Here is a 71,892-nt window from a genome sequence, read left to right on the forward strand (position 1 = left end):
GTGGAAGTATAGGCCATAAGCTCAACTCTCAGAAGTGTGTATGCATGGGAGGCAGATGACTGCTACCCACTCGGACATGGGAGTTGGAACCTAGCTACACTGTGATTGAAGAAGGCCATTGGAAATCGCTGTATTCAACTCAGATACACGGGAGTTCAGGCCCAGTGCTCACACATGCTTTTCCCGCAACCTCTCCCAGCCACTAACATTAGGATGTTAGCAGCTACTCCTACAGTCAGGCAGGATGCGGGAGGGTTCTGCCCTGTCCTCAGCTCTCACAGGGAAGCATGTCTTGAAGCCAGCTGTGAACTAGCTGCATTCCTTGGCAGTGAGAAGGTAGCAGTACTCTGAGTCAGGAGGTTCCAAGATTACCACTCTACTGCACCTGGAGATACCCTCCAAGTCTTCATTGTTAACTTGTACTCAGAAGCCTCTGGCAATCGTCCTGGTGAAGACGTGTGAAACTCACTCTTCAGGCAGTGTGGAAGTGTGAGGGTCTGAGGGTGTGCTCAACTCTCAGAAGTAAGATGCTTTTGGACAAGGCGTTCAGCTACCTTCTCACATATGGAACTTAGTATGTAGCACCTGTCTACCACAAGAATTACTGGGAAATCGTGAATTGAGCTTGGAGGCACTCGTCTTGTGTGCCGGGAGATTCCAATTACCTCTCCCAGCACTTCCGTCAAACAGCGAGCATAGGCCTTTTAGAAGCCAAGGGTACCAGCAGGCTGGATGTGGAGGTACAGGCCATAAGCTCAAATCTCAGAAGTGTGTATGCATGGGAGGCAGATGTCTGCTACACGCTCGTACATGGGATTTGGAACCTATCTACACTCTGGTTGAGGAAAGCCGTTGGAAATCGCTGTATTCAACTCAGATACACGGGAGTTCAGCCCCAGTGCTCACACATGCTTTTCCCGCAACCTCTCCCAGCCACTAACATAAGGATGTTAGCAGCTACTCCTACAGTCAGGCAGCATGCGGGAGGGTTCTGCCCTGTCCTCAGCTCTCACAGGGAAGCATGTCTTGAAGCCAGCTGTCAACTAGCTGCATTCCTATGGCAGTGAGAAGGTAGCAGTATTCTGAGTCAGGAGGTTCCAAGATTACCAGTCGACTGCACCTGGGGATACCCTCCAGGTCTGCATTGTTACCCTGCGTCTCAGAAGCCTCTGGCAAACGTCTCTGCTGAAGACCTGCGAAACTCACTCTGCAGGCAGTGTGGAACTGTGAGGGACTGAGGCTGAGCTCAACTCTCAGAAGTAAGATGGTTTTGGACAAGGCGTACAGCTACCCTCTCACGTATGGAACTTAGTATGTAGCACCAGTCTACCACAGGAATTACTAGGAAATCGCTGAACTGAGCTTGGAGGCACTAGTCTTGTGTGCCGGGTGATTCCAAGTACCTCTCCCAGCACTTCCGTCAAACAGCGAGCCTAGGCCTTTTAGAAGCCAAGAGTACCAGCAGGCTGGCTGTGGAGGTACAGGCCATAAGCTCAAGTCTCAGAAGTGTGTATGCATGGGAGGCAGATGTCTGCCACCCGCTCCTACATGGGATTTGGACCCTAGCTAAACTCTGGTTGAGGAAAGCCGTTGGAAATCGCTGTATTCAACTCAGATACACGGGAGTTCAGGCCCAGTGCTCACACATGCTTTTCCCGCAACCTCTCCCAGCCACTAACATAAGGATGTTAGCAGCTACTCCTACAGTCAGGCAGCATGCGGGAGGGTTCTGCCCTGTCCTCAGCTCTCACAGGGAAGCATGTCTTGAAGCCAGCTGTCAACTAGCTGCATTCCTATGGCAGTGAGAAGGTAGCAGTACTCTGAGTCAGGAGGTTCCAAGATTACCACTCTACTGCAACTGTAGATACCCTCCAGGTCTGCATTGTTACCTTGTACTCAGAAGTCTCTGGCAATCGTCTCTGGTGAAGACGTGTGAAACTCACTCTGCAGGCAGTGTGGAAGTGTGAGGGACTGAGGGTGGGCTCAACTCTCAGAAGTAAGATGCTTTTGGACAAGGCGTTCAGCTACCTTCTCACATATGGAACTTAGTATGTAGCACCTGTCTACCACAAGAATTACTGGGAAATCGTGAATTGAGCTTGGAGGCACTCGTCTTGTGTGCCGGGAGATTCCAATTACCTCTCCCAGCACTTCCGTCAAACAGCGAGCCTAGGCCTTTTAGAAGCCAAGGGTACCAGCAGGCTCGCTGTGGAGGTACAGTCCATAAGCTCAACTCTCAGAAGTGTGTATGCATGGGAGGCAGATGTCTGCTACCCCCTCGTACATGGGATTTGGAACCTAGCTACACTCTGGTTGAGGAAAGCCGTTGGAAATCGCTGTATTCAACTCAGATACACGGGAGTTCAGGCCCAGTGCTCACACATGCTTTTCCCGCAACCTCTCCCAGCCACTAACATAAGGATGTTAGCAGCTACTCCTACAGTCAGGCAGCATGCGGGAGGGTTCTGCCCTGTCCTCAGCTCACACAGAGAAGCATGTCTTGAAGCCAGCTGTCAACTAGCTGCATTCCTATGGCAGTGAGAAGGTAGCAGTATTCTGAGTCAGGAGGTTCCAAGATTACCAGTCGACTGCACCTGGGGATACCCTCCAGGTCTGCATTGTTACCCTGCGTCTCAGAAGCCTCTGGCAAACGTCTCTGCTGAAGACCTGCGAAACTCACTCTGCAGGCAGTGTGGAACTATGAGGGACTGAGGCTGAGCTCAACTCTCAGAGTAAGATGGTTTTGGACAAGGCGTTCAGCTACCCTCTCACGTATGGAACTTAGTATGTAGCACCAGTCTACCACAGGAATTACTAGGAAATCGCTGAACTGAGCTTGGAGGCACTAGTCTTGTGTGCCGGGTGATTCCAATTACCTCTCCCAGCACTTCCGTCAAACAGCGAGCCTAGGCCTTTTAGAAGCCAAGGGTACCAGCAGGCTGGATGTGGAGGTACAGGCCATAAGCTCAACTCTCAGAAGTGTGTATGCATGGGAAGCAGATGTCTGCTACCCACTCGGACATGGGAGTTGGAACCTAGCTACACTGTGATTGAAGAAGGCCATTGGAAATCGCTGTATTCAACTCAGATACACGGGAGTTCAGGCCCAGTGCTCACACATGCTTTTCCCGCAACCTCTCCCAGCCACTAACATTAGGATGTTAGCAGCTACTCCTACAGTCAGGCAGGATGCGGGAGGGTTCTGCCCTGTCCTCAGCTCTCACAGGGAAGCATGTCTTGAAGCCAGCTGTCAACTAGCTGCATTCCTTGGCAGTGAGAAGGTAGCAGTACTCTGAGTCAGGAGGTTCCAAGATTACCACTCTACTGCACCTGGAGATACCCTCCAGGTCTGCATTGTTAACTTGTACTCAGAAGCCTCTGGCAATCGTCCTGGTGAAGACGTGTGAAACTCACTCTGCAGGCAGTGTGGAAGTGTGAGGGACTGAGAGTGTGCTCAACTCTCAGAAGTAAGATGCTTTTGGACAAGGCGTTCAGCCACCTTCTCACATATGGAACTTAGTATGTAGCACCTGTCTACAACAAGAATTACTGGGAAATCGTGAATTGAGCTTGGAGGCACTCGTCTTGTGTGACGGGAGATTCCAATTACCTCTCCCAGCACTTCCGTCAAACAGCGAGCCTAGGCCTTTTAGAAGCCAAGGGTACCAGCAGGTTGGATGTGGAGGTACAGGCCATAAGCTCAACTCTCAGAAGTGTGTATGCATGGGAGGCAGATGTCTGCTACCCGCTCGTACATGGGATTTGTAACCTAGCTACACTCTGGTTGAGGAAAGCCGTTGGAAATCGCTGTATTCAACTCAGATACACGGGAGTTCAGGCCCAGTGCTCACACATGCTTTTCCCGCAACCTCTCCCAGCCACTAACATTAGGATGTTAGCAGCTACTCCTACAGTCAGGCAGCATGCGGGAGGGTTCTGCCCTGTCCTCAGCTCTCACAGGGAAGCATGTCTTGAAGCCAGCTGTCAACTAGCTGCATTCCTATGGCAGTGAGAAGGTAGCAGTATTCTGAGTCAGGAGGTTCCAAGATTACCAGTCGACTGCACCTGGGGATACCCTCCAGGTCTGCATTGTTACCCTGCGTCTCAGAAGCCTCTGGCAAACGTCTCTGCTGAAGACCTGCGAAACTCACTCTGCAGGCAGTGTGGAACTGTGAGGGACTGAGGCTGAGCTCAACTCTCAGAAGTAAGATGGTTTTGGACAAGGCGTTCAGCTACCCTCTCACGTATGGAACTTAGTATGTAGCACCAGTCTACCACAGGAATTACTAGGAAATCGCTGAACTGAGCTTGGAGGCACTAGTCTTGTGTGCCGGGTGATTCCAATTACCTCTCCCAGCACTTCCGTCAAACAGCGAGCCTAGGCCTTTTAGAAGCCAAGGTACCAGCAGGCTGGATGTGGAAGTATAGGCCATAAGCTCAACTCTCAGAAGTGTGTATGCATGGGAGGCAGATGACTGCTACCCACTCGGACATGGGAGTTGGAACCTAGCTACACTGTGATTGAAGAAGGCCATTGGAAATCGCTGTATTCAACTCAGATACACGGGAGTTCAGGCCCAGTGCTCACACATGCTTTTCCCGCAACCTCTCCCAGCCACTAACATTAGGATGTTAGCAGCTACTCCTACAGTCAGGCAGGATGCGGGAGGGTTCTGCCCTGTCCTCAGCTCTCACAGGGAAGCATGTCTTGAAGCCAGCTGTGAACTAGCTGCATTCCTTGGCAGTGAGAAGGTAGCAGTACTCTGAGTCAGGAGGTTCCAAGATTACCACTCTACTGCACCTGGAGATACCCTCCAAGTCTTCATTGTTAACTTGTACTCAGAAGCCTCTGGCAATCGTCCTGGTGAAGACGTGTGAAACTCACTCTTCAGGCAGTGTGGAAGTGTGAGGGTCTGAGGGTGTGCTCAACTCTCAGAAGTAAGATGCTTTTGGACAAGGCGTTCAGCTACCTTCTCACATATGGAACTTAGTATGTAGCACCTGTCTACCACAAGAATTACTGGGAAATCGTGAATTGAGCTTGGAGGCACTCGTCTTGTGTGCCGGGAGATTCCAATTACCTCTCCCAGCACTTCCGTCAAACAGCGAGCATAGGCCTTTTAGAAGCCAAGGGTACCAGCAGGCTGGATGTGGAGGTACAGGCCATAAGCTCAAATCTCAGAAGTGTGTATGCATGGGAGGCAGATGTCTGCTACACGCTCGTACATGGGATTTGGAACCTATCTACACTCTGGTTGAGGAAAGCCGTTGGAAATCGCTGTATTCAACTCAGATACACGGGAGTTCAGCCCCAGTGCTCACACATGCTTTTCCCGCAACCTCTCCCAGCCACTAACATAAGGATGTTAGCAGCTACTCCTACAGTCAGGCAGCATGCGGGAGCGTTCTGCCCTGTCCTCAGCTCTCACAGGGAAGCATGTCTTGAAGCCAGCTGTCAACTAGCTGCATTCCTATGGCAGTGAGAAGGTAGCAGTATTCTGAGTCAGGAGGTTCCAAGATTACCAGTCGACTGCACCTGGGGATACCCTCCAGGTCTGCATTGTTACCCTGCGTCTCAGAAGCCTCTGGCAAACGTCTCTGCTGAAGACCTGCGAAACTCACTCTGCAGGCAGTGTGGAACTGTGAGGGACTGAGGCTGAGCTCAACTCTCAGAAGTAAGATGGTTTTGGACAAGGCGTACAGCTACCCTCTCACGTATGGAACTTAGTATGTAGCACCAGTCTACCACAGGAATTACTAGGAAATCGCTGAACTGAGCTTGGAGGCACTAGTCTTGTGTGCCGGGTGATTCCAAGTACCTCTCCCAGCACTTCCGTCAAACAGCGAGCCTAGGCCTTTTAGAAGCCAAGAGTACCAGCAGGCTGGCTGTGGAGGTACAGGCCATAAGCTCAAGTCTCAGAAGTGTGTATGCATGGGAGGCAGATGTCTGCCACCCGCTCCTACATGGGATTTGGACCCTAGCTAAACTCTGGTTGAGGAAAGCCGTTGGAAATCGCTGTATTCAACTCAGATACACGGGAGTTCAGGCCCAGTGCTCACACATGCTTTTCCCGCAACCTCTCCCAGCCACTAACATAAGGATGTTAGCAGCTACTCCTACAGTCAGGCAGCATGCGGGAGGGTTCTGCCCTGTCCTCAGCTCTCACAGGGAAGCATGTCTTGAAGCCAGCTGTCAACTAGCTGCATTCCTATGGCAGTGAGAAGGTAGCAGTACTCTGAGTCAGGAGGTTCCAAGATTACCACTCTACTGCACCTGTAGATACCCTCCAGGTCTGCATTGTTACCTTGTACTCAGAAGTCTCTGGCAATCGTCTCTGGTGAAGACGTGTGAAACTCACTCTGCAGGCAGTGTGGAAGTGTGAGGGACTGAGGGTGGGCTCAACTCTCAGAAGTAAGATGCTTTTGGACAAGGCGTTCAGCTACCTTCTCACATATGGAACTTAGTATGTAGCACCTGTCTACCACAAGAATTACTGGGAAATCGTGAATTGAGCTTGGAGGCACTCGTCTTGTGTGCCGGGAGATTCCAATTACCTCTCCCAGCACTTCCGTCAAACAGCGAGCCTAGGCCTTTTAGAAGCCAAGGGTACCAGCAGGCTCGCTGTGGAGGTACAGTCCATAAGCTCAACTCTCAGAAGTGTGTATGCATGGGAGGCAGATGTCTGCTACCCCCTCGTACATGGGATTTGGAACCTAGCTACACTCTGGTTGAGGAAAGCCGTTGGAAATCGCTGTATTCAACTCAGATACACGGGAGTTCAGGCCCAGTGCTCACACATGCTTTTCCCGCAACCTCTCCCAGCCACTAACATAAGGATGTTAGCAGCTACTCCTACAGTCAGGCAGCATGCGGGAGGGTTCTGCCCTGTCCTCAGCTCACACAGAGAAGCATGTCTTGAAGCCAGCTGTCAACTAGCTGCATTCCTATGGCAGTGAGAAGGTAGCAGTATTCTGAGTCAGGAGGTTCCAAGATTACCAGTCGACTGCACCTGGGGATACCCTCCAGGTCTGCATTGTTACCCTGCGTCTCAGAAGCCTCTGGCAAACGTCTCTGCTGAAGACCTGCGAAACTCACTCTGCAGGCAGTGTGGAACTATGAGCGACTGAGGCTGAGCTCAACTCTCAGAGTAAGATGGTTTTGGACAAGGCGTTCAGCTACCCTCTCACGTATGGAACTTAGTATGTAGCACCAGTCTACCACAGGAATTACTAGGAAATCGCTGAACTGAGCTTGGAGGCACTAGTCTTGTGTGCCGTGTGATTCCAATTACCTCTCCCAGCACTTCCGTCAAACAGCGAGCCTAGGCCTTTTAGAAGCCAAGGGTACCAGCAGGCTGGATGTGGAGGTACAGGCCATAAGCTCAACTCTGAGAAGTGTGTATGCATGGGAGGCAGATGTCTGCTACCCACTCGGACATGGGAGTTGGAACCTAGCTACACTGTGATTGAAGAAGGCCATTGGAAATCGCTGTATTCAACTCAGATACACGGGAGTTCAGGCCCAGTGCTCACACATGCTTTTCCCGCAACCTCTCCCAGCCACTAACATTAGGATGTTAGCAGCTACTCCTACAGTCAGGCAGGATGCGGGAGGGTTCTGCCCTGTCCTCAGCTCTCACAGGGAAGCATGTCTCGAAGCCAGCTGTCAACTAGCTGCATTCCTATGGCAGTGAGAAGGTAGCAGTACTCTGAGTCAGGAGGTTCCAAGATTACCACTCAACTGCACCTGGAGATACCCTCCAGGTCTGCATTGTTAACTTGTACTCAGAAGCCTCTGGCAATCGTCTCTGGTGAAGACGTGTGAAACTCACTCTGCAGGCAGTGTGGAAGTGTGAGGGACTGAGGGTGTGCTCAACTCTCAGAAGTAAGATCCTTTTGGACAAGGCGTTCAGCTACCTTCTCACATATGGAACTTAGTATGTAGCACCTGTCTACCACAAGAATTACTGGGAAATCGTGAATTGAGCTTGGAGGCACTCGTCTTGTGTGCCGGGAGATTCCAATTACCTCTCCCAGCACTTCCGTCAAACAGCGAGCCTCGGCGTTTTAGAAGCCAAGGGTACCAGCAGGCTGGCTGTGGAGGTACAGGCCATAAGCTGAACTCTCAGAAGTGTGTATGCATGGGAGGCAGATGTCTGCTACCCGCTCGTACATGGGATTTGGAACCTAGCTACACTCTGGTTGAGGAAAGCCGTTGGAAATCGCTGTATTCAACTCACATACACGGGAGTTCAGGCCCAGTGCTCACACATGCTTTTCCCGCAACCTCTCCCAGCCACTAACATTAGGATGTTAGCAGCTACTCCTACAGTCAGGCAGCATGCGGGAGGGTTCTGCCCTGTCCTCAGCTCTCTCAGGGAAGCATGTCTTGAAGCCAGCTAGCTGTCAACTAGCTGCATTCCTATGGCAGTGTGAAGGTAGCAGTATTCTGAGTCAGGAGGTTCCAAGATTACCAGTCGACTGCACCTGGGGATACCCTCCAGGTCTGCATTGTTACCCTGCGTCTCAGAAGCCTCTGGCAAACGTCTCTGCTGAAGAACTGCGAAACTCACTCTGCAGGCAGTGTGGAACTGTAGGGACTGAGGCTGAGCTCAACTCTCAGAAGTAAGATGGTTTTGGACAAGGCGTTCAGCTACCCTCTCACGTATGGAACTTAGTATGTAGCACCAGTCTACCACAGGAATTACTAGGAAATCGCTGAACTGAGCTTGGAGGCACTAGTCTTGTGTGCCGGGTGATTCCAATTACCTCTCCCAGCACGTCCGTCAAACAGCGAGCCTAGGCCTTTTAGAAGCCAAGGGTACCAGCAGGCTGGCTGTGGGGGTACAGGCCATAAGCTCAACTCTCAGAAGTGTGTATGCATGGGAGGCAGATGTCTGCTACCCACTCGGAAATGGGAGTTGGAACCTAGCTACACTGTGATTGAAGAAGGCCATTGGAAATCGCTGTATTCAACTCAGATACACGGGAGTTCAGGCCCAGTGCTCACACATGCTTTTCCCGCAACCTCTCCCAGCCACTAACATTAGGATGTTAGCAGCTACTCCTACAGTCAGGCACGATGCGGGAGGGTTCTGCCCTGTCCTCAGCTCTCACAGGGAAGCATGTCTTGAAGCCAGCTGTCAACTAGCTGCATTCCTATGGCAGTGAGAAGGTAGCAGTACTCTGAGTCAGGAGGTTCCAAGATTACCACTCTACTGCACCTGGAGATACCCTCCAGGTCTGCATTGTAACTTGTACTCAGAAGCCTCTGGCAATCGTCTCTGGTGAAGACGTGTGAAACTCACTCTGCAGGCAGTGTGGAAGTGTGAGGGACTGAGGGTGTGCTCAACTCTCAGAAGTAAGATGCTTTTGGACAAGGCGTTCAGCTACCTTCTCACATATGGAACTTAATATGTAGCACCTGTCTACCACAAGAATTACTGGAAAATCGTGAATTGAGCTTGGAGGCACTCGTCTTGTGTGCCGGAGATTCCAATTACCTCTCCCAGCACTTCCGTCAAACAGCGAGCCTAGGCCTTTTAGAAGCCAAGGGTACCAGCAGGCTGGCTGTGGAGGTACAGGCCATAAGCTCAACTCTCAGAAGTGTGTATGCATGGGAGGCAGATGTCTGCTACCCGCTCGACATGGGATTTGGAACCTAGCTACACTCTGGTTGAGGAAAGTCGTTGGAAATGGCTGTATTCAACTCAGATACACGGGAGTTCAGGCCCAGTGCTCACACATGCTTTTCCCGCAACCTCTCCCAGCCACTAACATTAGGATGTTAGCAGCTACTCCTACATTCAGGCAGCATGCGGGAGGGTTCTGCCCTTTCCTCAGCTCTCACAGGGAAGCATGTATTGAAGCCAGCTGTGAACTAGCTGCATTCTTATGGCAGTGAGAAGGTAGCAGTATTCTGAGTCAGGAGGTTCCAAGATTACCAGTCGACTGCACCTGGGGATACCCTCCAGGTCTGCATTGTTACCCTGCGTCTCAGAAGCCTCTGGCATACGTCTAGGCTGAAGACCTGCGAAACTCACTCTGCAGGCAGTGTGGAACTGTGAGGGACTGAGGCTGAGCTCAAATCTCAGAAGTAAGATGGTTTTGGACAAGGCGTTCAGCTACCCTCTCACGTATGGAACTTAGTATGTAGCACCAGTCTACCACAGGAATTACTAGGAAATCGCTGAACTGAGCTTGGAGGCACTCGTCTTGTGTGCCGGGTGATTCCAATTACCTCTCCCAGCACTTCTGTCAAACAGCGAGCCTAGGCCTTTTAGAAGCCAAGGGTACCAGCAGGCTGGATGTGGAGGTACAGGCCATAAGCTCAACTCTCAGAAGTGTGTATGCATGGGAGGCAGATGTCTGCTACTCACTCAGACATGGGAGTTGGAACCTAGCTACACTGTGATTGAAGAAGGCCATTGGAAATCGCTGTATTCAACTCAGATACACGGGAGTTCAGGTCCAGTGCTCACACATGCTTTTCCCGCAACCTCTCCTAGCCACTAACATTAGGATGTTAGCAGCTACTCCTACAGTCAGGCAGGATGCGGGAGGGTTCTGCCCTGTCCTCAGCTCTCACAGGGAATCATGTCTTGAAGCCAGCTGTCAACTAGCTGCATTCCTATGGCAGTGAGAAGGTAGCAGTACTCTGAGTCAGGAGGTTCCAAGATTACCACTCTACTGCACCTGGAGATACCCTCCAGGTCTGCATTGTAACTTGTACTCAGAAGCTTCCGGCAATCGTCTCTGGTGAAGACGTGTGAAACTCACTCTGCAGGCAGTGTGGAAGTGTGAGGGACTGAGGGTGTGCTCAACTCTCAGAAGTAAGATGCTTTTGGATAAGGCGTTCAGCTACCTTCTCACATATGGAACTTAGTATGTAGCACCTGTCTACCACAAGAATTACTGGGAAATCGTGAATTGAGCTTGGAGGCACTCGTCTTGTGTGCCGGGAGATTCCAATTACCTCTCCCAGCACTTCCGTCAAACAGCGAGCCTAGGCCTTTTAGAAGCCAAGGGTACCAGCAGGCTGGCTGTGGAGGTACAGGCCATAAGCTCAACTCTCAGAAGTGTGTATGCATGGGAGACAGATGTCTGCTACCCGCTCGTACATGGGATTTGGAACCTAGCTACACTCTGGTTGAGGAAAGCCGTTGGAAATCGCTGTATTCAAATCAGATACACGGGAGTTCAGGCCCAGTGCTCACACATGCTTTTCCCGCAACCTCTCCCAGCCACTAACATAAGGAAGTTAGCAGCTACTCCCACAGTCAGGCAGGATGCGGGAGGGTTCTGCCCTGTCCTCAGCTCTCACAGGGATGCAAGTCTTGAAGCCAGCTGTCAACTAGCTGCATTCCTATGGCAGTGAGAAGGGAGCAGTACTCTGAGTCAGGAGGTTCCAAGATTACCACTCTACTGCACCTGGAGATACCCTCCAGGTCTGCATTGTTAACTTGTACTCAGAAGCCTCTGGCAAATGGCCTCTGGTGTAGACGTGAGAAACTCACTCTGCAGGCAGTGTGGAACTGTGAGGGACTGAGGGTGTGCTCAACTCTCAGAAGTAAGATGCTTTTGGACAAGGCGTTCAGCTACCTTCTCACATATGGAACTTAGTATGTAGCACCTGTCTACCACAAGAATTACTGTGAAATAGTGAATTGAGCTTGGAGGCACTCGTCTTGTGTACCGGGAGATTCCAATTACCTCTCCCAGCACTTCCGTCAAACAGCGAGCCTAGGCCTTTTTGAAGCCAAGGGTACCAGCAGGCTGGATGTGGAGGTACAGGCCATAAGCTGAACTCTCAGAAGTGTGTATGCATGGGAGGCAGATATCTGCTACCCGCTCGTACATGGGATTTGGAACCTAGCTACACTCTGGTTGAGGAAAGCCGTTGGAAATCGCTGTATTCAACTCAGATACACGGGAGTTCAGGCCCAGTGCTCACACATGCTTTTCCCGCAACCTCTCCCAGCCACTAACATTAGGATGTTAGCAGCTACTCCTACAGTCAGGCAGCATGCGGGAGGGTTCTGCCCTGTCCTCAGCTCTCACAGGGAAGCATGTCTTGAAGCCAGCTGTCAACTAGCTGCATTCCTATGGCAGTGAGAAGGTAGCAGTATTCTGAGTCAGGAGGTTCCAAGATTACCAGTCGACTGCACCTGGGGATACCCTCCAGGTCTGCATTGTTACCCTGCGTCTCAGAAGCCTCTGGCAAACGTCTCTGCTGAAGACCTGCGAAACTCACTCTGCAGGCAGTGTGGAACTGTGAGGGACTGAGGCTGATCTCAACTCTCAGAAGTAAGATGGTTTTGGACAAGGCGTTCAGCTACCCTCTCACGTATGGAACTTAGTATGTAGCACCAGTCTACCACAGGAATTACTAGGAAATCGCTGAACTGAGCTTGGAGGCACTAGTCTTGTGTGCCGGGTGATTCCAATTACCTCTCCCAGCACTTCCGTCAAACAGCGAGCCTAGGCCTTTTAGAAGCCAAGGGTACCAGCAGGCTGGATGTGGAGGTACAGGCCATAAGCTCAACTCTCAGAAGTGTGTATGCATGGGAGGCAGATGTCTGCTACCCACTCAGACATGGGAGTTGGAACCTAGCTACACTGTGATTGAAGAAGGCCATTGGAATTCGCTCTATTCAACTCAGATACACGGGAGTTCAGGCCCAGTGCTCACACATGCTTTTCCCGCAACCTCTCCCAGCCACTAACATAAGGATGTTAGCAGCTACTCCTACAGTCAGGCAGGATGCGGGAGGGTTCTGCCCTGTCCTCAGCTCTCACAGGGAAGCATGTCTTGAAGCCAGCTGTCAACTAGCTGCATTCCTATGGCAGTGAGAAGGTAGCAGTACTCTGAGTCAGGAGGTTCCAAGATTACCACTCTACTGCACCTGGAGATACCCTCCAGGTCTGCATTGTTAACTTGTACTCAGAAGCCTCTGGCAATCGTCTCTGGTGAAGACGTGTGAAACTCAGTCTGCAGGCAGTGTGGAACTGTGAGGGACTGAGGTTGGGCTCAACTCTCAGAAGTAAGATGCTTTTGGACAAGGCGTTCAGCTACCATCTCAGATATGGAACTTAGTATGTAGCACCTGTCTACCACAAGAATTACTGGGAAATCGTGAATTGAGCTTGGAGGCACTCGTCTTGTGTGCCGGGAGATTCCAATTACCTCTCCCAGCACTTCCGTCAAACAGCGAGCCTAGGCCTTTTAGAAGCCAAGGGTACCAGCAGGCTGGATGTGGAGGTACAGGCCATAAGCTCAACTCTCAGAATTGTGTATGCATGGGAGGCAGATGTCTGCTACCCACTCGGACATGGGAGTTGGAACCTAGCTACACTGTGATTGAAGAAGGCCATTGGAAATCGCTGTATTCAACTCAGATACACGGGAGTTCAGGCCCAGTGCTCACACATGCTTTTCCCGCAACCTCTCCCAGCCACTAACATTAGGATGTTGGCAGCTACTCCTACAGTCAGGCAGCATGCGGGAGGGTTCTGCCCTTTCCTCAGCTCTCACAGGGAAGCATGTATTGAAGCCAGCTGTGAACTAGCTGCATTCTTATGGCAGTGAGAAGGTAGCAGTATTCTGAGTCAGGAGGTTCCACGATTACCAGTCGACTGCACCTGGGGATACCCTCCAGGTCTGCATTGTTACCCTGCGTCTCAGAAGCCTCTGGCAAACGTCTATGCTGAAGACATGCGAAACTCACTCTGCAGGCAGTGTGGAACTGTGAGGGACTGAGGCTGAGCTCAAATCTCAGAAGTAAGATGGTTTTGGACAAGGCGTTCAGCTACCCTCTCACGTATGGAACTTAGTATGTAGCACCAGTCTACCACAGGAATTACTAGGAAATCGCTGAACTGAGCTTGGAGGCACTAGTCTTGTGTGCCGGGTGATTCCAATTACCTCTCCCAGCACTTCCGTCAAACAGCGAGCCTAGGCCTTTTAGAAGCCAAGGGTACCAGCAGGCTGGACGTGGAGGTACAGGCCATAAGCTCAACTCTCAGAAATGTGTATGCATGGGAGGCAGATGTCTGCTACCCACTCGGACATGGGAGTTGGAACCTAGCTACACTGTGATTGAAGAAGGCCATTGGAAATCGCTGTATTCAACTCAGATACACGGGCGTTCAGGCCCAGTGCTCACACATGCTTTTCCCGCAACCTCTCCCAGCCACTAACATTAGGATGTTAGCAGCTACTCCTACAGTCAGGCAGCATGCGGGAGGGTTCTGCCCTGTCCTCAGCTCTCTCACGGAAGCATGTCTTGAAGCCAGCTAGCTGTCAACTAGCTGCATTCCTATGGCAGTGAGAAGGTAGCAGTATTCTGAGTCCGGAGGTTCCAAGATTACCAGTCGACTGCACCTGGGGATACCCTCCAGGTCTGCATTGTTACCCTGCGTCTCAGAAGCCTCTGGCAAACGTCTCTGCTGAAGACCTGCGAAACTCACTCTCTAGGCAGTGTCGAACTGTGAGGGACTGAGGCTGAGCTCAACTCTCAAAAGTAAGATGGTTTTGGACAAGGCGTTCAGCTACCCTCTCACGTATGGAACTTAGTATGTAGCTCCAGTCTACCACAGGAATTACTAGGAAATCGCTGAACTGAGCTTGGAGGCACTAGACTTTTGTGCCGGTGATTCCAATTAACTCTCCCAGCACTTCCCTCAAACAGCGAGCCTAGGCCTTTTAGAAGCCAAGGGTACCAGCAGGCTGGATGTGGAGGTACAGGCCATAAGCTCAACTCTCAGAAGTGTGTATGCATGGGAGGCAGATGTCTGCTACCCACTCGGACATGGGAGTCGGAACCTAGCTACACTGTGATTGAAGAAGGCCATTGGAAATCGCTGTATTCAACTCAGATACACGGGAGTTCAGGCCCAGTGCTCACACATGCTTTTCCCGCAACCTCTCCCAGCCACTAACATTAGGATGTTAGCAGCTACTCCTGCAGTCAGGCAGGATGCGGGAGGGTTCTGCCCTGTCCTCAGCTCTCACAGGGAAGCATGTCTTGAAGCCAGCTGTCAACTAGCTGCATTCCTATGGCAGTGAGAAGGTAGCAGTACTCTGAGTCAGGAGGTTCCAAGATTACCACTCTACTGCACCTGGAGATATCCTCCAGGTCTGCATTGTAACTTGTACTCAGAAGCCTCCGGCAATCATCTCTGGTGAAGACGTGTGAAACTCACTCTGCAGGCTGTGGAAGTGTGAGGGACTGAGGGTGTGCTCACCTCTCAGAAGTAAGATGCTTTTGGACAAGGCGTTCAGCTACCTTCTCACATATGGAACTTAGTATGTAGCACCTGTCTACCACAAGAATTACTGGGAAATCGTGAATTGAGCTTGGAGGCACTAGTCTTGTGTGCCGGGAGATTCCAATTACCTCTCCCAGCACTTCCGTCAAAAGCGAGCCTAGGCCTTTTAGAAGCCAAGGGTACCAGCAGGCTGGATGTGGAGGTACAGGCCATAAGCTCAACTCTCAGAAGTGTGTATGCATGGGAGGCAGATGTCTGCTACCCGCTCGTACATGGGATTTGGAACCTAGCTACACTCTGGTTGAGGAAAGCCGTTGGAAATCGCTGTATTCAACTCAGATACACGGGAGTTCAGGCCCAGTGCTCACACATGCTTTTCCCGCAACCTCTCCCAGCCACTAACATAAGGATGTTAGCAGCTACTCCTACAGTCAGGCAGCATGCGGGAGGGTTCTGCCCTGTCCTCAGCTCTCACAGGGAAGCATGTCTTGAAGCCAGCTGTCAACTAGCTGCATTCCTATGGCAGTGAGAAGGTAGCAGTATTCTGAGTCAGGAGGTTCCAAGATTACCAGTCGACTGCACCTGGGGATACCCTCCAGGTCTGCATTGTTACCCTGCGTCTCAGAAGCCTCTGGCAAACGTCTCTGCTGAAGACCTGCGAAACTCACTCTGCAGGCAGTGTGGAACTGTGAGGGACTGAGGCTGAGCTCAACTCTCAGAAGTAAGATGGTTTTGGACAAGGCGTTCAGCTACCCTCTCACTTATGGAACTTAGTATGTAGCACCAGTCTACCACAGGAATTACTAGGAAATCGCTGAACTGAGCTTGGAGGCACTAGTCTTGTGTGCCGGGTGATTCCAATTACCTCTCCCAGCACTTCCGTCAAACAGCGAGCCTAGGCCTTTTAGAAGCCAAGGGTACCAGCAGGCTGGATGTGGAGGTACAGGCCATAAGCTCAACTCTCAGAAGTGTGTATGCATGGGAGGCAGATGTCTGCTACTCACTCAGACATGGGAGTTGGAACATAGCTACACTGTGATTGAAGAAGGCCATTGGAAATCGCTGTATTCAACTCAGATACACGGGAGTTCAGGTCCAGTGCTCACACATGCTTTTCCCGCAACCTCTCCTAGCCACTAACATTAGGATGTTAGCAGCTACTCCTACAGTCAGGCAGGATGCGGGAGGGTTCTGCCCTGTCCTCAGCTCTCACAGGGAATCATGTCTTGAAGCCAGCTGTCAACTAGCTGCATTCCTATTGCAGTGAGAAGGTAGCAGTACTCTGAGTCAGGAGGTTCCAAGATTACCACTCTACTGCACCTGGAGATACCCTCCAGGTCTGCATTGTTAACTTGTACTCCGAAGCCTCTGGCAATCGTCCTGGTGAAGACGTGTGAAACTCACTCTGCAGGCAGTGTGGAAGTGTGAGGGACTGAGGGTGTGCTCAACTCTCAGAAGTAAGATGCTTTTGGACAAGGCGTTCAGCTACCTTCTCACATATGGAACTTAGTATGTAGCACCTGTCTACCACAAGAATTACTGGGAAATCGTGAATTGAGCTTGGAGGCACTCGTCTTGTGTGCCGGGAGATTCCAATTACCTCTCCCAGCACTTCCGTCAAACAGCGAGCCTAGGCCTTTTAGAAGCCAAGGGTACCAGCAGGCTGGCTGTGGAGGTACAGGCCATAAGCTCAACTCTCAGAAGTGTGTATGCATGGGAGACAGATGTCTGCTACCCGCTCGTACATGGGATTTGGAACCTAGCTACACTCTGGTTGAGGAAAGCCGTTGGAAATCGCTGTATTCAACTCAGATACACGGGAGTTCAGGCCCAGTGCTCACACATGCTTTTCCCGCAACCTCTCCCAGCCACTAACATAAGGAAGTTAGCAGCTACTCCTACAGTCAGGCAGGATGCGGGAGGGTTCTGCCCTGTCCTCAGCTCTCACAGGGATGCAAGTCTTGAAGCCAGCTGTCAACTAGCTGCATTCCTATGGCAGTGAGAAGGGAGCAGTACTCTGAGTCAGGAGGTTCCAAGATTACCACTCTACTGCACCTGGAGATACCCTCCAGGTCTGCATTGTTAACTTGTACTCAGAAGCCTCTGGCAAATGGCCTCTGGTGTAGACGTGAGAAACTCACTCTGCAGGCAGTGTGGAACTGTGAGGGACTGAGGGTGTGCTCAACTCTCAGAAGTAAGATGCTTTTGGACAAGGCGTTCAGCTACCTTCTCACATATGGAACTTAGTATGTAGCACCTGTCTACCACAAGAATTACTGTGAAATAGTGAATTGAGCTTGGAGGCACTCGTCTTGTGTACCGGGAGATTCCAATTACCTCTCCCAGCACTTCCGTCAAACAGCGAGCCTAGGCCTTTTCGAAGCCAAGGGTACCAGCAGGCTGGATGTGGAGGTACAGGCCATAAGCTGAACTCTCAGAAGTGTGTATGCATGGGAGGCAGATATCTGCTACCCGCTCGTACATGGGATTTGGAACCTAGCTACACTCTGGTTGAGGAAAGCCGTTGGAAATCGCTGTATTCAACTCAGATACACGGGAGTTCAGGCCCAGTGCTCACACATGCTTTTCCCGCAACCTCTCCCAGCCACTAACATTAGGATGTTAGCAGCTACTCCTACAGTCAGGCAGCAAGCGGGAGGGTTCTGCCCTGTCCTCAGCTCTCACAGGGAAGCATGTCTTGAAGCCAGCTGTCAACTAGCTGCATTCCTATGGCAGTGAGAAGGTAGCAGTATTCTGAGTCAGGAAGTTCCAAGATTACCAGTCGACTGCACCTGGGGATACCCTCCAGGTCTGCATTGTTACCCTGCGTCTCAGAAGCCTCTGGCAAACGTCTCTGCTGAAGACCTGCGAAACTCACTCTGCAGGCAGTGTGGAACTGTGAGGGACTGAGGCTGAGCTCAACTCTCAGAAGTAAGATGGTTTTGGACAAGGGGTTCAGCTACCCTCTCACGTATGGAACTTAGTATGTAGCACCAGTCTACCACAGGAATTACTAGGAAATCGCTGAACTGAGCTTGGAGGCACTAGTCTTGTGTGCCGGGTGATTCCAATTACCTCTCCCAGCACTTCCGTCAAACAGCGAGCCTAGGCCTTTTAGAAGCCAAGGGTACCAGCAGGCTGGATGTGGAGGTACAGGCCATAAGCTCACCTCTCAGAAGTGTGTATGCATGGGAGGCAGATGTCTGCTACCCACTCGGACATGGGAGTTGGACCCTAGCTACACTGTGATTGAAAAAGGCCATTGGAAATCGCTGTATTCAACTCAGATACACGGGAGTTCAGGCCCAGTGCTCACACATGCTTTTCCCGCAACCTCTCCCAGCCACTAACATAAGGAAGTTAGCAGCTACTCCTACAGTCAGGCAGCATGCGGGAGGGTTCTGCCCTGTCCTCAGCTCTCACAGGGAAGCAAGTCTTGAAGCCAGCTGTCAACTAGCTGCATTCCTATGGCAGTGAGAAGGGAGCAGTACTCTGAGTCAGGAGGTTCCAAGATTACCACTCTACTGCACCTGGAGATACCCTCCAGGTCTGCATTGTTAACTTGTACTCAGAAGCCTCTGGCAAATGGCCTCTGGTGTAGACGTGAGAAACTCACTCTGCAGGCAGTGTGGAACTGTGAGGGACTGAGGGTGTGCTCAACTCTCAGAAGTAAGATGCTTTTGGACAAGGCGTTCAGCTACCTTCTCACATATGGAACTTAGTATGTAGCACCTGTCTACCACAAGAATTACTGGGAAATCGTGAATTGAGCTTGGAGGCACTCGTCTTGTGTACCGGGAGATTCCAATTACCTCTCCCAGCACTTCCGTCAAACAGCGAGCCTAGGCCTTTTCGAAGCCAAGGGTACCAGCAGGCTGGATGTGGAGGTACAGGCCATAAGCTGAACTCTCAGAAGTGTGTATGCATGGGAGGCAGATATCTGCTACCCGCTCGTACATGGGATTTGGAAACTAGCTACACTCTGGTTGAGGAAAGCCGTTGGAAATCGCTGTATTCAACTCAGATACACGGGAGTTCAGGCCCAGTGCTCACACATGCTTTTCCCGCAACCTCTCCCAGCCACTAACATAAGGATGTTAGCAGCTACTCCTACAGTCAGGCAGCATGCGGGAGGGTTCTGCCCTGTCCTCAGCTCTCACAGGGAAGCATGTCTTGAAGCCAGCTGTCAACTAGCTGCATTCCTATGGCAGTGAGAAGGTAGCAGTATTCTGAGTCAGGAAGTTCCAAGATTACCAGTCGACTGCACCTGGGGATACCCTCCAGGTCTGCATTGTTACCCTGCGTCTCAGAAGCCTCTGGCAAACGTCTCTGCTGAAGACCTGCGAAACTCACTCTGCAGCAGTGTGGAACTGTGAGGGACTGAGGCTGAGCTCAACTCTCAGAAGTAAGATGGTTTTGGACAAGGGGTTCATCTACCCTCTCACGTATGGAACTTAGTATGTAGCACCAGTCTACCACAGGAATTACTAGGAAATCGCTGAACTGAGCTTGGAGGCACTAGTCTTGTGTGCCGTGTGATTCCAATTACCTCTCCCAGCACTTCCGTCAAACAGCGAGCCTAGGCCTTTTAGAAGCCAAGGGTACCAGCAGGCTGGATGTGGAGGTACAGGCCATAAGCTCACCTCTCAGAAGTGTGTATGCATGGGAGGCAGATGTCTGCTACCCACTCGGACATGGGAGTTGGACCCTAGCTACACTGTGATTGAAAAAGGCCATTGGAAATCGCTGTATTCAACTCAGATACACGGGAGTTCAGGCCCAGTGCTCACACATGCTAATCCCGCAACCTCTCCCAGCCACTAACATTAGGATGTTAGCAGCTACTCCTACAGTCAGGCAGCATGCGGGAGGGTTCTGCCCTGTCCTCAGATCTCACAGGGAAGCATGTCTTCAAGCCAGCTGTCAACTAGCTGCATTCCTATGGCAGTGAGAAGGTAGCAGTACTCTGAATCAGGAGGTTCCAAGATTACCACTCTACTGCACCTGGAGATACTCTCCAGGTCTGCATTGTTAACTTGTACTCAGAAGCCTCTGGCAATCGTCTCTGGTGAAGACGTGTGAAACTCAGTCTGCAGGCAGTGTGGAAGTGTGAGGGACTGAGGGTGTGCTCAACTCTCAGAAGTAAGATGCTTTTGGACAAGGCGTTCAGCTACCTTCTCACATATGGAACTTAGTATGTAGCACCTGTCTACCACAAGAATTACTGGGAAATCGTGAATTGAGCTTGGAGGCACTCGTCTTGTGTGCCGGGAGATTCCAATTACCTCTCGCAGCACTTCCGTCAAACAGCGAGCCTAGGCCTTTTAGAAGCCAAGGGTACCAGCAGGCTGGATGTGGAGGTACAGGCCATAAGCTCAACTCTCAGAAGTGTGTATGCATGGGAGGCAGATGTCTGCTACCCGCTCGTACATGGGATTTGGAACCTAGCTACACTCTGGTTTAGGAAAGACGTTGGAAATCGCTGTATTCAACTCAGATACACGGGAGTTCAGGCCCAGTGCTCACACATGCTTTTCCCGCAACCTCTCCCAGCCACTAACATTAGGATGTTAGCAGCTACTCCTACAGTCAGGCAGCATGCGGGAGGGTTCTGTCCTGTCCTCAGCTCTCTCAGGGAAGCATGTCTTGAAGCCAGCTGGCTGTCAACTACCTGCATTACTATGGCAGTGAAAAGGTAGCAGTATTCTGAGTCAGGAGGTTCCAAGATTACCAGTCGACTGCACCTGGGGATACCCTCCAGGTCTGCATTGTTACCCTGCGTCTCAGAAGCCTCTGGCAAACGTCTCTGCTGAAGACCTGCGAAACTCACTCTGCAGGCAGTGTGGAACTGTGAGGGACTGAGGCTGAGCTCAACTCTCAGAAGTAAGATGGTTTTGGACAAGGCGTTCAGCTACCCTCTCACGTATGGAACTTAGTATGTAGCACCAGTCTCCCACAGGAATTACTAGGAAATCGCTGAACTGAGCTTGGAGGCACTAGTCTTGTGTGCCGGGTGATTCCAATTACCTCTCCCAGCACTTCCGTCAAACAGGGAGCCTAGGCCTTTTAGAAGCCAAGGTACCAGCAGGCTGGATGTGGAAGTATAGGCCATAAGCTCAACTCTCAGAAGTGTGTATGCATGGGAGGCAGATGACTGCTACCCACTCGGACATGGGAGTTGGAACCTAGCTACACTGTGATTGAAGAAGGACATTGGAAATCGCTGTATTCAACTCAGATACACGGGAGTTCAGGCCCAGTGCTCACACATGCTTTTCCCGCAACCTCTCCCAGCCACTAACATTAGGATGTTAGCAGCTACTCCTACAGTCAGGCAGCATGCGGGAGGGTTCTGCCCTGTCCTCAGCTCTCACAGGGAAGCATGTCTTGAAGCCAGCTGTCAACTAGCTGCATTCCTTGGCAGTGAGAAGGTAGCAGTACTCTGAGTCAGGAGGTTCCAAGATTACCACTCTACTGCACCTGGAGATACCCTCCAGGTCTGCATTGTTAACTTGTACTCAGAAGCCTCTGGCAATCGTCCTGGTGAAGACGTGTGAAACTCACTCTGCAGGCAGTGTGGAAGTGTGAGGGTCTGAGGGTGTGCTCAACTCTCAGAAGTAAGATGCTTTTGGACAAGGCGTTCAGCTACCTTCTCACATATGGAACTTAGTATGTAGCACCTGTCTACCACAAGAATTACTGGGAAATCGTGAATTGAGCTTGGAGGCACTCGTCTTGTGTGCCGGGAGATTCCAATTACCTCTCCCAGCACTTCCGTCAAACAGCGAGCCTAGGCCTTTTAGAAGCCAAGGGTACCAGCAGGCTGGATGTGGAGGTACAGGCCATAAGCTCAAATCTCAGAAGTGTGTATGCATGGGAGGCAGATGTCTGCTACCCGCTCGTACATGGGATTTGGAACCTATCTACACTCTGGTTGAGGAAAGCCGTTGGAAATCGCTGTATTCAACTCAGATACACGGGAGTTCAGGCCCAGTGCTCACACATGCTTTTCCCGCAACCTCTCCCAGCCACTAACATAAGGATGTTAGCAGCTACTCCTACAGTCAGGCAGAATGCGGGAGGGTTCTGCCCTGTCCTCAGCTCTCACAGGGAAGCAGGTCTTGAAGCCAGCTGTCAACTAGCTGCATTCCTATGGCAGTGAGAAGGTAGCAGTATGCTGAGTCAGGAGGTTCCAAGATTACCAGTCGACTGCACCTGGGGATACCCTCCAGGTCTGCATTGTTACCCTGCGTCTCAGAAGCCTCTGGCAAACGTCTCTGCTGAAGACCTGCGAAACTCACTCTGCAGACAGTGTGGAACTGTGAGGGACTGAGGCTGAGCTCAACTCTCAGAAGTAAGATGGTTTTGGACAAGGCGTTCAGCTACCCTCTCACGTATGGAACTTAGTATGTAGCACCAGTCTACCACAGGAATTACTAGGAAATCGCTGAACTGAGCTTGGAGGCACTAGTCTTGTGTGCCGGGTGATTCCAATTACCTCTCCCAGCACTTCCGTCTAACAGCGAGCCTAGGCCTTTTAGAAGCCAAGGGTACCAGCAGGCTGGATGTGGAGGTACAGGCCATAAGCTCAACTCTCAGAAGTGTGTATGCATGGGAGGCAGATGTCTGCTACCCACTCGGACATGGGAATTGGAAACTAGCTACACTGTGATTGAAGAAGGCCATTGGAAATCGCTGTATTCAACTCAGATACACGGGAGTTCAGGCCCAGTGCTCACACATGCTTTTCCCGCAACCTCTCCCAGCCACTAACATTAGGATGTTAGCAGCTACTCCTACAGTCAGGAAGGATGCGGGAGGGTTCTGCCCTGTCCTCAGCTCTCACAGGGAAGCATGTCTTGAAGCCAGCTGTCAACTAGCTGCATTCCTATGGCAGTGAGAAGGTAGCAGTACTCTGAGTCAGGAGGTTCCAAGATTACCACTCTACTGCACCTGGAGATACCCTCCAGGTCTGCATTGTTAACTTGTACTCCGAAGCCTCTGGCAATCGTCTCTGGTGAAGACGTGTGAAACTCACTCTGCAGGCAATGTGGAACTGTGAGGGACTGAGGGTGGGCTCAACTCTCAGAAGTAAGATGCTTTTGGACAAGGCGTTCAGCTACCATCTCACATATGGAACTTAATATGTAGCACCTGTCTACCACAAGAATTACTGGGAAATCGTGAATTGAGCTTGGAGGCACTCGTCTTGTGTGCCGGGAGATTCCAATTACCTCTCCCAGCACTTCCGTCAACAGCGAGGCTAGGCCTTTTAGAAGCCAAGGGTACCAGCACGCTAGCTTTGGAGGTACAGGCCATAAGCTCAACTCTCAGAAGTGTGTATGCATGGGAGGCCGATGTCTGCTACCCGATCGTACATGGGATTTGGAACGTAGCTACACTCTGGATGAGGAAAGCCGTTGGAAATCGCTGTATTCAACTCAGGTACACGGGAGTTCAGGCCCAGTGCTCACACATGCTTTTCCCGCAACCTCTCCCAGCCACTAACATAAGGATGTCAGCAGCTACTCCTACAGTCAGGCAGCATGCGGGAGGGTTCTGCCCTGTCCTCAGCTCTCACAGGGAAGCATGTCTTGAAGCCAGCTGTCAACTAGCTGCATTCCTATGGCAGTGAGAAGGTAGCAGTATTCTGAGTCAGGAGGTTCCAAGATTACCAGTCGACTGCACCTGGGGATACCCTCCAGGTCTGCATTGTTACCCTGCGTCTCAGAAGCCTCTGGCAAACGTCTCTGCTGAAGACCTGCGAAACTCACTCTGCAGGCAGTGTGGAACTGTGAGGGACTGAGGCTGAGCTCAACTCTCAGAAGTAAGATGGTTTTGGACAAGGCGTTCAGCTACCCTCTCACGTATGGAACTTAGTATGTAGCACCAGTCTACCACAGGAATTACTAGGAAATCGCTGAACTGAGCTTGGAGGCACTAGTCTTGTGTGCCGGGTGATTCCAATTACCTCTCCCAGCACTTCCGTCAAACAGCGAGCCTAGGCCTTTTAGAAGCCAAGGTACCAGCAGGCTGGATGTGGAAGTATAGGCCATAAGCTCAACTCTCAGAAGTGTGTATGCATGGGAGGCAGATGACTGCTACCCACTCGGACATGGGAGTTGGAACCTAGCTACACTGTGATTGAAGAAGGCCATTGGAAATCGCTGTATTCAACTCAGATACACGGGAGTTCAGGCCCAGTGCTCACACATGCTTTTCCCGCAACCTCTCCCAGCCACTAACATTAGGATGTTAGCAGCTACTCCTACAGTCAGGCAGGATGCGGGAGGGTTCTGCCCTGTCCTCAGCTCTCACAGGGAAGCATGTCTTGAAGCCAGCTGTGAACTAGCTGCATTCCTTGGCAGTGAGAAGGTAGCAGTACTCTGAGTCAGGAGGTTCCAAGATTACCACTCTACTGCACCTGGAGATACCCTCCAAGTCTTCATTGTTAACTTGTACTCAGAAGCCTCTGGCAATCGTCCTGGTGAAGACGTGTGAAACTCACTCTTCAGGCAGTGTGGAAGTGTGAGGGTCTGAGGGTGTGCTCAACTCTCAGAAGTAAGATGCTTTTGGACAAGGCGTTCAGCTACCTTCTCACATATGGAACTTAGTATGTAGCACCTGTCTACCACAAGAATTACTGGGAAATCGTGAATTGAGCTTGGAGGCACTCGTCTTGTGTGCCGGGAGATTCCAATTACCTCTCCCAGCACTTCCGTCAAACAGCGAGCATAGGCCTTTTAGAAGCCAAGGGTACCAGCAGGCTGGATGTGGAGGTACAGGCCATAAGCTCAAATCTCAGAAGTGTGTATGCATGGGAGGCAGATGTCTGCTACCCGCTCGTACATGGGATTTGGAACCTATCTACACTCTGGTTGAGGAAAGCCGTTGGAAATCGCTGTATTCAACTCAGATACACGAGAGTTCAGCCCCAGTGCTCACACATGCTTTTCCCGCAACCTCTCCCAGCCACTAACATAAGGATGTTAGCAGCTACTCCTACAGTCAGGCAGCATGCGGGAGGGTTCTGCCCTGTCCTCAGCTCTCACAGGGAAGCATGTCTTGAAGCCAGCTGTCAACTAGCTGCATTCCTATGGCAGTGAGAAGGTAGCAGTATGCTGAGTCAGGAGGTTCCAAGATTACCAGTCGACTGCACCTGGGGATACCCTCCAGGTCTGCATTGTTACCCTGCGTCTCAGAAGCCTCTGTCAAACGTCTCTGCTGAAGACCTGCGAAACTCACTCAGCAGACAGTGTGGAACTGCGAGGGACTGAGGCTGAGCTCAACTCTCAGAAGTAAGATGGTTTTGGACAAGGCGTTCAGCTACCCTCTCACGTATGGAACTTAGTATGTAGCACCAGTCTACCACAGGAATTACTAGGAAATCGCTGAACTGAGCTTGGAGGCACTAGTCTTGTGTGCCGGGTGATTCCAATTACCTCTCCCAGCACTTCCGTCAAACAGCGAGCCTAGGCCTTTTAGAAGCCAAGGGTACCAGCAGGCTGGATGTGGAGGTACAGGCCATAAGCTCAACTCTCAGAAGTGTGTATGCATGGGAAGCAGATGTCTGCTACCCACTCGGACATGGGAGTTGGAACCTAGCTACACTGTGATTGAAGAAGGCCATTGGAAATCGCTGTATTCAACTCAGATACACGGGAGTTCAGGCCCAGTGCTCACACATGCTTTTCCCGCAACCTCTCCCAGCCACTAACATTAGGATGTTAGCAGCTACTCCTACAGTCAGGCAGCATGCGGGAGGGTTCTGCCCTGTCCTCAGCTCTCACAGGGTGCATGTCTTGAAGCCAGCTGTCAACTAGCTGCATTCCTATGGCAGTGAGAAGGTAGCAGTACTCTGAGTCAGGAGGTTCCAAGATTACCACTCTATGCACCTGGAGATACCCTCCAGGTCTGCATTGTTAACTTGTACTCAGAAGCCTCTGGCAATCGTCCTGGTGAAGACGTGTGAAACTAACTCTGCAGGTAGTGTGGAAGTGTGAGGGACTGAGGGTGTGCTCAACTCTCAGAAGTAAGATGCTTTTGGACAAGGCGTTCAGCTACCTTCTCACATATGGAACTTAGTATGTAGCACCTGTCTACCACAAGAATTACTGGGAAATCGTGAATTGAGCTTGGAGGCACTCGTCTTGTGTGCCGGGAGATTCCAATTACCTCTCCCAGCACTTCCGTCAAACAGCGAGCCTAGGCCTTTTAGAAGCCAAGGGTACCAGCAGGCTGGCTGTGGAGGTACAGGCCATAAGCTCATCTCTGAGAAGTGTGTATGCATGGGAGGCAGATGTCTGCTACCCGCTCGTACATGGGATTTGGAACCTATCTACACTCTGGTTGAGGAAAGCCGTTGGAAATCGCTGTATTCAACTCAGATACACGGGAGTTCAGGCCCAGTGCTCACACATGCTTTTCCCGCAACCTCTCCCAGCCACTAACATAAGGATGTTAGCAGCTACTCCTACAGTCAGGCAGCATGCGGGAGGGTTCTGCCCTGTCCTCAGCTCTCACAGGGAAGCATGTCTTGAAGCCAGCTGTCAACTAGCTGCATTCCTATGGCAGTGAGAAGGTAGCAGTATTCTGAGTCAGGAGGTTCCAAGATTACCAGTCGACTGCACCTGGAGATACCCTCCAGGTCTGCATTGTTACCCTCCGTCTCAGAAGCCTCTGGCAAACGTCTCTGCTGAAGACCTGCGAAACTCACTCTGCAGGCAGTGTGGAACTGTGAGGGACTGAGGCTGAGCTCAACTCTCAGAAGTAAGATGGTTTTGGACAAGGCGTTCAGCTACCCTCTCACGTATGGAACTTAGTATGTAGCACCAGTCTACCACAGGAATTACTAGGAAATCGCTGAACTGAGCTTGGAGGCACTAGTCTTGTGTGCCGGGTGATTCCAATTACCTCTCCCAGCACTTCCGTCAAACAGCGAGCCTAGGCCTTTTAGAAGCCAAGAGTAGCAGCAGGCTGCATGTGGAGGTAGAGGCCATAAGCTCAACTCTCAGAAGTGTGTATGCATGGGAGGCAGATGTCTGCTACCCACTCGGACATGGGAGTTGGAACCTAGCTACACTGTGATTGAAGAAGGCCATTGGAAATCGCTGTATTCAACTCAGATACACGGGAGTTCAGGCCCAGTGCTCACACATGCTTTTCCCGCAACCTCTCCCAGCCACTAACATAAGGATGTTAGCAGCTACTCCTACAGTCAGGCAGGATGCGGGAGGGTTCTGCCCTGTCCTCAGCTCTCACAGGGAAGCATGTCTTGAAGCCAGCTGTCAACTAGCTGTATTCCTATGGCAGTGAGAAGGTAGCAGTACTCTGAGTCAGGAGGTTCCAAGATTACCACTCTACTGCACCTGGAGATACCCTCCAGGTCTGCATTGTTACCTTGTACTCAGAAGTCTCTGGCAATCGTCTCTGGTGAAGACGTGTGAAACTCACTCTGCAGGCAGTGTGGAAGTGTGAGGGACTGAGGGTGGGCTCAACTCTCAGAAGTAAGATGCTTTTGGACAAGGCGTTCAGCTACCTTCTCACATATGGAACTTAGTATGTAGCACCTGTCTACCACAAGAATTACTGGGAAATCGTGAATTGAGCTTGGAGGCACTCGTCTTGTGTGCCGGGAGATTCCAATTACCTCTCCCAGCACTTGCGTCAAACAGCGAGCCTAGGCCTTTTAGAAGCCAACGGTACCAGCAGGCTGGATGTGGAGGTACAGGCCATAAGCTCAACTCTCAGAAGTGTGTATGCATGGGAGGCAGATGTCTGCTACCCGCTCGTACATGGGATTTGGAACCTAGCTACACTCTGGTTGAGGAAAGCCGTTGGAAATCGCTGTATTCAACTCAGATACACGGGAGTTCAGGCCCAGTGCTCACACATGCTTTTCCCGCAACCTCTCCCAGCCACTAACATAAGGATGTTAGCAGCTACTCCTACAGTCAGGCAGCATGCGGGAGGGTTCTGCCCTGTCCTCAGCTCTCACAGGGAAGCATGTTTTGAAGCCAGCTGTCAACTGGCTGCATTCCTATGGCAGTGAGAAGGTAGCAGTATTCTGAGTCCGGAGGTTCCAAGATTACCAGTCGACTGCACCTGGGGATACCCTCCAGGTCTGCATTGTTACCCTGCGTCTCAGAAGCCTCTGGCAAACGTCTCTGCTGAAGACCTGCGAAACTCACTCTGCAGGCAGTGTGGAACTGTGAGGGACTGAGGCTGAGCTCAACTCTCAGAAGTAAGATGGTTTTGGACAAGGCGTACAGCTACCCTCTCACGTATGGAACTTAGTATGTAGCACCAGTCTACCACAGGAATTACTAGGAAATCGCTGAACTGAGCTTGGAGGCACTAGTCTTGTGTGCCGGGTGATTCCAAGTACCTCTCCCAGCACTTCCGTCAAACAGCGAGCCTAGGCCTTTTAGAAGCCAAGAGTACCAGCAGGCTGGCTGTGGAGGTACAGGCCATAAGCTCAAGTCTCAGAAGTGTGTATGCATGGGAGGCAGATGTCTGCCACCCGCTCCTACATGGGATTTGGACCCTAGCTAAACTCTGGTTGAGGAAAGCCGTTGGAAATCGCTGTATTCAACTCAGGTACACGGGAGTTCAGGCCCAGTGCTCACACATGCTTTTCCCGCAACCTCTCCCAGCCACTAACATAAGGATGTTAGCAGCTACTCCTACAGTCAGGCAGCATGCGGGAGGGTTCTGCCCTGTCCTCAGCTCTCACAGGGAAGCATGTCTTGAAGCCAGCTGTCAACTAGCTGCATTCCTATGGCAGTGAGAAGGTAGCAGTACTCTGAGTCAGGAGGTTCCAAGATTACCACTCTACTGCACCTGTAGATACCCTCCAGGTCTGCATTGTTACCTTGTACTCAGAAGTCTCTGGCAATCGTCTCTGGTGAAGACGTGTGAAACTCACTCTGCAGGCAGTGTGGAAGTGTGAGGGACTGAGGGTGGGCTCAACTCTCAGAAGTAAGATGCTTTTGGACAAGGCGTTCAGCTACCTTCTCACATATGGAACTTAGTATGTAGCACCTGTCTACCACAAGAATTACTGGGAAATCGTGAATTGAGCTTGGAGGCACTCGTCTTGTGTGCCGGGAGATTCCAATTACCTCTCCCAGCACTTCCGTCAAACAGCGAGCCTAGGCCTTTTAGAAGCCAAGGGTACCAGCAGGCTCGCTGTGGAGGTACAGGCCATAAGCTCAACTCTCAGAAGTGTGTATGCATGGGAGGCAGATGTCTGCTACCCCCTCGTACATGGGATTTGGAACCTAGCTACACTCTGGTTGAGGAAAGCCGTTGGAAATCGCTGTATTCAACTCAGATACACGGGAGTTCAGGCCCAGTGCTCACACATGCTTTTCCCGCAACCTCTCCCAGCCACTAACATAAGGATGTTAGCAGCTACTCCTACAGTCAGGCAGCATGCGGGAGGGTTCTGCCCTTTCCTCAGCTCACACAGAGAAGCATGTCTTGAAGCCAGCTGTCAACTAGCTGCATTCCTATGGCAGTGAGAAGGTAGCAGTATTCTGAGTCAGGAGGTTCCAAGATTACCAGTCGACTGCACCTGGGGATACCCTCCAGGTCTGCATTGTTACCCTGCGTCTCAGAAGCCTCTGGCAAACGTCTCTGCTGAAGACCTGCGAAACTCACTCTGCAGGCAGTGTGGAACTGTGAGGGACTGAGGCTGAGCTCAACTCTCAGAGTAAGATGGTTTTGGACAAGGCGTTCAGCTACCCTCTCACGTATGGAACTTAGTATGTAGCACCAGTCTACCACAGGAATTACTAGGAAATCGCTGAACTGAGCTTGGAGGCACTAGTCTTGTGTGCCGGGTGATTCCAATTACCTCTCCCAGCACTTCCGTCAAACAGCGAGCCTAGGCCTTTTAGAAGCCAAGGGTACCAGCAGGCTGGATGTGGAGGTACAGGCCATAAGCTCAACTCTCAGAAGTGTGTATGCATGGGAGGCAGATGTCTGCTACCCACTCGGACATGGGAGTTGGAACCTAGCTACACTGTGATTGAAGAAGGCCATTGGAAATCGCTGTATTCAACTCAGATACACGGGAGTTCAGGCCCAGTGCTCACACATGCTTTTCCCGCAACCTCTCCCAGCCACTAACATTAGGATGTTAGCAGCTACTCCTACAGTCAGGCAGGATGCGGGAGGGTTCTGCCCTGTCTTCAGCTCTCACAGGGAAGCATGTCTCGAAGCCAGCTGTCAACTAGCTGCATTCCTATGGCAGTGAGAAGGTAGCAGTACTCTGAGTCAGGAGGTTCCAAGATTACCACTCAACTGCACCTGGAGATACCCTCCAGGTCTGCATTGTTAACTTGTACTCAGAAGCCTCTGGCAATCGTCTCTGGTGAAGACGTGTGAAACTCACTCTGCAGGCAGTGTGGAAGTGTGAGGGACTGAGGGTGTGCTCAACTCTCAGAAGTAAGATCCTTTTGGACAAGGCGTTCAGCTACCTTCTCACATATGGAACTTAGTATGTAGCACCTGTCTACCACAAGAATTACTGGGAAATCGTGAATTGAGCTTGGAGGCACTCGTCTTGTGTGCCGGGAGATTCCAATTACCTCTCCCAGCACTTCCGTCAAACAGCGAGCCTCGGCGTTTTAGAAGCCAAGGGTACCAGCAGGCTGGCTGTGGAGGTACAGGCCATAAGCTGAACTCTCAGAAGTGTGTATGCATGGGAGGCAGATGTCTGCTACCCGCTCGTACATGGGATTTGGAACCTAGCTACACTCTGGTTGAGGAAAGCCGTTGGAAATCGCTGTATTCAACTCAGATACACGGGAGTTCAGGCCGAGTGCTCACACATGCTTTTCCCGCAACCTCTCCCAGCCACTAACATTAGGATGTTAGCAGCTACTCCTACAGTCAGGCAGCATGCGGGAGGGTTCTGCCCTGTCCTCAGCTCTCTCAGGGAAGCATGTCTTGAAGCCAGCTAGCTGTCAACTAGCTGCATTCCTATGGCAGTGAGAAGGTAGCAGTATTCTGAGTCAGGAGGTTCCAAGATTACCAGTCGACTGCACCTGGGGATACCCTCCAGGTCTGCATTGTTACCCTGCGTCTCAGAAGCCTCTGGCAAACGTCTCTGCTGAAGAACTGCGAAACTCACTCTGCAGGCAGTGTGGAACTGTAGGGACTGAGGCTGAGCTCAACTCTCAGAAGTAAGATGGTTTTGGACAAGGCGTTCAGCTACCCTCTCACGTATGGAACTTAGTATGTAGCACCAGTCTACCACAGGAATTACTAGGAAATCGCTGAACTGAGCTTGGAGGCACTAGTCTTGTGTGCCGGGTGATTCCAATTACCTCTCCCAGCACTTCCGTCAAACAGCGAGCCTAGGCCTTTTAGAAGCCAAGGGTACCAGCAGGCTGGCTGTGGGGGTACAGGCCATAAGCTCAACTCTCAGAAGTGTGTATTCATGGGAGGCAGATGTCTGCTACCCACTCGGAAATGGGAGTTGGAACCTAGCTACACTGTGATTGAAGAAGGCCATTGGAAATCGCTGTATTCAACTCAGATACACGGGAGTTCAGGCCCAGTGCTCACACATGCTTTTCCCGCAACCTCTCCCAGCCACTAACATTAGGATGTTAGCAGCTACTCCTACAGTCAGGCAGGATGCGGGAGGGTTCTGCCTTGTCCTCAGCTCTCACAGGGAAGCATGTCTTGAAGCCAGCTGTCAACTAGCTGCATTCCTATGGCAGTGAGAAGGTAGCAGTACTCTGAGTCAGGAGGTTCCAAGATTACCACTCTACTGCACCTGGAGATACCCTCCAGGTCTGCATTGTAACTTGTACTCAGAAACCTCTGGCAATCGTCTCTGGTGAAGACGTGTGAAACTCACTCTGCAGGCAGTGTGGAAGTGTGAGGGACTGAGGGTGTGCTCAACTCTCAGAAGTAAGATGCTTTTGGACAAGGCGTTCAGCTACCTTCTCACATATGGAACTTAATATGTAGCACCTGTCTACCACAAGAATTACTGGGAAATCGTGAATTGAGCTTGGAGGCACTCGTCTTGTATGCCGGAGATTCCAATTACCTCTCCCAGCACTTCCGTCAAACAGCGAGCCTAGGCCTTTTAGAAGCCAAGGGTACCAGCAGGCTGGCTGTGGAGGTACAGGCCATAAGCTCAACTCTCAGAAGTGTGTATGCATGGGAGGCAGATGTCTGCTACCCGCTCGACATGGGATTTGGAACCTAGCTACACTCTGGTTGAGGAAAGTCGTTGGAAATGGATGTATTCAACTCAGATACACGGGAGTTCAGGCCCAGTGCTCACACATGCTTTTCCCGCAACCTCTCCCAGCCACTAACATTAGGATGTTAGCAGCTACTCCTACATTCAGGCAGCATGCGGGAGGGTTCTGCCCTTTCCTCAGCTCTCACAGGGAAGCATGTATTGAAGCCAGCTGTGAACTAGCTGCATTCTTATGGCAGTGAGAAGGTAGCAGTATTCTGAGTCAGGAGGTTCCAAGATTACCAGTCGACTGCACCTGGGGATACCCTCCAGGTCTGCATTGTTACCCTGCGTCTCAGAAGCCTCTGGCATACGTCTAGGCTGAAGACCTGCGAAACTCACTCTGCAGGCAGTGTGGAACTGTGAGGGACTGAGGCTGAGCTCAAATCTCAGAAGTAAGATGGTTTTGGACAAGGCGTTCAGCTACCCTCTCACGTATGGAACTTAGTATGTAGCACCAGTCTACCACAGGAATTACTAGGAAATCGCTGAACTGAGCTTGGAGGCACTAGTCTTGTGTGCCGGGTGATTCCAATTACCTCTCCCAGCACTTCCGTCAAACAGCGAGCCTAGGCCTTTTAGAAGCCAAGGGTACCAGCAGGCTGGCTGTGGAGGTACAGGCCATAAGCTCAACTCTCAGAAGTGTGTATGCATGGGAGGCAGATGTCTGCTACTCACTCAGACATGGGAGTTGGAACCTAGCTACACTGTGATTGAAGAAGGCCATTGGAAATCGCTGTATTCAACTCAGATACACGGGAGTTCAGGCCCAGTGCTCACACATGCTTTTCCCGCAACCTCTCCCAGCCACTAACATTAGGATGTTAGCAGCTACTCCTACAGTCAGGCAGGATGCGGGAGGGTTCTGCCCTGTCCTCAGCTCTCACAGGGAAGCATGTCTCGAAGCCAGCTGTCAACTAGCTGCATTCCTATGGCAGTGAGAAGGTAGCAGTACTCTGAGTCAGGAGGATCCAAGATTACCACTCAACTGCACCTGGAGATACCCTCCAGGTCTGCATTGTTAACTTGTACTCAGAAGCCTCTGGCAATCGTCTCTGGTGAAGACGTGTGAAACTCACTCTGCAGGCAGTGTGGAAGTGTGAGGGACTGAGGGTGTGCTCAACTCTCAGAAGTAAGATCCTTTTGGACAAGGCGTTCAGCTACCTTCTCACATATGGAACTTAGTATGTAGCACCTGTCTACCACAAGAATTACTGGGAAATCGTGAATTGAGCTTGGAGGCACTCGTCTTGTGTGCCGGGAGATTCCAATTACCTCTCCCAGCACTTCCGTCAAACAGCGAGCCTCGGCGTTTTAGAAGCCAAGGGTACCAGCAGGCTGGCTGTGGAGGTACAGGCCATAAGCTGAACTCTCAGAAGTGTGTATGCATGGGAGGCAGATGTCTGCTACCCGCTCGTACATGGGATTTGGAACCTAGCTACACTCTGGTTGAGGAAAGCCGTTGGAAATCGCTGTATTCAACTCAGATACACGGGAGTTCAGGCCGAGTGCTCACACATGCTTTTCCCGCAACCTCTCCCAGCCACTAACATTAGGATGTTAGCAGCTACTCCTACAGTCAGGCAGCATGCGGGAGGGATCTGCCCTGTCCTCAGCTCTCTCAGGGAAGCATGTCTTGAAGCCAGCTAGCTGTCAACTAGCTGCATTCCTATGGCAGTGAGAAGGTAGCAGTATTCTGAGTCAGGAGGTTCCAAGATTACCAGTCGCCTGCACCTGGGGATACCCTCCAGGTCTGCATTGTTACCCTGCGTCTCAGAAGCCTCTGGCAAACGTCTCTGCTGAAGAACTGCGAAACTCACTCTGCAGGCAGTGTGGAACTGTAGGGACTGAGGCTGAGCTCAACTCTCAGAAGTAAGATGGTTTTGGACAAGGCGTTCAGCTACCCTCTCACGTATGGAACTTAGTATGTAGCACCAGTCTACCACAGGAATTACTAGGAAATCGCTGAACTGAGCTTGGAATCACTAGTCTTGTGTGCCGGGTGATTCCAATTACCTCTCCCAGCACTTCCGTCAAACAGCGATCCTAGGCCTTTTAGAAGCCAAGGGTACCAGCAGGCTGGCTGTGGAGGTACAGGCCATAAGCTCAACTCTCAGAAGTGTGTATGCATGGGAGGCAGATGTCTGCTACCCACTCGGACATGGGAGTTGGAACCTAGCTACACTGTGATTGAAGAAGGCCATTGGAAATCGCTGTATTCAACTCAGATACACGGGAGTTCAGGCCCAGTGCTCACACATGCTTTTCCCGCAACCTCTCCCAGCCACTAACATAAGGATGTTAGCAGCTACTCCTACAGTCAGGCAGGATGCGGGAGGGTTCTGCCCTGTCCTCAGCTCTCACAGGGAAGCATGTCTTGAAGCCAGCTGTCAACTAGCTGTATTCCTATGGCAGTGAGAAGGTAGCAGTACTCTGAGTCAGGAGGTTCCAAGATTACCACTCTACTGCACCTGGAGATACCCTCCAGGTCTGCATTGTTACCTTGTACTCAGAAGTCTCTGGCAATCGTCTCTGGTGAAGACGTGTGAAACTCACTCTGCAGGCAGTGTGGAAGTGTGAGGGACTGAGGGTGGGCTCAACTCTCAGAAGTAAGATGCTTTTGGACAAGGCGTTCAGCTACCTTCTCACATATGGAACTTAGTATGTAGCACCTGTCTACCACAAGAATTACTGGGAAATCGTGAATTGAGCTTGGAGGCACTCGTCTTGTGTGCCGGGAGATTCCAATTACCTCTCCCAGCACTTGCGTCTAACAGCGAGCCTAGGCCTTTTAGAAGCCAACGGTACCAGCAGGCTGGATGTGGAGGTACAGGCCATAAGCTCAACTCTCAGAAGTGTGTATGCATGGGAGGCAGATGTCTGCTACCCGCTCGTACATGGGATTTGGAACCTAGCTACACTCTGGTTGAGGAAAGCCGTTGGAAATCGCTGTATTCAACTCAGATACACGGGAGTTCAGGCCCAGTGCTCACACATGCTTTTCCCGCAACCTCTCCCAGCCACTAACATAAGGATGTTAGCAGCTACTCCTACAGTCAGGCAGCATGCGGGAGGGTTCTGCCCTGTCCTCAGCTCTCACAGGGAAGCATGTTTTGAAGCCAGCTGTCAACTGGCTGCATTCCTATGGCAGTGAGAAGGTAGCAGTATTCTGAGTCCGGAGGTTCCAAGATTACCAGTCGACTGCACCTGGGGATACCCTCCAGGTCTGCATTGTTACCCTGCGTCTCAGAAGCCTCTGGCAAACGTCTCTGCTGAAGACCTGCGAAACTCACTCTGCAGGCAGTGTGGAACTGTGAGGGACTGAGGCTGAGCTCAACTCTCAGAAGTAAGATGGTTTTGGACAAGGCGTACAGCTACCCTCTCACGTATGGAACTTAGTATGTAGCACCAGTCTACCACAGGAATTACTAGGAAATCGCTGAACTGAGCTTGGAGGCACTAGTCTTGTGTGCCGGGTGATTCCAAGTACCTCTCCCAGCACTTCCGTCAAACAGCGAGCCTAGGCCTTTTAGAAGCCAAGAGTACCAGCAGGCTGGCTGTGGAGGTACAGGCCATAAGCTCAAGTCTCAGAAGTGTGTATGCATGGGAGGCAGATGTCTGCCACCCGCTCCTACATGGGATTTGGACCCTAGCTAAACTCTGGTTGAGGAAAGCCGTTGGAAATCGCTGTATTCATCTCAGATACACGGGAGTTCAGGCCCAGTGCTCACACATGCTTTTCCCGCAACCTCTCCCAGCCACTAACATAAGGATGTTAGCAGCTACTCCTACAGTCAGGCAGCATGCGGGAGGGTTCTGCCCTGTCCTCAGCTCTCACAGGGAAGCATGTCTTGAAGCCAGCTGTCAACTAGCTGCATTCCTATGGCAGTGAGAAGGTAGCAGTACTCTGAGTCAGGAGGTTCCAAGATTACCACTCTACTGCACCTGTAGATACCCTCCAGGTCTGCATTGTTACCTTGTACTCAGAAGTCTCTGGCAATCGTCTCTGGTGAAGACGTGTGAAACTCACTCTGCAGGCAGTGTGGAAGTGTGAGGGACTGAGGGTGGGCTCAACTCTCAGAAGTAAGATGCTTTTGGACAAGGCGTTCAGCTACCTTCTCACATATGGAACTTAGTATGTAGCACCTGTCTACCACAAGAATTACTGGGAAATCGTGAATTGAGCTTGGAGGCACTCGTCTTGTGTGCCGGGAGATTCCAATTACCTCTCCCAGCACTTCCGTCAAACAGCGAGCCTAGGCCTTTTAGAAGCCAAGGGTACCAGCAGGCTCGCTGTGGAGGTACAGGCCATAAGCTCAACTCTCAGAAGTGTGTATGCATGGGAGGCAGATGTCTGCTACCCCCTCGTACATGGGATTTGGAACCTAGCTACACTCTGGTTGAGGAAAGCCGTTGGAAATCGCTGTATTCAACTCAGATACACGGGAGTTCAGGCCCAGTGCTCACACATGCTTTTCCCGCAACCTCTCCCAGCCACTAACATAAGGATGTTAGCAGCTACTCCTACAGTCAGGCAGCATGCGGGAGGGTTCTGCCCTTTCCTCAGCTCACACAGAGAAGCATGTCTTGAAGCCAGCTGTCAACTAGCTGCATTCCTATGGCAGTGAGAAGGTAGCAGTATTCTGAGTCAGGAGGTTCCAAGATTACCAGTCGACTGCACCTGGGGATACCCTCCAGGTCTGCATTGTTACCCTGCGTCTCAGAAGCCTCTGGCAAACGTCTCTGCTGAAGACCTGCGAAACTCACTCTGCAGGCAGTGTGGAACTGTGAGGGACTGAGGCTGAGCTCAACTCTCAGAGTAAGATGGTTTTGGACAAGGCGTTCAGCTACCCTCTCACGTATGGAACTTAGTATGTAGCACCAGTCTACCACAGGAATTACTAGGAAATCGCTGAACTGAGCTTGGAGGCACTAGTCTTGTGTGCCGGGTGATTCCAATTACCTCTCCCAGCACTTCCGTCAAACAGCGAGCCTAGGCCTTTTAGAAGCCAAGGGTACCAGCAGGCTGGATGTGGAGGTACAGGCCATAAGCTCAACTCTCAGAAGTGTGTATGCATGGGAGGCAGATGTCTGCTACCCACTCGGACATGGGAGTTGGAACCTAGCTACACTGTGATTGAAGAAGGCCATTGGAAATCGCTGTATTCAACTCAGATACACGGGAGTTCAGGCCCAGTGCTCACACATGCTTTTCCCGCAACCTCTCCCAGCCACTAACATTAGGATGTTAGCAGCTACTCCTACAGTCAGGCAGGATGCGGGAGGGTTCTGCCCTGTCCTCAGCTCTCACAGGGAAGCATGTCTTGAAGCCAGCTGTCAACTAGCTGCATTCCTATGGCAGTGAGAAGGTAGCAGTACTCTGAGTCAGGAGGTTCCAAGATTACCACTCTACTGCACCTGGAGATACCCTCCAGGTCTGCATTGTTAACTTGTACTCAGAAGCCTCTGGCAATCGTCTCTGGTGAAGACGTGTGAAACTCACTCTGCAGGCAGTGTGGAAGTGTGAGGGACTGAGGGTGTGCTCAACTCTCAGAAGTAAGATCCTTTTGGACAAGGCGTTCAGCTACCTTCTCACATATGGAACTTAGTATGTAGCACCTGTCTACCACAAGAATTACTGGGAAATCGTGAATTGAGCTTGGAGGCACTCGTCTTGTGTGCCGGGAGATTCCAATTACCTCTCCCAGCACTTCCGTCAAACAGCGAGCCTCGGCGTTTTAGAAGCCAAGGGTACCAGCAGGCTGGCTGTGGAGGTACAGGCCATAAGCTGAACTCTCAGAAGTGTGTATGCATGGGAGGCAGATGTCTGCTACCCGCTCGTACATGGGATTTGGAACCTAGCTACACTCTGGTTGAGGAAAGCCGTTGGAAATCGCTGTATTCAACTCAGATACACGGGAGTTCAGGCCCAGTGCTCACACATGCTTTTCCCGCAACCTCTCCCAGCCACTAACATTAGGATGTTAGCAGCTACTCCTACAGTCAGGCAGCATGCGGGAGGGTTCTGCCCTGTCCTCAGCTCTCTCAGGGAAGCATGTCTTGAAGCCAGCTAGCTGTCAACTAGCTGCATTCCTATGGCAGTGAGAAGGTAGCAGTATTCTGAGTCAGGAGGTTCCAAGATTACCAGTCGACTGCACCTGGGGATACCCTCCAGGTCTGCATTGTTACCCTGCGTCTCAGAAGCCTCTGGCAAACGTCTCTGCTGAAGAACTGCGAAACTCACTCTGCAGGCAGTGTGGAACTGTAGGGACTGAGGCTGAGCTCAACTCTCAGAAGTAAGATGGTTTTGGACAAGGCGTTCAGCTACCCTCTCACGTATGGAACTTAGTATGTAGCACCAGTCTACCACAGGAATTACTAGGAAATCGCTGAACTGAGCTTGGAGGCACTAGTCTTGTGTGCCGGGTGATTCCAATTACCTCTCCCAGCACTTCCGTCAAACAGCGAGCCTAGGCCTTTTAGAAGCCAAGGGTACCAGCAGGCTGGCTGTGGGGGTACAGGCCATAAGCTCAACTCTCAGAAGTGTGTATTCATGGGAGGCAGATGTCTGCTACCCACTCGGAAATGGGAGTTGGAACCTAGCTACACTGTGATTGAAGAAGGCCATTGGAAATCGCTGTATTCAACTCAGATACACGGGAGTTCAGGCCCAGTGCTCACACATGCTTTTCCCGCAACCTCTCCCAGCCACTAACATTAGGATGTTAGCAGCTACTCCTACAGTCAGGCAGGATGCGGGAGGGTTCTGCCCTGTCCTCAGCTCTCACAGGGAAGCATGTCTTGAAGCCAGCTGTCAACTAGCTGCATTCCTATGGCAGTGAGAAGGTAGCAGTACTCTGAGTCAGGAGGTTCCAAGATTACCACTCTACTGCACCTGGAGATACCCTCCAGGTCTGCATTGTAACTTGTACTCAGAAGCCTCTGGCAATCGTCTCTGGTGAAGACGTGTGAAACTCACTCTGCAGGCAGTGTGGAAGTGTGAGGGACTGAGGGTGTGCTCAACTCTCAGAAGTAAGATGCTTTTGGACAAGGCGTTCAGCTACCTTCTCACATATGGAACTTAATATGTAGCACCTGTCTACCACAAGAATTACTGGGAAATCGTGAATTGAGCTTGGAGGCACTCGTCTTGTGTGCCGGAGATTCCAATTACCTCTCCCAGCACTTCCGTCAAACAGCGAGCCTAGGCCTTTTAGAAGCCAAGGGTACCAGCAGGCTGGCTGTGGAGGTACAGGCCATAAGCTCAACTCTCAGAAGTGTGTATGCATGGGAGGCAGATGTCTGCTACCCGCTCGACATGGGATTTGGAACCTAGCTACACTCTGGTTGAGGAAAGTCGTTGGAAATGGATGTATTCAACTCAGATACACGGGAGTTCAGGCCCAGTGCTCACACATGCTTTTCCCGCAACCTCTCCCAGCCACTAACATTAGGATGTTAGCAGCTACTCCTACATTCAGGCAGCATGCGGGAGGGTTCTGCCCTTTCCTCAGCTCTCACAGGGAAGCATGTATTGAAGCCAGCTGTGAACTAGCTGCATTCTTATGGCAGTGAGAAGGTAGCAGTATTCTGAGTCAGGAGGTTCCAAGATTACCAGTCGACTGCACCTGGGGATACCCTCCAGGTCTGCATTGTTACCCTGCGTCTCAGAAGCCTCTGGCATACGTCTAGGCTGAAGACCTGCGAAACTCACTCTGCAGGCAGTGTGGAACTGTGAGGGACTGAGGCTGAGCTCAAATCTCAGAAGTAAGATGGTTTTGGACAAGGCGTTCAGCTACCCTCTCACGTATGGAACTTAGTATGTAGCACCAGTCTACCACAGGAATTACTAGGAAATCGCTGAACTGAGCTTGGAGGCACTAGTCTTGTGTGCCGGGTGATTCCAATTACCTCTCCCAGCACTTCCGTCAAACAGCGAGCCTAGGCCTTTTAGAAGCCAAGGGTACCAGCAGGCTGGCTGTGGAGGTACAGGCCATAAGCTCAACTCTCAGAAGTGTGTATGCATGGGAGGCAGATGTCTGCTACTCACTCAGACATGGGAGTTGGAACCTAGCTACACTGTGATTGAAGAAGGCCATTGGAAATCGCTGTATTCAACTCAGATACACGGGAGTTCAGGTCCAGTGCTCACACATGCTTTTCCCGCAACCTCTCCTAGCCACTAACATTAGGATGTTAGCAGCTACTCCTACAGTCAGGCAGGATGCGGGAGGGTTCTGCCCTGTCCTCAGCTCTCACAGGGAATCATGTCTTGAAGCCAGCTGTCAACTAGCTGCATTCCTATGGCAGTGAGAAGGTAGCAGTACTCTGAGTCAGGAGGTTCCAAGATTACCACTCTACTGCACCTGGAGATACCCTCCAGGTCTGCATTGTAACTTCTACTCAGAAGCTTCCGGCAATCGTCTCTGGTGAAGACGTGTGAAACTCACTCTGCAGGCAGTGTGGAAGTGTGAGGGACTGAGGGTGTGCTCAACTCTCAGAAGTAAGATGCTTTTGGACAAGGCGTTCAGCTACCTTCTCACATATGGAACTTAGTATGTAGCACCTGTCTACCACAAGAATTACTGGGAAATCGTGAATTGAGCTTGGAGGCACTCGTCTTGTGTGCCGGGAGATTCCAATTACCTCTCCCAGCACTTCCGTCAAACAACGAGCCTAGGCCTTTTAGAAGCCAAGGGTACCAGCAGGCTAGATGTGGAGGCACAGGCCATAAGCTCAACTCTCAGAAGTGTGTATGCATGGGAGGCAGATGTCTGCTACCCGCTCGTACATGGGATTTGGAACCTAGCTACACTCTGGTTGAGGAAAGTCGTTGGAAATGGCTGTATTCAACTCAGATACACGGGAGTTCAGGCCCAGTGCTCACACATGCTTTTCCCGCAACCTCTCCCAGCCACTAACATTAGGATGTTAGCAGCTACTCCTACAGTCAGGCAGCATGCGGGAGGGTTCTGCCCTGTCCTCAGCTCTCACAGGGAAGCATGTCTTGAAGCCAGCTGTCAACTAGCTGCATTCCTATGGCAGTGAGAAGGTAGCAGTATTCTGAGTCAGGAGGTTCCAAATTACCAGTCGACTGCACCTGGGGATACCCTCCAGGTCTGCATTGTTACCCTGCGTCTCAGAAGCCTCTGGCAAACGTCTCTGCTGAAGACCTGCGAAACTCACTCTGCAGGCAGTGTGGAACTGTGAGGGACTGAGGCTGAGCTCAACTCTCAGAAGTAAGATGGTTTTGGACAAGGCGTTCAGCTACCCTCTCACGTATGGAACTTAGTATGTAGCACCAGTCTACCACAGGAATTACTAGGAAATCGCTGAACTGAGCTTGGAGGCACTAGTCTTGTGTGCCGGGTGATTCCAATTACCTCTCCCAGCACTTCCGTCAAACAGCGAGCCTAGGCCTTTTAGAAGCCAAGGGTACCAGCAGGCTGGATGTGGAGGTACAGGCCATAAGCTCAACTCTCAGAAGTGTGTATGCATGGGAGGCAGATGTCTGCTACCCACTCGGACATGGGAGTTGGAACCTAGCTACACAGTGATTGAAGAAGGCCATTGGAATTCGCTCTATTCAACTCAGATACACGGGAGTTCAGGCCCAGTGCTCACACATCCTTTACCCGCAACCTCTCCCAGCCACTAACATAAGGATGTTAGCAGCTACTCCTACAGTCAGGCAGGATGCGGGAGGGTTCTGCCCTGTCCTCAGCTCTCACAGGGAAGCATGTCTTGAAGCCAGCTGTCAACTAGCTGCATTCCTATGGCAGTGAGAAGGTAGCAGTACTCTGAGTCAGGAGGTTCCAAGATTACCACTCTACTGCACCTGGAGATACCCTCCAGGTCTGCATTGTTAACTTGTACTCAGAAGCCTCTGGCAATCGTCTCTGGTGAAGACGTGTGAAACTCAGTCTGCAGGCAGTGTGGAACTGTGAGGGACTGAGGTTGGGCTCAACTCTCAGAAGTAAGATGCTTTTGGACAAGGCGTTCAGCTACCATCTCAGATATGGAACTTAGTATGTAGCACCTGTCTACCACAAGAATTACTGGGAAATCGTGAATTGAGCTTGGAGGCACTCGTCTTGTGTGCCGGGAGATTCCAATTACCTCTCCCAGCACTTCCGTCAAACAGCGAGCCTAGGCCTTTTAGAAGCCAAGGGTACCAGCAGGCTGGATGTGGAGGTACAGGCCATAAGCTCAACTCTCAGAATTGTGTATGCATGGGAGGCAGATGTCTGCTACCCACTCGGACATGGGAGTTGGAGCCTAGCTACACTGTGATTGAAGAAGGCCATTGGAAATCGCTGTATTCAACTCAGATACACGGGAGTTCAGGCCCAGTGCTCACACATGCTTTTCCCGCAACCTCTCCCAGCCACTAACATTAGGGTGTTGGCAGCTACTCCTACAGTCAGGCAGCATGCGGGAGGGTTCTGCCCTTTCCTCAGCTCTCACAGGGAAGCATGTCTTGAAGCCAGCTGTGAACTAGCTGCATTCTTATGGCAGTGAGAAGGTAGCAGTATTCTGAGTCAGGAGGTTCCACGATTACCAGTCGACTGCACCTGGGGATACCCTCCAGGTCTGCATTGTTACCCTGCGTCTCAGAAGCCTCTGGCAAACGTCTATGCTGAAGACCTGCGAAACTCACTCTGCAGGCAGTGTGGAACTGTGAGGGACTGAGGCTGAGCTCAAATCTCAGAAGTAAGATGGTTTTGGACAAGGCGTTCAGCTACCCTCTCACGTATGGAACTTAGTATGTAGCACCAGTCTACCACAGGAATTACTAGGAAATCGCTGAACTGAGCTTGGAGGCACTAGTCTTGTGTGCCGGGTGATTCCAATTACCTCTCCCAGCACTTCCGTCAAACAGCGAGCCTAGGCCTTTTAGAAGCCAAGGGTACCAGCAGGCTGGATGTGGAGGTACAGGCCATAAGCTCAACTCTCAGAAATGTGTATGCATGGGAGGCAGATGTCTGCTACCCACTCGGACATGGGAGTTGGAACCTAGCTACACTGTGATTGAAGAAGGCCATTGGAAATCGCTGTATTCAACTCAGATACACGGGCGTTCAGGCCCAGTGCTCACACATGCTTTTCCCGCAACCTCTCCCAGCCACTAACATTAGGATGTTAGCAGCTACTCCTACAGTCAGGCAGCATGCGGGAGGGTTCTGCCCTGTCCTCAGCTCTCTCACGGAAGCATGTCTTGAAGCCAGCTAGCTGTCAACTAGCTGCATTCCTATGGCAGTGAGAAGGTAGCAGTATTCTGAGTCAGGAGGTTCCAAGATTACCAGTCGACTGCACCTGGGGATACCCTCCAGGTCTGCATTGTTACCCTGCGTCTCAGAAGCCTCTGGCAAACGTCTCTGCTGAAGACCTGCGAAACTCACTCTCTAGGCAGTGTCGAACTGTGAGGGACTGAGGCTGAGCTCAACTCTCAAAAGTAAGATGGTTTTGGACAAGGCGTTCAGCTACCCTCTCACGTATGGAACTTAGTATGTAGCTCCAGTCTACCACAGGAATTACTAGGAAATCGCTGAACTGAGCTTGGAGGCACTAGACTTTTGTGCCGGTGATTCCAATTAACTCTCCCAGCACTTCCCTCAAACAGCGAGCCTAGGCCTTTTAGAACCCAAGGGTACCAGCAGGCTGGATGTGGAGGTACAGGCCATAAGCTCAACTCTCAGAAGTGTGTATGCATGGGAGGCAGATGTCTGCTACCCACTCGGACATGGGAGTCGGAACCTAGCTACACTGTGATTGAAGAAGGCCATTGGAAATCGCTGTATTCAACTCAGATACACGGGAGTTCAGGCCCAGTGCTCACACATGCTTTTCCCGCAACCTCTCCCAGCCACTAACATTAGGATGTTAGCAGCTACTCCTGCAGTCAGGCAGGATGCGGGAGGGTTCTGCCCTGTCCTCAGCTCTCACAGGGAAGCATGTCTTGAAGCCAGCTGTCAACTAGCTGCATTCCTATGGCAGTGAGAAGGTAGCAGTACTCTGAGTCAGGAGGTTCCAAGATTACCACTCTACTGCACCTGGAGATATCCTCCAGGTCTGCATTGTAACTTGTACTCAGAAGCCTCCGGCAATCATCTCTGGTGAAGACGTGTGAAACTCACTCTGCAGGCAGTGTGGAAGTGTGAGGGACTGAGGGTGTGCTCACCTCTCAGAAGTAAGATGCTTTTGGACAAGGCGTTCAGCTACCTTCTCACATATGGAACTTAGTATGTAGCACCTGTCTACCACAAGAATTACTGGGAAATCGTGAATTGAGCTTGGAGGCACTAGTCTTGTGTGCCGGGAGATTCCAATTACCTCTCCCAGCACTTCCGTCAAAAGCGAGCCTAGGCCTTTTAGAAGCCAAGGGTACCAGCAGGCTGGATGTGGAGGTACAGGCCATAAGCTCAACTCTCAGAAGTGTGTATGCATGGGAGGCAGATGTCTGCTACCCGCTCGTACATGGGATTTGGAACCTAGCTACACTCTGGTTGAGGAAAGCCGTTGGAAATCGCTGTATTCAACTCAGATACACGGGAGTTCAGGCCCAGTGCTCACACATGCTTTTCCCGCAACCTCTCCCAGCCACGAACATAAGGATGTTAGCAGCTACTCCTACAGTCAGGCAGCATGCGGGAGGGTTCTGCCCTGTCCTCAGCTCTCACAGGGAAGCATGTCTTGAAGCCAGCTGTCAACTAGCTGCATTCCTATGGCAGTGAGAAGGTAGCAGTATTCTGAGTCAGGAGGTTCCAAGATTACCAGTCGACTGCACCTGGGGATACCCTCCAGGTCTGCATTGTTACCCTGCGTCTCAGAAGCCTCTGGCAAACGTCTCTGCTGAAGACCTGCGAAACTCACTAGCAGGCAGTGTGGAACTGTGAGGGACTGAGGCTGAGCTCAACTCTCAGAAGTAAGATGGTTTTGGACAAGGCGTTCAGCTACCCTCTCACTTATGGAACTTAGTATGTAGCACCAGTCTACCACAGGAATTACTAGGAAATCGCTGAACTGAGCTTGGAGGCACTAGTCTTGTGTGCCGGGTGATTCCAATTACCTCTCCCAGCACTTCCGTCAAACAGCGAGCCTAGGCGTTTTAGAAGCCAAGGGTACCAGCAGGCTGGATGTGGAGGTACAGGCCATAAGCTCAACTCTCAGAAGTGTGTATGCATGGGAGGCAGATGTCTGCTACTCACTCAGACATGGGAGTTGGAACCTAGCTACACTGTGATTGAAGAAGGCCATTGGAAATCGCTGTATTCAACTCAGATACACGGGAGTTCAGGTCCAGTGCTCACACATGCTTTTCCCGCAACCTCTCCTAGCCACTAACATTAGGATGTTAGCAGCTACTACTACAGTCAGGCAGGATGCGGGAGGGTTCTGCCCTGTCCTCAGCTCTCACAGGGAATCATGTCTTGAAGCCAGCTGTCAACTAGCTGCATTCCTATGGCAGTGAGAAGGTAGCAGTACTCTGAGTCAGGAGGTTCCAAGATTACCACTCTACTGCACCTGGAGATACCCTCCAGGTCTGCATTGTTAACTTGTACTCAGAAGCCTCTGGCAATCGTCTCTGGTGAAGACGTGTGAAACTCACTCTGCAGGCAATGTGGAACTGTGAGGGACTGAGGGTGGGCTCAACTCTCAGAAGTAAGATGCTTTTGGACAAGGCGTTCAGCTACCATCTCACATATGGAACTTAATATGTAGCACCTGTCTACCACAAGAATTACTGGGAAATCGTGAATTGAGCTTGGAGGCACTCGTCTTGTGTGCCGGGAGATTCCAATTACCTCTCCCAGCACTTCCGTCAACAGCGAGGCTAGGCCTTTTAGAAGCCAAGGGTACCAGCACGCTAGCTGTGGAGGTACAGGCCATAAGCTCAAATCTCAGAAGTGTGTATGCATGGGAGGCAGATGTCTGCTACCCGCTCATACATGGGATTTGGAAACTAGCTACACTCTGGTTGAGGAAAGCCGTTGGAAATCGCTGTATTCAACTCAGATACACGGGAGTTCAGGCCCAGTGCTCACACATGCTTTTCCCGCAACCTCTCCCAGCCACTAACATAAGGATGTTAGCAGCTACTCCTACAGTCAGGCAGGATGCGGGAGGGTTCTGCCCTGTCCTCAGCTCTCACAGGGAAGCATGTCTTGAAGCCAGCTGTCAACTAGCTGCATTCCTATGGCAGTGAGAAGGTAGCAGTATTCTGAGTCAGGAGGTTCCAAGATTACCAGTCGACTGCACCTGGGGATACCCTCCAGGTCTGCATTGTTACCCTGCGTCTCAGAAGCCTCTGGCAAACGTCTCTGCTGAAGACCTGCGAAACTCACTCTGCAGGCAGTGTGGAACTGTGAGGGACTGAGGCTGAGCTCAACTCTCAGAAGTAAGATGGTTTTGGACAAGGCGTTCAGCTACCCTCTCACGTATGGAACTTAGTATGTAGCACCAGTCTACCACAGGAATTACTAGGAAATCGCTGAACTGAGCATGGAGGCACCAGTCTTGTGTGCCGGGTGATTCCAATTACCTCTCCCAGCACGTCCGTCAAACAGCGAGCCTAGGCCTTTTAGAAGCCAAGGGTACCAGCAGGCTGGCTGTGGAGGTACAGGCCATAAGCTCAACTCTCAGAAATGTGTATGCATGGGAGGCAGATGTCTGCTACCCACTCGGACATGGGAGTTGGAACCTAGCTACACTGTGATTGAAGAAGGTCATTGGAAATCGCTGTATTCAACTCAGATACACGGGAGTTCAGGCCCAGTGCTCACACATGCTTTTCCCGCAACCTCTCCCAGCCACTAACATAAGGATGTTAGCAGCTACTCCTACAGTCAGGCAGGATGCGGGAGGGTTCTGCCCTGTCCTCAGCTCTCACAGGGAAGCATGTCTTGAAGCCAGCTGTCAACTAGCTGCATTCCTATGGCAGTGAGAAGGTAGCAGTACACTGAGTCAGGAGGTTCCAAGATTACCACTCTACTGCACCTGGAGATACCCTCCAGGTCTGCATTGTTAACTTGTATTCAGAAGCCTCTGGCAATCGTCTCTGGTGAAGACGTGTGAAACTCACTCTGCAGGCAGTGTGGAACTGTGAAGGACTGAGGGTGTGCTCAACTCTCAGAAGTAAGATGCTTTTGGACAAGGCGTTCAGCTACCATCTCACATATGGAACTTAGTATGTAGCACCTGTCTACCACAAGAATTACTGGGAAATCGTGAATTGAGCTTGGAGGCACTCGTCTTGTGTGCCGGGTGATTCCAATTACCTCCCCCAGCACTTCCATCAAACAGCGAGCCTAGGCCTTTTAGAAGCCAAGGGTACCAGCAGGCTGGCTGTGGAGGTACAGGCCATAAGCTCAACTCTCAGAAGTGTGTATGCATGGGAGGCAGATGTCTGCTACCCGATCGTACATGGCATTTGGAACGTAGCTACACTCTGGTTGAGGAAAGCCGTTGGAAATCGCTGTATTCAACTCAGGTACACGGGAGTTCAGGCCCAGTGCTCACACATGCTTTTCCCGCAACCTCTCCCAGCCACTAACATAAGGATGTCAGCAGCTACTCCTACAGTCAGGCAGCATGCGGGAGGGTTCTGCCCTGTCCTCAGCTCTCACAGGGAAGCATGTCTTGAAGCCAGCTGTCAACTAGCTGCATTCCTATGGCAGTGAGAAGGTAGCAGTATTCTGAGTCAGGAGGTTCCAAGATTACCAGTCGACTGCACCTGGGGATACCCTCCAGGTCTGCATTGTTACCCTGCGTCTCAGAAGCCTCTGGCAAACGTCTCTGCTGAAGACCTGCGAAACTCACTCTGCAGGCAGTGTGGAACTGTGAGGGACTGAGGCTGAGCTCAACTCTCAGAAGTAAGATGGTTTTGGACAAGGCGTTCAGCTACCCTCTCACGTATGGAACTTAGTATGTAGCACCAGTCTACCACAGGAATTACTAGGAAATCGCTGAACTGAGCTTGGAGGCACTAGTCTTGTGTGCCGGGTGATTCCAATTACCTCTCCCAGCACTTCCGTCAAACAGCGAGCCTAGGCCTTTTAGAAGCCGAGGGTACCAGCAGGCTGGCTGTGGAGGTACAGGCCATAAGCTCAACTCTCAGAAGTGTGTATGCATGGGAGGCAGATGTCTGCTACCCGCTCGTACATGGGATTTGGAACCTAGCTACACTCTGGTTGAGGAAAGCCGTTGGAAATCGCTATATTCAACTCAGATACACGGGAGTTCAGGCCCAGTGCTCACACATGCTTTTCCCGCAACCTCTCCCAGCCACTAACATTAGGATGTTAGCAGCTACTCCTACAGTCAGGCAGGATGCGGGAGGGTTCTGCCCTGTCCTCAGCTCTCACAGGGAAGCATGTCTTGAAGCCAGCTGTCAACTAGCTGCATTCCTATGGCAGTGAGAATGTAGCCGTACTCTGAGTCAGGAGGTTCCAAGATTACCACTCTACTGCACATGGAGATACCCTCCAGGTCTGCATTGTTAACTTGTACTCAGAAGCCTCTGGCAATCGTCTCTGGTGAAGACGTGTGAAACTCACTCTGCAGGCAGTGTGGAAGTGTGAGGGACTGAGGGTGTGCTCAACTCTCAGAAGTAAGATGCTTTTGGACAAGGCGTTCAGCTACCTTCTCACATATGGAACTTAGTATGTAGCACCTGTGTAACACAAGAATTACAGGGAAATCGTGAATTGAGCTTGGAGGCACTCGTCTTGTGTGCCGGGAGATTCCATTTACCTCTCCCAGCACTTCCGTCAAACAGCGAGCCTAGGCCTTTTAGAAGCCAAGGGTACCAGCAGGCTCGCTGTGGAGGTACAGGCCATAAGCTCAACTCTCAGAAGTGTGTATGCATGGGAGGCAGATGTCTGCTACCCGCTCGTACATGGGATTTGGAACCTAGCTACACTCTGGTTGAGGAAAGCCGTTGGAAATCGCTGTATTCAACTCAGATACACGGGAGTTCAGGCCCAGTGCTCACACATGCTTTTCCCGCAACCTCTCCCAGCCACTAACATAAGGATGTTAGCAGCTACTCCTACAGTCAGGCAGCATGCGGGAGGGTTCTGCCCTGTCCTCAGCTCTCACAGGGAAGCATGTCTTGAAGACAGCTGTCAACTAGCTGCATTCCTATGGCAGTGAGAAGGTAGCAGTATTCTGAGTCAGGAGGTTCCAAGATTACCAGTCGACTGCACCTGGGGATACCCTCCAGGTCTGCATTGTTACCCTGCGTCTCAGAAGCCTCTGGCAAATGTCTCTGCTGAAGACCTGCGAAACTCACTCTGCAGGCAGTGTGGAACTGTGAGGGACTGAGGCTGAGCTCAACTCTCAGAAGTAAGATGGTTTTGGACAAGGCGTTCAGCTACCCTCTCACGTATGGAACTTAGTATGTAGCACCAGTCTACCACAGGAATTACTAGGAAATCGCTGAACTGAGCTTGGAGGCACTAGTCTTGTGTGCCGGGTGATTCCAATTACCTCTCCCAGCACTTCCGTCAAACAGCGAGCCTAGGCCTTTTAGAAGGCAAGGGTACCAGCAGGCTGGCTGTGGAGGTACAGGCCATAAGCTCAACTCTCAGAAGTGTGTATGCATGGGAGGCAGATATCTGCTACCCGCTCGTACATGGGATTTGGAACCTAGCTACACTCTGGTTGAGGGAAGCCGTTGGAAATCGCTGTATTCAACTCAGATACACGGGAGTTCAGGCCCAGTGCTCACACATGCTTTTCCCGCAACCTCTCCCAGCCACTAACATTAGGATGTTAGCAGCTACTCCTACAGTCAGGCAGCATGCGGGAGGTTTCTGCCATGTCCTCAGCTCTCACAGGGAAGCATGTCTTGAAGCCAGCTGTCAACTAGCTGCATTCCTATGGCAGTGAGAAGGTAGCAGTATTCTGAGTCAGGAGGCTCCAAGATTACCAGTCGACTGCACCTGGGGATACCCTCCAGGTTTGCATTGTTACCCTGCGTCTCAGAAGCTTCTGGCAAACGTCTCTGCTGAAGACCTGCGAAACTCAGTCTGCAGGCAGTGTCGAACTGTGAGGGACTGAGGCTGAGCTCAACTCTCAGAAGTAAGGTGGTTTTGGACAAGGCGTTCAGCTACCCTCTCACGTATGGAACTTAGTATGTAGCACCAGTCTACCACAGGAATTACTTGGAAATCGCTGAACTGAGCTTGGAGGCACTAGTCTGGTGTGCCGGGTGATTCCAATTACCTCTCCCAGCACTTCCGTCAAACAGCGAGCCTAGGCCTTTTAGAAGCCAAGGGTACCAGCAGGCTGGATGTGGAGGTACAGGCCATAAGCTCAACTCTCAGAAGTGTGTATGCATGGGAAGCAGATGTCTGCTACCCACTCGGACATGGGAGTTGGAACCTAGCTACACTGTGATTGAAGAAGGCCATTGGAAATCGCTGTATTCAACTCAGATACACGGGAGTTCAGGCCCAGTGCTCACACATGCTTTTCCCGCAACCTCTCCCAGCCACTAACATTAGGATGTTAGCAGCTACTCCTACAGTCAGGCAGGATGCGGGAGGGTTCTGCCCTGTCCTAAGCTCTCACAGGGAAGCATGTCTTGAAGCCAGCGGTCAACTAGCTGCATTCCTTGGCAGTGAGAAGGTAGCAGTACTCTGAGTCAGGAGGTTCCAAGATTACCACTCTACTGCACCTGGAGATACCCTCCAGGTCTGCATTGTTAACTTGTACTCAGAAGCCTCTGGCAATCGTCCTGGTGAAGACGTGTGAAACTCACTCTGTAGGCAGTGTGGAAGTGTGAGGGACTGAGAGTGTGCTCAACTCTCAGAAGTAAGATGCTTTTGGACAAGGCGTTCAGCCACCTTCTCACATATGGAACTTAGTATGTAGCACCTGTCTACAACAAGAATTACTGGGAAATCGTGAATTGAGCTTGGAGGCACTCGTCTTGTGTGCCGGGAGATTCCAATTACCTCTCCCAGCACTTCCGTCAAACAGCGAGCCTAGGCCTTTTAGAAGCCAAGGGTACCAGCAGGCTGGATGTGGAGGTACAGGCCATAAGCTCAACTCTCAGAAGTGTGTATGCATGGGAGGCAGATGTCTGCTACCCGCTCGTACATGGGATTTGTAACCTAGCTACACTCTGGTTGAGGAAAGCCGTTGGAAATCGCTGTATTCAACTCAGATACACGGGAGTTCAGGCCCAGTGCTCACACATGCTTTTCCCGCAACCTCTCCCAGCCACTAACATTAGGATGTTAGCAGCTACTCCTACAGTCAGGCAGCATGCGGGAGGGTTCTGCCCTGTCCTCAGCTCTCACAGGGAAGCATGTCTTGAAGCCAGCTGTCAACTAGCTGCATTCCTATGGCAGTGAGAAGGTAGCAGTATTCTGAGTCAGGAGGTTCCAAGATTACCAGTCGACTGCACCTGGGGATACCCTCCAGGTCTGCATTGTTACCCTGCGTCTCAGAAGCCTCTGGCAAACGTCTCTGCTGAAGACCTGCGAAACTCACTCTGCAGGCAGTGTGGAACTGTGAGGGACTGAGGCTGAGCTCAACTCTCAGAAGTAAGATGGTTTTGGACAAGGCGTTCAGCTACCCTCTCACGTATGGAACTTAGTATGTAGCACCAGTCTACCACAGGAATTACTAGGAAATCGCTGAACTGAGCTTGGAGGCACTAGTCTTGTGTGCCGGGTGATTCCAATTACCTCTCCCAGCACTTCCGTCAAACAGCGAGCCTAGGCCTTTTAGAAGCCAAGGGTACCAGCAGGCTGGATGTGGAGGTACAGGCCATAAGCTCAACTCTCAGAAGTGTGTATGCATGGGAGGCAGATATCTGCTACCCGCTCGTACATGGGATTTGGAACCTAGCTACACTCTGGTTGAGGAAAGCCGTTGGAAATCGCTGTATTCAACTCAGATACACGGGATTTCAGGCCAAGTGCTCACACATGCTTTTCCCGCAACCTCTCCCAGCCACTAACATAAGGATGTTAGCAGCTACTCCTACAGTCAGGCAGCATGCGGGAGGGTTCTGCCCTGTCCTCAGCTCTCACAGGGAAGCATGTCTTGAAGCCAGCTGTCAACTAGCTGCATTCCTATGGCAGTGAGAAGGTAGCAGTATTCTGAGTCAGGAGGCTCCAAGATTACCAGTCGACTGCACCTGGGGATACCCTCCAGGTTTGCATTGTTACCCTGCGTCTCAGAAGCTTCTGGCAAACGTCTCTGCTGAAGACCTGCGAAACTCAGTCTGCAGGCAGTGTCGAACTGTGAGGGACTGAGGCTGAGCTCAACTCTCAGAAGTAAGGTGGTTTTGGACAAGGCGTTCAGCTACCCTCTCACGTATGGAACTTAGTATGTAGCACCAGTCTACCACAGGAATTACTTGGAAATCGCTGAACTGAGCTTGGAGGCACTAGTCTTGTGTGCCGGGTGATTCCAATTACCTCTCCCAGCACTTCCGTCAAACAGCGAGCCTAGGCCTTTTAGAAGCCAAGGGTACCAGCAGGCTGGATGTGGAGGTACAGGCCATAAGCTCAACTCTCAGAAGTGTGTATGCATGGGAAGCAGATGTCTGCTACCCACTCGGACATGGGAGTTGGAACCTAGTTACACTGTGATTGAAGAAGGCCATTGGAAATCGCTGTATTCAACTCAGATACACGGGAGTTCAAGCCCAGTGCTCACACATGCTTTTCCCGCAACCTCTCCCAGCCACTAACATTAGGATGTTAGCAGCTACTCCTACAGTCAGGCAGGATGCGGGAGGGTTCTGCCCTGTCCTAAGCTCTCACAGGGAAGCATGTCTTGAAGCCAGCTGTCAACTAGCTGCATTCCTTGGCAGTGAGAAGGTAGCAGTACTCTGAGTCAGGAGGTTCCAAGATTACCACTCTACTGCACCTGGAGATACCCTCCAGGTCTGCATTGTTAACTTGTACTCAGAAGCCTCTGGCAATCGTCCTGGTGAAGACGTGTGAAACTCACTCTGCAGGCAGTGTGGAAGTGTGAGGGACTGAGAGTGTGCTCAACTCTCAGAAGTAAGATGCTTTTGGACAAGGCGTTCAGCCACCTTCTCACATATGGAACTTAGTATGTAGCACCTGTCTACAACAAGAATTACTGGGAAATCGTGAATTGAGCTTGGAGGCACTCGTCTTGTGTGCCGGGAGATTCCAATTACCTCTCCCAGCACTTCCGTCAAACAGCGAGCCTAGGCCTTTTAGAAGCCAAGGGTACCAGCAGGCTGGATGTGGAGGTACAGGCCATAAGCTCAACTCTCAGAAGTGTGTATGCATGGGAGGCAGATGTCTGCTACCCGCTCGTACATGGGATTTGTAACCTAGCTACACTCTGGTTGAGGAAAGCCGTTGGAAATCGCTGTATTCAACTCAGATACACGGGAGTTCAGGCCCAGTGCTCACACATGCTTTTCCCGCAACCTCTCCCAGCCACTAACATTAGGATGTTAGCAGCTACTCCTACAGTCAGGCAGCATGCGGGAGGGTTCTGCCCTGTCCTCAGCTCTCACAGGGAAGCATGTCTTGAAGCCAGCTGTCAACTAGCTGCATTCCTATGGCAGTGAGAAGGTAGCAGTATTCTGAGTCAGGAGGTTCCAAGATTACCAGTCGACTGCACCTGGGGATACCCTCCAGGTCTGCATTGTTACCCTGCGTCTCAGAAGCCTCTGGCAAACGTCTCTGCTGAAGACCTGCGAAACTCACTCTGCAGGCAGTGTGGAACTGTGAGGGACTGAGGCTGAGCTCAACTCTCAGAAGTAAGATGGTTTTGGACAAGGCGTTCAGCTACCCTCTCACGTATGGAACTTAGTATGTAGCACCAGTCTACCACAGGAATTACTAGGAAATCGCTGAACTGAGCTTGGAGGCACTAGTCTTGTGTGCCGGGTGATTCCAATTACCTCTCCCAGCACTTCCGTCAAACAGCGAGCCTAGGCCTTTTAGAAGCCAAGGTACCAGCAGGCTGGATGTGGAAGTATAGGCCATAAGCTCAACTCTCAGAAGTGTGTATGCATGGGAGGCAGATGACTGCTACCCACTCGGACATGGGAGTTGGAACCTAGCTACACTGTGATTGAAGAAGGCCATTGGAAATCGCTGTATTCAACTCAGATACACGGGAGTTCAGGCCCAGTGCTCACACATGCTTTTCCCGCAACCTCTCCCAGCCACTAACATTAGGATGTTAGCAGCTACTCCTACAGTCAGGCAGGATGCGGGAGGGTTCTGCCCTGTCCTCAGCTCTCACAGGGAAGCATGTCTTGAAGCCAGCTGTGAACTAGCTGCATTCCTTGGCAGTGAGAAGGTAGCAGTACTCTGAGTCAGGAGGTTCCAAGATTACCACTCTACTGCACCTGGAGATACCCTCCAAGTCTGCATTGTTAACTTGTACTCAGAAGCCTCTGGCAATCGTCCTGGTGAAGACGTGTGAAACTCACTCTTCAGGCAGTGTGGAAGTGTGAGGGTCTGAGGGTGTGCTCAACTCTCAGAAGTAAGATGCTTTTGGACAAGGCGTTCAGCTACCTTCTCACATATGGAACTTAGTATGTAGCACCTGTCTACCACAAGAATTACTGGGAAATCGTGAATTGAGCTTGGAGGCACTCGTCTTGTGTGCCGGGAGATTCCAATTACCTCTCCCAGCACTTCCGTCAAACAGCGAGCATAAGCCTTTTAGAAGCCAAGGGTACCAGCAGGCTGGATGTGGAGGTACAGGCCATAAGCTCAAATCTCAGAAGTGTGTATGCATGGGAGGCAGATGTCTGCTACCCGCTCGTACATGGGATTTGGAACCTATCTACACTCTGGTTGAGGAAAGCCGTTGGAAATCGCTGTATTCAACTCAGATACACGGGAGTTCAGCCCCAGTGCTCACACATGCTTTTCCCGCAACCTCTCCCAGCCACTAACATAAGGATGTTAGCAGCTACTCCTACAGTCAGGCAGCATGCGGGAGGGTTCTGCCCTGTCCTCAGCTCTCACAGGGAAGCATGTCTTGAAGCCAGCTGTCAACTAGCTACATTCCTATGGCAGTGAGAAGGTAGCAGTATGCTGAGTCAGGAGGTTCCAAGATTACCAGTCGACTGCACCTGGGGATACCCTCCAGGTCTGCATTGTTACCCTGCGTCTCAGAAGCCTCTGGCAAACGTCTCTGCTGAAGACCTGCGAAACTCACTCTGCAGACAGTGTGGAACTGCGAGGGACTGAGGCTGAGCTCAACTCTCAGAAGTAAGATGGTTTTGGACAAGGCGTTCAGCTACCCTCTCACGTATGGAACTTAGTATGTAGCACCAGTCTACCACAGGAATTACTAGGAAATCGCTGAACTGAGCTTGGAGGCACTAGTCTTGTGTGCCGGGTGATTCCAATTACCTCTCCCAGCACTTCCGTCAAACAGCGAGCCTAGGCCTTTTAGAAGCCAAGGGTACCAGCAGGCTGGATGTGGAGGTACAGGCCATAAGCTCAACTCTCAGAAGTGTGTATGCATGGGAGGCAGATGTCTGCTACCCACTCGGACATGGGAGTTGGAACCTAGCTACACTGTGATTGAAGAAGGCCATTGGAAATCGCTGTATTCAACTCAGATACACGGGAGTTCAGGCCCAGTGCTCACACATGCTTTTCCCGCAACCTCTCCCAGCCACTAACATTAGGATGTTAGCAGCTACTCCTACAGTCAGGCAGGATGCGGGAGGGTTCTGCCCTGTCCTCAGCTCTCACAGGGAAGCATGTCTTGAAGCCAGCTGTGAACTAGCTGCATTCCTTGGCAGTGAGAAGGTAGCAGTACTCTGAGTCAGGAGGTTCCAAGATTACCACTCTACTGCACCTGGAGATACCCTCCAAGTCTGCATTGTTAACTTGTACTCAGAAGCCTCTGGCAATCGTCCTGGTGAAGACGTGTGAAACTCACTCTTCAGGCAGTGTGGAAGTGTGAGGGTCTGAGGGTGTGCTCAACTCTCAGAAGTAAGATGCTTTTGGACAAGGCGTTCAGCTACCTTCTCACATATGGAACTTAGTATGTAGCACCTGTCTACCACAAGAATTACTGGGAAATCGTGAATTGAGCTTGGAGGCACTAGTCTTGTGTGCCGGGAGATTCCAATTACCTCTCCCAGCACTTCCGTCAAACAGCGAGCATAAGCCTTTTAGAAGCCAAGGGTACCAGCAGGCTGGATGTGGAGGTACAGGCCATAAGCTCAAATCTCAGAAGTGTGTATGCATGGGAGGCAGATGTCTGCTACCCGCTCGTACATGGGATTTGGAACCTATCTACACTCTGGTTGAGGAAAGCCGTTGGAAATCGCTGTATTCAACTCAGATACACGGGAGTTCAGCCCCAGTGCTCACACATGCTTTTCCCGCAACCTCTCCCAGCCACTAACATAAGGATGTTAGCAGCTACTCCTACAGTCAGGGAGCATGCGGGAGGGTTCTGCCCTGTCCTCAGCTCTCACAGGGAAGCATGTCTTGAAGCCAGCTGTCAACTAGCTGCATTCCTATGGCAGTGAGAAGGTAGCCGTATGATGAGTCAGGAGGTTCCAAGATTACCAGTCGACTGCACCTGGGGATACCCTCCAGGTCTGCATTGTTACCCTGCGTCTCAGAAGCCTCTGGCAAACGTCTCTGCTGAAGACCTGCGAAACTCACTCTGCAGACAGTGTGGAACTGCGAGGGACTGAGGCTGAGCTCAACTCTCAGAAGTAAGATGGTTTTGGACAAGGCGTTCAGCTACCCTCTCACGTATGGAACTTAGTATGTAGCACCAGTCTACCACAGGAATTACTAGGAAATCGCTGAACTGAGCTTGGAGGCACTAGTCTTGTGTGCCGGGTGATTCCAATTACCTCTCCCAGCACTTCCGTCAAACAGCGAGCCTAGGCCTTTTAGAAGCCAAGGGTACCAGCAGGCTGGCTGTGGAGGTACAGGCCATAAGCTCAACTCTCAGAAGTGTGTATGCATGGGAGGCAGATGTCTGCTACCCACTCGGACATGGGAGTTGGAACCTAGCTACACTGTGATTGAAGAAGGCCATTGGAAATCGCTGTATTCAACTCAGATACACGGGAGTTCAGGCCCAGTGCTCACACATGCTTTTCCCGCAACCTCTCCCAGCCACTAACATTAGGATGTTAGCAGCTACTCCTACAGTCAGGCAGGATGCGGGAGGGTTCTGCCCTGTCCTCAGCTCTCACAGGGAAGCATGTCTTGAAGCCAGCTGTCAACTAGCTGCATTCCTATGGCAGTGAGAAGGTAGCAGTACTCTGAGTCAGGAGGTTCCAAGATTACCACTCTACTGCACCTGGAGATACCCTCCAGGTCTGCATTGTTAACTTGTACTCAGAAGCCTCTGGCAATCGTCCTGGTGAAGACGTGTGAAACTAACTCTGCAGGTAGTGTGGAAGTGTGAGGGACTGAGGGTGTGCTCAACTCTCAGAAGTAAGATGCTTTTGGACAAGGCGTTCAGCTACCTTCTCACATATGGAACTTAGTATGTAGCACCTGTCTACCACAAGAATTACTGGGAAATCGTGAATTGAGCTTGGAGGCACTCGTCTTGTGTGCCGGGAGATTCCAATTACCTCTCCCAGCACTTCCGTCAAACAGCGAGCATAGGCCTTTTAGAAGCCAAGGGTACCAGCAGGCTCGCTGTGGAGGTACAGGCCATAAGCTCATCTCTGAGAAGTGTGTATGCATGGGAGGCAGATGTCTGCTACCCGCTCGTACATGGGATTTGGAACCTATCTACACTCTGGTTGAGGAAAGCCGTTGGAAATCGCTGTATTCAACTCAGATACACGGGAGTTCAGGCCCAGTGCTCACACATGCTTTTCCCGCAACCTCTCCCAGCCACTAACATAAGGATGTTAGCAGCTACTCCTACAGTCAGGCAGCATGCGGGAGGGTTCTGCCCTGTCCTCAGCTCTCACAGGGAAGCATGTCTTGAAGCCAGCTGTCAACTAGCTGCATTCCTATGGCAGTGAGAAGGTAGCAGTATTCTGAGTCAGGAGGTTCCAAGATTACCAGTCGACTGCACCTGGAGATACCCTCCAGGTCTGCATTGTTACCCTGCGTCTCAGAAGCCTCTGGCAAACGTCTCTGCTGAAGACCTGCGAAACTCACTCTGCAGGCAGTGTGGAACTGTGAGGGACTGAGGCTGAGCTCAACTCTCAGAAGTAAGATGGTTTTGGACAAGGCGTTCAGCTACCCTCTCACGTATGGAACTTAGTATGTAGCACCAGTCTACCACAGGAATTACTAGGAAATCGCTGAACTGAGCTTGGAGGCACTAGTCTTGTGTGCCGGGTGATTCCAATTACCTCTCCCAGCACTTCCGTCAAACAGCGAGCCTAGGCCTTTTAGAAGCCAAGTGTAGCAGCAGGCTGCATGTGGAGGTAGAGGCCATAAGCTCAACTCTCAGAAGTGTGTATGCATGGGAGGCAGATGTCTGCTACCCACTCGGACATGGGAGTTGGAACCTAGCTACACTGTGATTGAAGAAGGCCATTGGAAATCGCTGTATTCAACTCAGATACACGGGAGTTCAGGCCCAGTGCTCACACATGCTTTTCCCGCAACCTCTCCCAGCCACTAACATAAGGATGTTAGCAGCTACTCCTACAGTCAGGCAGGATGCGGGAGGGTTCTGCCCTGTCCTCAGCTCTCACAGGGAAGCATGTCTTGAAGCCAGCTGTCAACTAGCTGTATTCCTATGGCAGTGAGAAGGTAGCAGTACTCTGAGTCAGGAGGTTCCAAGATTACCACTCTACTGCACCTGGAGATACCCTCCAGGTCTGCATTGTTACCTTGTACTCAGAAGTCTCTGGCAATCGTCTCTGGTGAAGACGTGTGAAACGCACTCTGCAGGCAGTGTGGAAGTGTGAGGGACTGAGGGTGGGCTCAACTCTCAGAAGTAAGATGCTTTTGGACAAGGCGTTCAGCTACCTTCTCACATATGGAACTTAGTATGTAGCACCTGTCTACCACAAGAATTACTGGGAAATCGTGAATTGAGCTTGGAGGCACTCGTCTTGTGTGCCGGGAGATTCCAATTACCTCTCCCAGCACTTGCGTCAAACAGCGAGCCTAGGCCTTTTAGAAGCCAAGGGTACCAGCAGGCTGGATGTGGAGGTACAGGCCATAAGCTCAACTCTCAGAAGTGTGTATGCATGGGAGGCAGATGTCTGCTACCCGCTCGTACATGGGATTTGGAACCTAGCTACACTCTGGTTGAGGAAAGCCGTTGGAAATCGCTGTATTCAACTCAGATACACGGGAGTTCAGGCCCAGTGCTCACACATGCTTTTCCCGCAACCTCTCCCAGCCACTAACATAAGGATGTTAGCAGCTACTCCTACAGTCAGGCAGCATGCGGGAGGGTTCTGCCCTGTCCTCAGCTCTCACAGGGAAGCATGTTTTGAAGCCAGCTGTCAACTGGCTGCATTCCTATGGCAGTGAGAAGGTAGCAGTATTCTGAGTCAGGAGGTTCCAAGATTACCAGTCGACTGCACCTGGGGATACCCTCCAGGTCTGCATTGTTACCCTGCGTTTCAGAAGCCTCTGGCAAACGTCTCTGCTGAAGACCTGCGAAACTCACTCTGCAGGCAGTGTGGAACTGTGAGGGACTGAGGCTGAGCTCAACTCTCAGAAGTAAGATGGTTTTGGACAAGGCGTACAGCTACCCTCTCACGTATGGAACTTAGTATGTAGCACCAGTCTACCACAGGAATTACTAGGAAATCGCTGAACTGAGCTTGGAGGCACTAGTCTTGTGTGCCGGGTGATTCCAAGTACCTCTCCCAGCACTTCCGTCAAACAGCGAGCCTAGGCCTTTTAGAAGCCAAGAGTACCAGCAGGCTGGCTGTGGAGGTACAGGCCATAAGCTCAAGTCTCAGAAGTGTGTATGCATGGGAGGCAGATGTCTGCCACCCGCTCCTACATGGGATTTGGACCCTAGCTAAACTCTGGTTGAGGAAAGCCGTTGGAAATCGCTGTATTCAACTCAGATACACGGGAGTTCAGGCCCAGTGCTCACACATGCTTTTCCCGCAACCTCTCCCAGCCACTAACATAAGGATGTTAGCAGCTACTCCTACAGTCAGGCAGCATGCGGGAGGGTTCTGCCCTGTCCTCAGCTCTCACAGGGAAGCATGTCTTGAAGCCAGCTGTCAACTAGCTGCATTCCTATGGCAGTGAGAAGGTAGCAGTATTCTGAGTCAGGAGGTTCCAAGATTACCAGTCGACTGCACCTGGGGATACCCTCCAGGTCTGCATTGTTACCCTGCGTCTCAGAAGCCTCTGGCAAACGTCTCTGCTGAAGACCTGCGAAACTCACTCTGCAGGCAGTGTGGAACTGTGAGGGACTGAGGCTGAGCTCAACTCTCAGAAGTAAGATGGTTTTGGACAAGGCGTTCAGCTACCCTCTCACGTATGGAACTTAGTATGTAGCACCAGTCTACCACAGGAATTACTAGGAAATCGCTGAACTGAGCTTGGAGTCACTAGTCTTGTGTGCCGGGTGATTCCAATTACCTCTCCCAGCACTTCCGTCAAACAGCGAGCCTAGGCCTTTTAGAAGCCAAGGGTACCAGCAGGCTGGATGTGGAGGTACAGGCCATAAGCTCAACTCTCAGAAGTGTGTATGCATGGGAATCAGATGTCTGCTACCCACTCGGACATGGGAGTTGGAACCTAGCTACACTGTGATTGAAGAAGGCCATTGGAAATCGCTGTATTCAACTCAGATACACGGGAGTTCAGGCCCAGTGCTCACACATGCTTTTCCCGCAACCTCTCCCAGCCACTAACATTAGGATGTTAGCAGCTACTCCTACAGTCAGGCAGGATGCGGGAGGGTTCTGCCCTGTCCTCAGCTCTCACAGGGAAGCATGTCTTGAAGCCAGCTGTCAACTAGCTGCATTCCTTGGCAGTGAGAATGTAGCAGTACTCTGAGTCAGGAGGTTCCAAGATTACCACTCTACTGCACCTGGAGATACCCTCCAGGTCTGCATTGTTAACTTGTACTCAGAAGCCTCTGGCAATCGTCCTGGTGAAGACGTGTGAAACTCACTCTGCAGGCAGTGTGGAAGTGTGAGGGACTGAGAGTGTGCTCAACTCTCAGAAGTAAGATGCTTTTGGACAAGGCGTTCAGCCACCTTCTCACATATGGAACTTAGTATGTAGCACCTGTCTACAACAAGAATTACTGGGAAATCGTGAATTGAGCTTGGAGGCACTCGTCTTGTGTGCCGGGAGATTCCAATTACCTCTCCCAGCACTTCCGTCAAACAGCGAGCCTAGGCCTTTTAGAAGCCAAGGGTACCAGCAGGCTGGATGTGGAGGTACAGGCCATAAGCTCAACTCTCAGAAGTGTGTATGCATGGGAGGCAGATGTCTGCTACCCGCTCGTACATGGGATTTGTAACCTAGCTACACTCTGGTTGAGGAAAGCCGTTGGAAATCGCTGTATTCAACTCAGATACACGGGAGTTCAGGCCCAGTGCTCACACATGCTTTTCCCGCAACCTCTCCCAGCCACTAACATTAGGATGTTAGCAGCTACTCCTACAGTCAGGCAGGATGCGGGAGGGTTCTGCCCTGTCCTCAGCTCTCACAGGGAAGCATGTCTTGAAGCCAGCTGTGAACTAGCTGCATTCCTTGGCAGTGAGAAGGTAGCAGTACTCTGAGTCAGGAGGTTCCAAGATTACCACTCTACTGCACCTGGAGATACCCTCCAAGTCTGCATTGTTAACTTGTACTCAGAAGCCTCTGGCAATCGTCCTGGTGAAGACGTGTGAAACTCACTCTTCAGGCAGTGTGGAAGTGTGAGGGTCTGAGGGTGTGCTCAACTCTCAGAAGTAAGAGGCTTTTGGACAAGGCGTTCAGCTACCTTCTCACATATGGAACTTAGTATGTAGCACCTGTCTACCACAAGAATTACTGGGAAATCGTGAATTGAGCTTGGAGGCACTCGTCTTGTGTGCCGGGAGATTCCAATTACCTCTCCCAGCACTTCCGTCAAACAGCGAGCATAGGCCTTTTAGAAGCCAAGGGTACCAGCAGGCTGGATGTGGAGGTACAGGCCATAAGCTCAAATCTCAGAAGTGTGTATGCATGGGAGGCAGATGTCTGCTACCCGCTCGTACATGGGATTTGGAACATATCTACACTCTGGTTGAGGAAAGCCGTTGGAAATCGCTGTATTCAACTCAGATACACGGGAGTTCAGCCCCAGTGCTCACACATGCTTTTCCCGCAACCTCTCCCAGCCACTAACATAAGGATGTTAGCAGCTACTCCTACAGTCAGGCAGCATGCGGGAGGGTTCTGCCCTGTCCTCAGCTCTCACAGGGAAGCATGTCTTGAAGCCAGCTGTCAACTAGCTGCATTCCTATGGCAGTGAGAAGGTAGCAGTATGCTGAGTCAGGAGGTTCCAAGATTACCAGTCGACTGCACCTGGGGATACCCTCCAGGTCTGCATTGTTACCCTGCGTCTCAGAAGCCTCTGGCAAACGTCTCTGCTGAAGACCTGCGAAACTCACTCTGCAGACAGTGTGGAACTGCGAGGGACTGAGGCTGAGCTCAACTCTCAGAAGTAAGATGGTTTTGGACAAGGCGTTCAGCTACCCTCTCTCGTATGGAACTTAGTATGTAGCACCAGTCTACCACAGGAATTACTAGGAAATCGCTGAACTGAGCTTGGAGGCACTAGTCTTGTGTGCCGGGTGATTCCAATTACCTCTCCCAGCACTTCCGTCAAACAGCGAGCCTAGGCCTTTTAGACGCCAAGGGTACCAGCAGGCTGGATGTGGAGGTACAGGCCATAAGCTCAACACTCAGAAGTGTGTATGCATGGGAGGCAGATGTCTGCTACCCACTCGGACATGGGAGTTGGAACCTAGCTACACTGTGATTGAAGAAGGCCATTGGAAATCGCTGTATTCAACTCAGATACACGGGAGTTCAGGCCCAGTGCTCACACATGCTTTTCCCGCAACCTCTCCCAGCCACTAACATTAGGATGTTAGCAGCTACTCCTACAGTCAGGCAGGATGCGGGAGGGTTCTGCCCTGTCCTCAGCTCTCACAGGGAAGCATGTCTTGAAGCCAGCTGTCAACTAGCTGCATTCCTATGGCAGTGAGAAGGTAGCAGTACTCTGAGTCAGGAGGTTCCAAGATTACCACTCTACTGCACCTGGAGATACCCTCCAGGTCTGCATTGTTAACTTGTACTCAGAAGCCTCTGGCAATCGTCTCTGGTGAAGACGTGTGAAACTCACTCTGCAGGCAGTGTGGAACTGTGAGGGACTGAGGGTGGGCTCAACTCTCAGAAGTAAGATGCTTTTGGACAAGGCGTTCAGCTACCATCTCACATATGGAACTTAGTATGTAGCACCTGTCTACCACAAGAATTACTGGGAAATCGTGAATTGAGCTTGGAGGCACTCGTCTTGTGTGCCGGGAGATTCCAATTACCTCTCCCAGCACTTCCGTCAAACAGCGAGCCTAGGCCTTTTAGAAGCCAAGGGTACCAGCAGGCTGGCTGTGGAGGTACAGGCCATAAGCTCAACTCTCAGAAGTGTGTATGCATGGGAGGCAGATGTCTGCTACCCGCTCGTACATGGGATTTGGAACCTAGCTACACTCTGGTTGAGGAAAGCCGTTGGAAATCGCTGTATTCAACTCAGATACACGGGAGTTCAGGCCCAGTGCTCACACATGCTTTTCCCGCAACCTCTCCCAGCCACTAACATTAGGATGTTAGCAGCTACTCCTACAGTCAGGCAGCATGCGGGAGGGTTCTGCCCTGTCCTCAGCTCTCTCAGGGAAGCATGTCTTGAAGCCAGCTAGCTGTCAACTAGCTGCATTCCTATGGCAGTGAGAAGGTAGCAGTATTCTGAGTCAGGAGGTTCCAAGATTACCAGTCGACTGCACCTGGGGATACCCTCCAGGTCTGCATTGTTACCCTGCGTCTCAGAAGCCTCTGGCAAACGTCTCTGCTGAAGAACTGCGAAACTCACTCTGCAGGCAGTGTGGAACTGTAGGGACTGAGGCTGAGCTCAACTCTCAGAAGTAAGATGGTTTTGGACAAGGCGTTCAGCTACCCTCTCACGTATGGAACTTAGTATGTAGCACCAGTCTACCACAGGAATTACTAGAAAATCGCTGAACTGAGCTTGGAGGCACTAGTCTTGTGTGCCGGGTGATTCCAATTACCTCTCCCAGCACTTCCGTCAAACAGCGAGCCTAGGCCTTTTAGAAGCCAAGGGTACCAGCAGGCTGGCTGTGGGGGTACAGGCCATAAGCTCAACTCTCAGAAGTCTGTATGCATGGGAGGCAGATGTCTGCTACCCACTCGGAAATGGGAGTTGGATCCTAGCTACACTGTGATTGAAGAAGGCCATTGGAAATCGCTGTATTCAACTCAGATACACGGGAGTTCAGGCCCAGTGCTCACACATGCTTTTCCCGCAACCTCTCCCAGCCACTAACATTAGGATGTTAGCAGCTACTCCTACAGTCAGGCAGGATGCGGGAGGGTTCTGCCCTGTCCTCAGCTCTCACAGGGAAGCATGTCTTGAAGCCAGCTGTCAACTAGCTGCATTCCTATGGCAGTGAGAAGGTAGCAGTACTCTGAGTCAGGAGGTTCCAAGATTACCACTCTACTGCACCTGGAGATACCGTCCAGGTCTGCATTGTAACTTGTACTCAGAAGCCTCTGGCAATCGTCTCTGGTGAAGACGTGTGAAACTCACTCTGCAGGCAGTGTGGAAGTGTGAGGGACTGAGGGTGTGCTCAACTCTCAGAAGTAAGATGCTTTTGGACAAGGCGTTCAGCTACCTTCTCACATATGGAACTTAATATGTAGCACCTGTCTACCACAAGAATTACTGGGAAATCGTGAATTGAGCTTGGAGGCACTCGTCTTGTGTGCCGGAGATTCCAATTACCTCTCCCAGCACTTCCGTCAAACAGCGAGCCTAGGCCTTTTAGAAGCCAAGGGTACCAGCAGGCTGGCTGTGGAGGTACAGGCCATAAGCTCAACTCTCAGAAGTGTGTATGCATGGGAGGCAGATGTCTGCTACCCGCTCGACATGGGATTTGGAACCTAGCTACACTCTGGTTGAGGAAAGTCGTTGGAAATGGCTGTATTCAACTCAGATACACGGGAGATCAGGCTCAGTGCTCACACATGCTTTTCCCGCAACCTCTCCCAGCCACTAACATTAGGATGTTAGCAGCTACTCCTACATTCAGGCAGCATGCGGGAGGGTTCTGCCCTTTCCTCAGCTCTCACAGGGAAGCATGTATTGAAGCCAGCTGTGAACTAGCTGCATTCTTATGGCAGTGAGAAGGTAGCAGTATTCTGAGTCAGGAGGTTCCAAGATTACCAGTCGACTGCACCTGGGGATACCCTCCAGGTGCATTGTTACCCTGCGTCTCAGAAGCCTCTGGCATACGTCTAGGCTGAAGACCTGCGAAACTCACTCTGCAGGCAGTGTGGAACTGTGAGGGACTGAGGCTGAGCTCAAATCTCAGAAGAAAGATGGTTTTGGACAAGGCGTTCAGCTACCCTCTCACGTATGGAACTTAGTATGTAGCACCAGTCTACCACAGGAATTACTAGGAAATCGCTGAACTGAGCTTGGAGGCACTAGTCTTGTGTGCCGGGTGATTCCAATTACCTCTCCCAGCACTTCCGTCAAACAGCGAGCCTAGGCCTTTTAGAAGCCAAGGGTACCAGCAGGCTGGCTGTGGAGGTACAGGCCATAAGCTCAACTCTCAGAAGTGTGTATGCATCTAGGCAGATATCTGCTACCCGCTCGTACATGGGATTTGGTACCTAGCTACACTCTGGTTGAGGAAGCCGTTGGAAATCGCTGTATTCAACTCAGATACACGGGAGTTCAGGCCCAGTGCTCACACATGCTTTTCCCGCAACCTCTCCCAGCCACTAACATAAGGATGTTAGCAGCTACTCCTACAGTCAGGCAGGATGCGGAAGGGTTCTGCCCTGTCCTCAGCTCTCACAGGGAAGCATGTCTTGAATCCAGCTGTCAACTAGCTGCATTCCTATGGCAGTGAGAAGGTAGCAGTACTCTGAGTCAGGAGGTTCCAAGATTACCACTCTACTGCATCTGGAGATACCCTCCAGGTCTGCATTGTTAACTTGTACTCAGAAGCCTCTGGCAATCGTCTCTGGTGAAGACGTGTGAAACTCACTCTGCAGGCAGTGCGGAAGTGTGAGGGACTGAGGGTGTGCTCAACTCTCAGAAGTAAGATGCTTTTGGACAAGGCGTTCAGCTACCTTCTCACATATGGAACTTAGTATGTAGCACCTGTCTACCACAAGAATTACTGGGAAATCGTGAATTGAGCTTGGAGTCACTCGTCTTGTGTGCCGGGAGATTCCAATTACCTCTCCCAGCACTTCCGTCAAACAGCGAGCCTAGGCCTTTTAGAAGCCAAGGGTACCAGCAGGCTGGCTGTGGAGGTACAGGCGATAAGCTCAACTCTCAGAAGTGTGTATGCATGGGAGGCAGATGTCTGCTACCCGCTCGTACATGGGATTTGGAAACTAGCTACACTCTGGTTGAGGAAAGCCGTTGGAAATCGCTGTATTCAACTCAGATACACGGGAGTTCAGGCCCAGTGCTCACACATGCTTTTCCCGCAACCTCTCCCAGCCACTAACATAAGGAGGTTAGCAGCTACTCCTACAGTCAGGCAGCATGCGGGAGGGTTCTGCCCTGTCCTCAGCTCTCACAGGGAAGCATGTCTTGAAGCCAGCAGTCAACTAGCTGCATTCCTATGGCAGTGAGAAGGTAGCAGTATTCTGAGTCAGGAGGTTCCAAGATTACCAGTCGACTGCACCTGGGGAAGCCCTCCAGGTCTGCATTGTTACCCTGCGTCTCAGAAGCCTCTGGCAAACGTCTCTGCTGAAGACCTGCGAAACTCACTCTGCAGGCAGTGTGGAACTGTGAGGGACTGAGGCTGAGCTCAACTCTCAGAAATAAGATGGTTTTGGACAAGGCGTTCAGCTACCCTCTCACGTATGGAACTTAGTATGTTGCACCAGTCTACCACAGGAATTACTAGGAAATCGCTGAACTGAGCTTGGAGGCACTAGTCTTGTGTGCCGGGTGATTCCAATTACCTCTCCCAGCACTTCCGTCAAACAGCGAGCCTAGGCCTTTTAGAAGCCAAGGGTACCAGCAGGCTGGCTGTGAAGGTACAGGCCATAAGCTCAACTCTCAGAAGTCTGTATGCATGGGAGGCAGATGTCTGCTACCCACTCGGACATGGGAGTTGGGTCCTAGCTACACTTTGATTGAAGAAGGCCATTGGAAATCGCTGTATTCTACTCAGATACACGGGAGTTCAGGCCCAGTGCTCACACATGCTTTTCCCGCAACCTCTCCCAGCCACTAACATAAGGAAGTTAGCAGCTACTCCTACAGTCAGGCAGGATGCGGGAGGGTTCTGCCCTGTCCTCAGCTCTCACAGGGAAGCAAGTCTTGAAGCCAGCTGTCAACTAGCTGCATTCCTATGGCAGTGAGAAGGGAGCAGTACTCTGAGTCAGGAGGTTCCAAGATTACCACTCTACTGCACCTGGAGATACCCTCCAGGTCTGCATTGTTAACTTGTACTCAGAAGCCTCTGGCAAATGGCCTCTGGTGTAGACGTGAGAAACTCACTCTGCAGGCAGTGTGGAACTGTGAGGGACTGAGGGTGTGCTCAACTCTCAGAAGTAAGATGCTTTTGGACAAGGCGTTCAGCTACCTTCTCACATATGGAACTTAGTATGTAGCACCTGTCTACCACAAGAATTAATGGGAAATCGTGAATTGAGCTTGGAGGCACTCGTCTTGTGTACCGGGAGATTCCAATTACCTCTCCCAGCACTTCCGTCAAACAGCGAGCCTAGGCCTTTTCGAAGCCAAGGGTACCAGCAGGCTGGATGTGGAGGTACAGGCCATAAGCTCAACTCTCAGAAGTGTGTATGCATGGGAGGCAGATATCTGCTACCCGCTCGTACATGGGATTTGGAACCTAGCTACACTCTGGTTGAGGAAAGCCGTTGGAAATCGCTGTATTCAACTCAGATACACGGGAGTTCAGGCCCAGTGCTCACACATGCTTTTCCCGCAACCTCTCCCAGCCACTAACATAAGGATGTTAGCAGCTACTCCTACAGTCAGGCAGCATGCGGGAGGGTTCTGCCCTGTCCTCAGCTCTCACAGGGAAGCATGTCTTGAAGCCAGCTGGCTGTCAACTAGCTGCATTATTATGGCAGTGAGAAGGTAGCAGTATTCTGAGTCAGGAAGTTCCAAGATTACCAGTCGACTGCACCTGGGGATACCCTGCAGGTCTGCATTGTTACCCTGCGTCTCAGAAGCCTCTGGCAAACGTCTCTGCTGAAGACCTGCGAAACTCACTCTGCAGGCAGTGTGGAACTGTGAGGGACTGAGGCAGAGCTCAACTCTCAGAAGTAAGATGGTTTTGGACAAGGGGTTCAGCTACCCTCTCACGTATGGAACTTAGTATGTAGCACCAGTCTCCCACAGGAATTACTAGGAAATCGCTGAACTGAGCTTGGAGGCACTAGTCTTGTGTGCCGGGTGATTCCAATTACCTCTCCCAGCACTTCCGTCAAACAGCGAGCCTAGGCCTTTTAGAAGCCAAGGGTACCAGCAGGCTGGATGTGGAGGTACAGGCCATAAGCTCAACTCTCAGAAGTGTGTATGCATTGGAGGCAGATATCTGCTACCCGCTCGTACATGGGAATTGGTACCTAGAACACTCTGGTTGAGGAAAGCCGTTGGAAATCGCTGTATTCAACTCAGATACACGGGAGTTCAGGCCCAGTGCTCACACATGCTTTTCCCGCAACCTCTCCCAGCCACTAACATAAGGATGTTAGCAGCTACTCCGACAGTCAGGCAGCATGCGGGAGGGTTCTGCCCTGTCCTCAGCTCTCACAGGGAAGCATGTCTTGAAGCCAGCTGTCAACTAGCTGCATTCGTATGGCAGTGAGAAGGTAGCAGTACTCTGAGTCAGGAGGTTCCAAGATTACCACTCTACTGCACCTGGAGATACCCTCCAGGTCTGCATTGTTAACTTGTACTCAGAAGCCTCTGGCAATCGTCTCTGGTGAAGACGTGTGAAACTCACTCTGCAGGCAGTGTGGAAGTGTGAGGGACTGAGGGTGTGCTCAACTATCAGAAGTAAGATGCTGTTGGACAAGCCGTTCTGGTACCTTCTCACATATGGAACTTAGTATGTAGCACCTGTCTACAACAAGAATTACTGGGAAATCGTGAATTGAGCTTGGAGGCACTCGTCTTGTGTGCCGGGAGATTCCAATTACCTCTCCCAGCACTTCCGTCAAACAGCGAGCCTAGGCCTTTTAGAAGCCAAGGGTACCAGCAGGCTGGCTGTGGAGGTACAGGCCATAAGCTCAACTCTCAGAAGTGTGTATGCATGGGAGGCAGATGTCTGCTACCCGCTCGTACATGGGATTTGGAAACTAGCTACACTCTGGTTGAGGAAATCCGTTGGAAATCGCTGTATTCAACTCAGATACACGGGAGTTCAGGCCCAGTGCTCACACATGCTTTTCCCGCAACCCCTCCCAGCCACTAACATAAGGAGGTTAGCAGCTACTCCTACAGTCAGGCAGCATGCGGGAGGGTTCTGCCCTGTCCTCAGCTCTCACAGGGAAGCATGTCTTGAAGCCAGCTGTCAACTAGCTGCATTCCTATGGCAGTGAGAAGGTAGCAGTAGTCTGAGTCAGGAGGTTCCAAGATTACCAGTCGACTGCACCTGGGGATACCCTCCAGGTCTGCATTGTTACCCTGCGTCTCAGAAGCCTCTGGCAAACGTCTCTGCTGAAGACCTGCGAAACTCACTCTGCAGGCAGTGTGGAACTGTGAGGGACTGAGGCTGAGCTCAACTCTCAGAAATAAGATGGTTTTGGACAAGGCGTTCAGCTACCCTCTCACGTATGGAACTTAGTATGTAGCACCAGTCTACCACAGGAATTACTAGGAAATCGCTGAACTGAGCTTGGAGGCACTAGTCTTGTGTGCCGGGTGATTCCAATTACCTCTCCCAGCACTTCCGTCAAACAGCGAGCCTAGGCCTTTTAGAAGCCAAGGGTACCAGCAGGCTGGCTGTGGAGGTACAGGCCATAAGCTCAACTCTCAGAAGTGTGTATGCATGGAGGCAGATGTCTGCTACCCGCTCGTACATGGGATTTGGTACCTAGCTACAAACTGGATGAGGAAAGCCGTTGGAAATCGCTGTATTCAACTCAGATACACGGGAGTTCAGGCCCAGTGCTCACACATGCTTTTCCCGCAACCTCTCCCAGCCACTAACATAAGGATGTTAGCAGCTACTCCTACAGTCAGGCAGGATGCGGGAGGGTTCTGCCCTGTCCTCAGCTCTCACAGGGAAGCATGTCTTCAAGCCAGCTGTCAACTAGCTGCATTCCTATGGCAGTGAGAAGGTAGCAGTACTCTGAGTCAGGAGGTTCCAAGATTACCACTCTACTGCACCTGGAGATACCCTCCAGGTCTGCATTGTTAACTTGTACTCAGAAGCCTCTGGCAATCGTCTCTGGTGAAGACGTGTGAAACTCACTCTGCAGGCAGTGTGGAAGTGTGAGGGACTGAGGGTGTGCTCAACTCTCAGAAGTAAGATGCTTTTGGACAAGGCGTTCAGCTACCTTCTCACATATGGAACTTAGTATGTAGCACCTGTCTACCACAAGAATTACTGGGAAATCGTGAATTGAGCTTGGAGGCACTCGTCTTGTGTGCCGGGAGATTCCAATTACCTCTCCCAGCACTTCCGTCAAACAGCGAGCCTAGGCCTTTTAGAAGCCAAGGGTACCAGCAGGCTGGCTGTGGAGGTACAGGCCATAAGCTCAACTCTCAGAAGTGTGTATGCATGGGAGGCAGATGTCTGCTACCCGCTCGTACATGGGATTTGGAAACTAGCTACACTCTGGTTGAGGAAATCCGTTGGAAATCGCTGTATTCAACTCAGATACACGGGAGTTCAGGCCCAGTGCTCACACATGCTTTTCCCGCAACCTCTCCCAGCCACTAACATAAGGATGTTAGCAGCTACTCCTACAGTCAGGCAGCATGCGGGAGGGTTCTGCCCTGTCCTCAGCTCTCACAGGGAAGCATGTCTTGAAGCCAGCTGTCAACTAGCTGCATTCCTATGGCAGTGAGAAGGTAGCAGTATTCTGAGTCAGGAGGTTCCAAGATTACCAGTCGACTACACCTGGGGATACCCTCCAGGTCTGCATTGTTACCCTGCGTCTCAGAAGCCT

This window comes from Canis aureus, chromosome 28, assembly GCF_053574225.1.
Source record: "Canis aureus isolate CA01 chromosome 28, VMU_Caureus_v.1.0, whole genome shotgun sequence".
Lineage (NCBI taxonomy): Eukaryota > Metazoa > Chordata > Mammalia > Carnivora > Canidae > Canis > Canis aureus.